The sequence below is a fragment of the Salvia splendens genome, chromosome 10 (genome assembly GCF_004379255.2).
Source record: "Salvia splendens isolate huo1 chromosome 10, SspV2, whole genome shotgun sequence".
In the NCBI taxonomy this organism is placed as follows: domain Eukaryota; kingdom Viridiplantae; phylum Streptophyta; class Magnoliopsida; order Lamiales; family Lamiaceae; genus Salvia; species Salvia splendens.
The window spans coordinates 16,476,517-16,545,191 of NC_056041.1; the positions used below are offsets into that span (position 1 = coordinate 16,476,517).

At 40.9% G+C, this 68,675-nt stretch overlaps 10 protein-coding genes and 1 pseudogene across 12 annotated transcripts; 5 read left to right on the top strand and 6 right to left on the bottom strand.

Annotated features, from left to right (window-relative positions):
- The first annotated feature begins 288 nt into the window (after positions 1–288).
- LOC121752360 (4-alpha-glucanotransferase DPE2-like) lies at positions 289–6,825 on the top strand. Its single transcript, XM_042147385.1, has 23 exons — positions 289–646; positions 1,201–1,573; positions 1,851–1,968; positions 2,050–2,105; positions 2,210–2,337; positions 2,449–2,575; positions 2,650–2,846; positions 2,943–3,021; positions 3,147–3,185; positions 3,354–3,473; positions 3,547–3,648; positions 3,730–3,813; positions 3,898–4,140; positions 4,230–4,355; positions 4,446–4,520; positions 4,609–4,680; positions 4,772–4,891; positions 5,010–5,107; positions 5,205–5,364; positions 5,464–5,562; positions 5,693–5,890; positions 6,232–6,325; positions 6,476–6,825. Exons 2-23 carry the CDS (start codon positions 1,220–1,222, stop codon positions 6,688–6,690), a joined length of 2,904 nt encoding a protein of 967 aa, XP_042003319.1. The 5' UTR covers positions 289–646; positions 1,201–1,219; the 3' UTR covers positions 6,691–6,825.
- Positions 6,826–7,489: 664 nt separating this feature from the next.
- On the top strand, positions 7,490–10,446 carry LOC121750478 (phosphatidylinositol 4-kinase gamma 8-like). The gene is made up of 5 exons (XM_042145013.1): positions 7,490–7,676; positions 8,058–8,109; positions 8,271–8,341; positions 8,439–9,766; positions 9,847–10,446. Exons 4-5 carry the CDS (start codon positions 8,545–8,547, stop codon positions 10,038–10,040), a joined length of 1,416 nt encoding a protein of 471 aa, XP_042000947.1. The 5' UTR covers positions 7,490–7,676; positions 8,058–8,109; positions 8,271–8,341; positions 8,439–8,544; the 3' UTR covers positions 10,041–10,446.
- A 1,174-nt stretch (positions 10,447–11,620) lies between these two features.
- Positions 11,621–13,343, top strand: LOC121751567 (Werner Syndrome-like exonuclease). Its single transcript, XM_042146321.1, has one exon. It carries the CDS (start codon positions 12,398–12,400, stop codon positions 13,136–13,138), a length of 741 nt encoding a protein of 246 aa, XP_042002255.1. The 5' UTR covers positions 11,621–12,397; the 3' UTR covers positions 13,139–13,343.
- Positions 13,344–13,473: 130 nt separating this feature from the next.
- LOC121751565 (cytochrome P450 98A2-like) lies at positions 13,474–15,369 on the bottom strand. Its single transcript, XM_042146320.1, has 3 exons — positions 14,784–15,369; positions 14,319–14,719; positions 13,474–14,234 (listed from the first exon to the last, which is right to left on the bottom strand). The coding sequence occupies exons 1-3, from the start codon at positions 15,265–15,267 to the stop codon at positions 13,587–13,589; spliced, it is 1,533 nt and encodes a 510-aa protein (XP_042002254.1). The 5' UTR covers positions 15,268–15,369; the 3' UTR covers positions 13,474–13,586.
- A 5,697-nt stretch (positions 15,370–21,066) lies between these two features.
- On the bottom strand, positions 21,067–24,700 carry LOC121751566 (annotated as a pseudogene).
- Positions 24,701–25,202: 502 nt separating this feature from the next.
- LOC121753291 (WAT1-related protein At5g07050-like) lies at positions 25,203–27,341 on the bottom strand. Its single transcript, XM_042148543.1, has 7 exons — positions 27,081–27,341; positions 26,927–26,989; positions 26,723–26,839; positions 26,389–26,632; positions 26,149–26,307; positions 25,897–26,048; positions 25,203–25,814 (listed from the first exon to the last, which is right to left on the bottom strand). The coding sequence occupies exons 1-7, from the start codon at positions 27,284–27,286 to the stop codon at positions 25,580–25,582; spliced, it is 1,176 nt and encodes a 391-aa protein (XP_042004477.1). The 5' UTR covers positions 27,287–27,341; the 3' UTR covers positions 25,203–25,579.
- Positions 27,342–39,064: 11,723 nt separating this feature from the next.
- LOC121752690 (protein NRT1/ PTR FAMILY 3.1-like) lies at positions 39,065–41,717 on the bottom strand. The gene is made up of 4 exons (XM_042147796.1): positions 41,585–41,717; positions 40,784–41,001; positions 40,129–40,688; positions 39,065–39,956 (listed from the first exon to the last, which is right to left on the bottom strand). Exons 1-4 carry the CDS (start codon positions 41,715–41,717, stop codon positions 39,065–39,067), a joined length of 1,803 nt encoding a protein of 600 aa, XP_042003730.1.
- A 5,157-nt stretch (positions 41,718–46,874) lies between these two features.
- LOC121752387 (exocyst complex component SEC15A-like) lies at positions 46,875–50,342 on the bottom strand. Its single transcript, XM_042147430.1, has 2 exons — positions 50,039–50,342; positions 46,875–49,427 (listed from the first exon to the last, which is right to left on the bottom strand). Exon 2 carries the CDS (start codon positions 49,409–49,411, stop codon positions 47,042–47,044), a length of 2,370 nt encoding a protein of 789 aa, XP_042003364.1. The 5' UTR covers positions 49,412–49,427; positions 50,039–50,342; the 3' UTR covers positions 46,875–47,041.
- A 4,754-nt stretch (positions 50,343–55,096) lies between these two features.
- Positions 55,097–56,645, top strand: LOC121752201 (psbP domain-containing protein 6, chloroplastic-like). The gene is made up of 3 exons (XM_042147142.1): positions 55,097–55,452; positions 55,923–56,239; positions 56,325–56,645. The coding sequence occupies exons 1-3, from the start codon at positions 55,164–55,166 to the stop codon at positions 56,493–56,495; spliced, it is 777 nt and encodes a 258-aa protein (XP_042003076.1). The 5' UTR covers positions 55,097–55,163; the 3' UTR covers positions 56,496–56,645.
- A 4-nt stretch (positions 56,646–56,649) lies between these two features.
- LOC121752200 (bZIP transcription factor 17-like) lies at positions 56,650–59,249 on the bottom strand. Its single transcript, XM_042147141.1, has 2 exons — positions 57,391–59,249; positions 56,650–57,220 (listed from the first exon to the last, which is right to left on the bottom strand). The coding sequence occupies exons 1-2, from the start codon at positions 59,153–59,155 to the stop codon at positions 56,769–56,771; spliced, it is 2,217 nt and encodes a 738-aa protein (XP_042003075.1). The 5' UTR covers positions 59,156–59,249; the 3' UTR covers positions 56,650–56,768.
- A 5,980-nt stretch (positions 59,250–65,229) lies between these two features.
- LOC121753280 (R3H domain-containing protein 2-like) lies at positions 65,230–68,223 on the top strand. Of its 3 annotated transcripts, none has more exons than XM_042148520.1 (5): positions 65,230–65,403; positions 65,477–65,627; positions 66,865–67,480; positions 67,618–67,894; positions 67,962–68,223. In XM_042148520.1, exons 2-5 carry the CDS (start codon positions 65,489–65,491, stop codon positions 68,013–68,015), a joined length of 1,086 nt encoding a protein of 361 aa, XP_042004454.1. In that variant the 5' UTR covers positions 65,230–65,403; positions 65,477–65,488; the 3' UTR covers positions 68,016–68,223. The 3 variants fall into 3 exon arrangements, with proteins under 3 accessions (XP_042004454.1, XP_042004455.1, XP_042004456.1); XM_042148521.1 differs by having other exon boundaries at positions 65,528–65,627; XM_042148522.1 differs by lacking the exon at positions 65,230–65,403 and adding an exon at positions 66,636–66,687 and having other exon boundaries at positions 65,493–65,627.
- The last annotated feature ends 452 nt before the right edge of the window (positions 68,224–68,675 follow it).

Sequence of the window (68,675 nt, forward strand, 5' to 3'; positions counted from 1 at the left end):
TTTATTTAAAAACAAACTAAAATACTCTAATTTTCTAAGTGTTTCACCCATTTCCTATTTTTTTATGAATCCAATAACTGTTTTTTACTAAATTCTCAAAATTTCTTGGAATCTCTAGGTTGTTATCGATCGTAATATTGAAAATGTTCATAGTGAAATTTTCATATTCTCGTAATGCAAGAAGAGGCAAAAAAATCTAGGAAATTTGAGATTTTTCTGTAGGAACCGGCGTATCACGGCAAGATGGTAGCTTTATTTGGAGAAAATTCATCTGCAAAATCGAGGGACGGGTAAAACTTAAAAGGGTCCGAGTCAAAACGCAGAATTTTGATTGAGCAAAGTGGGATTATTAAAATGTAAACAGGAATTAAATCATGCTTGTGAATTCTTTCACTCGAGTGTCACCTCAATTCTCAGTTTAACAACTTGAGAGGTAGAGGTTTTTAATTATATTTTGCTTCACATGGCAAAATATCTCATCTCTGTCTATCTCCATCGCAACCCTATAAAAAAATAGTTCCTGCACAAAAATGCAATAAATATATACTATATCACTCGCTCTTTTCACTATTTCAAGATACACCAAGAGACCCACCGCCTTCTTCTTCCTCCATTCTCTTATCTCGCATTGGTAGCAAGGAAAAAGGTGCGTTCTTGATTTTATTCAATATGAGCAAAAATCATCATGCTTGGATTCGTTCTTGATTCTTTATGTGTGCTGTTGTGCACTTTAGTGGTGTTTTTTTTAATTATCAGAAACTGTGGTATATTTTCTGGGTCAGTTAAAGAATTTAACAGTTTGAGTGGTATGTGATCACTCTCAAGTCTCACCAACTTTTTTCTTTAAAATTCCACCTTTTCAACTTTCTTGATTTTTTAGTCTAGATGCCGATATCGTGCTGTTTGTCTATAGCAATGTTCTCACACTTCTCATGAATTAGGAATATTGAATTCGAAAAGAACAAATTTGTGTGTTTCGCAATTGCCTTTTGCCATCTTAGTAGTTTACATTATTTGATTACACAACTCTTAAAATTATTGAGCTGTTTAAAATGGCTTTGAGCTTGAAAAGTGAGATCTATTAGCATTTCAAAGCCACACTTGTAACTGTGTTGTGTAAATGAACTCATAATTTGAGGCAGAAAGCCAAATTACTTGTAGCTTTTGTTACCAATTAACCCCATCTGCATCCTGTTGCAGTTGAAATCTTGTCAAAGAAATGTCAAACCTGAGTCTGTTTATCGGGGGAAAGCCGTCAAATTCGGTGATTATTAGCTTCAGAATACCATACTTCACCCACTGGGGGCAGCAGATACTTGTGTGTGGCTCTGAACGTGTCCTTGGCTCGTGGGACGTGAAGAAAGGCCTTCTTCTGTCGCCTGCTCATCACGGGGATGAGCTAATATGGTCTGGTAGTCTCTCTGTCCCGGCTGGTTTTACTTGCGAGTACAGCTACTATGTGGTGGATGATAAGAAAAACGTGATTAGATGGGAGGCGGGTAAGAAGAGAAAAATGTCATTGCCTGATAGTGCTCAACACGGGCAGTTGCTTGAGCTTCATGATCTATGGCAGGTGACTAATTTTTCAGTTTTTTCCTATCACCACATAAGTTGTGGATATCTTTCTTTACGCTTGTGTCTTGTATACTGCTCATGTGTTTTGGTTCTACCTTTTGTTGGAGTTCTTGATTTAGCAATTGATTGGTGACATTTCTTTTGGATTGATTAGTTATGCTACAATGGTCAGCTTGTCCTAAATTAGACGTGTATTTTGTCAAACTATTCTCTGGCCGGCCATATTTTCAATAATCAGAATCTGCTAACTGAATTTTTCTGTATTCTAACTGCAGACTGGTTCTGATGATCTAGTTTTAAGAAGTGCATTTAAAAATGTCATATTTCGAAGCAGTGGTAGTCTGAAAATTGAGAGACCCCTCGAATCAGTTCAGAATGTGTCGGATAATGAAGGTAAAGGACTTATGTTTATCTTTGGGTATCATTTCATTTCATCATAGAGATACTAATCTGACATACTAATGTGTTGAACAGATTCAGTTGTCGTGCAATTCCGAATTTGCTGCCCGAATATTGAAGCTGACACATCGGTGAGTCCTTATTTTCCAAATCCCGTTTAGGCCCGATCAATTTTAACACTGGGATTTGTTGAATCTCGAGTTTAATACATGAATTCTTGTATGAATATCTGTAGGTATATGTGATTGGTAGTCCTTCAAAGCTGGGGCAGTGGAAGACTGATGGTGCCCTCAAACTCAGTTATGCCGATGAATCAGTATGGGTGGCTGAATCTGTAATAAAGAAGGATGAATTTCCCGTAAAATATCCTTCATGTGTCTGCTGTAGGCACGAGGAATTGATTTATTAGATTCTCGTAACTACTAATATATATGTCTCTATCCCCTATATCTCTGTCTCCTTAACAATGCTCACATATAGATATTGCAAATACGGCAAAACTAAAAAACTTGCTCTGGAAATTGGTGCTAATAGAGAACTCTCTGTCAATTTCTCAGCCAGTCAACCCAACTACATTATCCTTTCAGATGCCCAAATCAGAGTTAGTCATACATGTTTGTTTTATCGTTGTTAATTTGAACCCTTAATATCAAAGTAACCTGATTGTGTTGTCAGGATATGCCTTGGAGGGGTGCCGGAGTAGCTATCCCCATGTTTTCCCTGCGATCAGAGGCTGATTTGGGAGTCGGGGAGTTTCTTGATCTGAAGTTACTAGTCGACTGGTCAGTCGACTCGGGCTTCCATTTGGTTCAGCTATTGCCAATTAATGATACCTCTGTACACGGAATGTGGTGGGACTCGTACCCCTACAGGTAAACAAACATGCCATATTTAAGGAAATATTTTGCAACTATATACATCACGTATTCAACCATTTTAAATTAATGCTTGAACCTTCTGGCTTGTAGCTCTCTCTCGGTATTTGCATTACATCCGTTATACCTAAGAGTGCAGGCCCTTTCAGAAAATCTTTCAGAGGATATCAAGGTAAGGTCTTGTATATGCCGATTATAAGTACTAGTAAAGTATCACTGAGCCACAGGTGCATGCTTTTCGTGGAAATAATGTAAACTTCCCCTTTAACCATGTTTTACTTTTCTCGCCCCATTCAGCAAGAGATAGAGCAGACGAGAAAAGACCTTGATAAAAAGGTACCACTATTTCTTTTACTCGTAACATATGTGTTAACGTATGTATCTGCTATTTCCACCATGATATCATATGCATTGTTCGTTGTTTTAAGATTGCTAAATTGATAAAGTTGGACTGGAAGCATGCTTACAACCCATGATTCCAACATTTCATATTTGCTTTTGCAGGATGTCGATTACGACGCTACCATGGCTGCAAAAATTTCGATTGCCAAGAAGATTTATGCTATGGAGAAGGAAACTATACTTGATTCGGATGAATTCCAGAATTATTTTTCTGAGAACCAGGTTACTATATCTTTACCAAGTTTACGCTTTAACACTTTTTATGATTCTAAATTCTAATTTTCTTGGATGATAGGAATGGTTGAAACCCTATGCGGCATTCTGTTTTCTGAGGGACTTTTTTGAAACATCGGATCACAGTCAGTGGGGTCGTTTTTCTAATTTTTCTAAAGACAAGGTGACGGGATATTTCGTTTACTTAGATAAACTATTCTGATGCCAACCTCAGTTGTGCCAACCATTTTCCCTTTATTTTCAGCTTGAGAAACTAGTCTCCAAAGAAAGCTTGCACTATGATATAATTGGCTTTCATTACTACATCCAATTCCATCTACACAAACAAGTATGTATTAAATTTCAGTTTTCAAAGCGTTTGTCTTCAATCTGAACTGCCAACGACCAATTAGGGTTGTTTTTGTGTTAATAGTTATCGGAAGCTGCTGAATATGCGAGAAAGAAAGGAGTAGTATTAAAAGGAGATCTCCCGATTGGAGTTGACCGCAACAGCGTAGATACTTGGGTATATCCAACTCTCTTTCGCATGAACACCTCGACCGGCGCTCCACCAGATTATTTTGATAAAAACGGACAAAATTGGGGCTTTCCAACTTATAATTGGGAAGAAATGTCCAAGGACAACTATGGTTGGTGGCGTGGTCGTTTATCACAGGTCCCATGCTCGATTTCTTCTAATCATACTCATCCCTCTTCATATGTGGTTTGAGTTTGTAATAACATGTTTTCTGTCTTTGTTAGCAGATGGCTAAGTACTTCACGGCATACAGGATCGATCACATTCTTGGCTTCTTCAGAATCTGGGAGCTACCGGATCATTCCATGACGGGTCTCTGTGGAAAGTTCCGACCATCTATTCCTCTTAGCCAGGCATATATCTTAAATTTCAACCTTTGTAATCAATAGTTTTGCCTATATTTTAGGCTTTTCATTCACACACTTCACTGATTCTTATTGTAGGAAGAACTCGAAAAGGAAGGAATATGGGACTTTAATCGTTTGAGCCGCCCATACATTACACAATCACTGTTACAGGTTGAAGTCTCGCTTCGGCTTTGTAGCATATAGTTACTAATGCATTTTCATTTACGTATAATATTGCATCCACACGATTTTATTTCAGGAGAAGTTTGGAGCTTTGTGGACTGTAGTTGCTTCCAATTTCTTAAACGAATATCAGAAGGACCATTATGAGGTGTGATATATAGTCGAGAGCACATACACGTTTCTTATCTTTTGATTACTCAGCTCAAAAGCTTTGATTCTACTCCACGTGATCAATGCAGTTCAAGGAGGACAGCAATACCGAAAAGAAAATTGCGGCCAAGCTGAAGTCGTGCTTGGAAAGATCAATCTTTTTGGATAGTGAAGATAAACTTCGCCGCAGCCTCTTTGATCTTATTCAGGCAAGTATATGGAATAATGGAAATGGAATGCTCTCTTTCTCCATCCATGCTGAAAGTGAAGCAAAAACTGGTACTAGCTTGAGAAGGGATATTATAATATCTTTGAATACTATTGCAGAATGTCGTCCTCCTCAGAGATCCCGAAGATCCCAAGATGTTTTATCCCCGTTTCAACCTTGAAGACACGTTGAGCTTTACTAGTTTAGACCAGCACAGGTAGATGCTGTATTTGTACTGGAAAAAACATTTCATCATTTATTTTCTTTTTCCGGTCACAATCGATTATCTCTGACTAGCTGCCACATTTTCGCAGCCCGAATGTGCTGAAAAGACTATATTACGATTACTATTTCCAGAGGCAAGAGGACCTGTGGCGTCAAAATGCGCTCAAGACATTACCGGCTCTGTTGAACTCATCCGATATGCTGGCTTGTGGCGAAGATCTCGGCTTAATTCCTTCTTGTGTGCACCCTGTATGATTTTGTACCAAATCTCTTTACAAAACATGATACGCTTTTTTGTGTACCGAACTTTACAATATGCTTAAAATCTCGATTTATTCTTTGATGCAGGTGATGCAAGAATTAGGTTTGATTGGACTGCGCATACAACGCATGCCCAATGAGCCCGAGCTAGAATTCGGCATCCCCTCGCAATATAGCTATATGACAGTAACAACCTGTTCCAAAACTATTTTTCTTGTGCATAAGTTTGATATGAATCGAAGCGATGGCTATGTTTGTGGCCTTGAAGAGTAGTAGTAATAGGATCGGAATAAAATGGTTTTCTGTTGCCGTTCAGGTATGTGCTCCATCGTGCCACGACTGCTCGACTCTCCGTGCTTGGTGGGAAGAAGATGAAGAGCGAAGGCGCAAATTTTTCAAGGCGATGCTGGGCTCCGACATGCTCCCACCCGACAGGTGCACTCCAGAGATCGCTCACTTCATTTTGCGGCAGCACGTTGAATCCCCATCCATGTGGGCGATTTTTCCGCTTCAGGTATTTCAAATAGCTGTGGTGGACACTCTAATACGAGACATGATAGTTTTGATGTGATTTGAACACATGATCTTGTTCATGTGTTTTAAACTCACGAAATGAGATTTGATATTTTTGGTTGGGATTTGAACTCATGATCGCCTTTCTTCTGTATTTTGAACACACGACTAAAAAAGTAAAACGATTTTTCATTATCTCCATTGAAGTAATGAGCCTCCCAGGAGGCTCATTACTTCAACTAGTCCCCGTGTTCCTCGAATGGATCTCTTAGTTTTTGAGAAGGTTGCCCAAAAGCGGTATATAAGGCGTACCCAGTAAATCTTGATATTCGTTTTGATCAGGATTTGCTAGCGCTGAAAGAAGAATACACGACGCGCCCTGCTGTTGAGGAGACGATAAACGACCCCACGAATCCAAAACACTATTGGCGATTCAGTATGTCTCAACCTGCAAGAATAGATGCCTATGAACTCTCTTTCTCTCGTTATTATGTCTTATATCTTGAAATCTGCAACGATCTATGCATCTGCTTCTTGATCATATATACGTTGTCTAGTTTCTTACCATAGGCTGTGTCTCGATCAGGAGTACACGTCACAGTGGAGTCCTTGAAGAAGGATAAAGAGCTTGTATCATCCATCAAGGATCTCATCCGCAGCAGCGGACGCTCGTGCCCTTCTTCTCAGGACGACGAGGTGCAGGAGGCGAAACTGAGCAAGGAGGCGGTAAAGCAACAGCCTGCAAATGGTGGTGGTCAGTTAAAAGGAGCAACTCCAAAAGCAGCAGCAGTCATAGCTTGATTTGCTTTTGAAAATTATAAGACAAAATTTAGTGGGGAAAAGTGACCGTTGAAATTCTGATTTTATGTATTATACATATAAAGATTGATTTTGCTCCTACACTCATAGCAAGTAAAATCAAACTATGTTTATTAATAGATGATAATATAATTACAATGAACTATTATTTAAAAAATTTAACTATATAATAAATGATCCTTTCAGAATATAAGTTGTATCACTTTCATTTTATAGGACAATATTCTTCAATATTCACACACAATCATCTTCTATTTTTCTTGTCCATAAAATCTGATTAGTGAATTATGTACGTTTTCATTCTCGGTGAAGTATCTTTGATTTTATTTTTAAAGATAGCATAATACTCCCACCGTTCCACCTCAAATCATCAACTTTCCATTTTGGGTTGTCTCATCTCAAATGATTGATTTCATTTTTTGCCTAAAAACAAAACTTCAATCATCTCTTACTTTATTTTGTCGTTCTTATTTTATTCTATCTTTATCTCTCTTACTGTTTTCCTATCGCATACTTTACTCTCTCCACTTTAACTCAATACATATCATTTTCTTAATTCCCGTGCAGAAAAGAAATCCATCACATGAGATGGGACGGAGGGAGTATTTATTTTTGCATGGGCAATTTGGTTTGAATATTGCCACCCAAACAAAATAACGACGTAAAAACGTCAAGTCAAAAAATAAAAATAGGAGTAATTAATTAGAGAAAACATTAAAATTATTGAAGCGATTAAATACGATGTTGTTCAAAAAAAGCCGTTGCACCATTTCTGCAAAAACATCGGAGCGGTGGTGGGGAAGTGAGAAAGAAAACAGAGAAATTTGTCCCAATTTTAGAGAGAAATAAAGGAAGGCATCATTTCTCTATTCTATCTCCACGAGGATTTCTTTCACTTGACGGAATAATCCGTTCCCGCGCTCTTCCGTTGCCGTTTCATCTTCCTGAACGCTTCGCCGGTGTTCAGAGTCTCTCCCTTCCCTCTCTCTCTCTCTCTCTCTCTTTCCAATTCATATTGCGCCACATTTCGATCTCATTGTTTCTCAATTGCTACAAACAACGTGATAATGATGTTCATTTTATCGATTTTCGTAGAATTTATCAATTTTGCCTGATTTTTTTTCCCTGATTATGTCAATCTCTGCACTATTTCTGCATTCGTTTTCGAGATTTTGTTGTTTCTATAAGTATATATGAACTTTTTGATCCAATTAACCGATGTAAAACGATAAAACATGTCAAATTGGTTCTCACATTTTATAACATTATCAAATCTCTAACATTGAAATCGGAATGATTTTTGTGTATCAAAAATTTACATGTATTGCATTTTTATCTTTTCTGTGCAGTCAAATTTGGCGACTTCTAAGCGGAGGGGCGAGCGAGAGCTTTATTTCGACGGTAGGTTTTGATGAAACACTGCAAATCAATCTATAATTCCTTGTTCATTGATGATCAGTTTGAATTTCTGTTTATTCAAAGCCTCAACACTAGAAGCCGTTCTTACAAAATACCTTAGATCAATCATAATGTGTGCTTAATTGTGTTTGTTTAATTTGTAGGTCTACGGAGATTAGCGCACATTTCTTTTTCTTGTTCTTGAATCTAACCGCCTCTTTTTTGAAAACCTTGGGTAAGTTTGATGCTTCTTCCTCTTTCATACCGTTGCTGCACTCTTTGATATAGATGAAGGTGATGATACCTCTTATCGTATGTATCCTTTGTTGCAGAAATGTGATGTCTAATCTCCTAAGCAGACTAATCCTCTAGAGAGAATTTTGCAAACAAGCAGCCCTTTAGTATGCGTTGTAGTGATTATTTGAGACCCTCCCTGAGATGGCTGCAGCTGTTAATCAAGTTCATGGATTCAAGCCGTTAGCCTGCCCTCCACGATGCCATCCTCACCTTGACTGCAAAATGCTCGAGTTGAGTCAATCCAAGTTCAACTTCTCTTGCATCCACAGGAGCTCCTCCACGCCATGCCTCTCCCACAATTCCTCCAATGCAGAGGATGATTTCTCAGCGAGCCCGAGGATTGAGATCATTGTGGGGCACGCCCTGCCCCAAGTGAATGCCCTCGTTGTTGAGGTTGCCATGGCGATGTCCACTGGTGTTGAACTAGAGAGAGCTCCGAGTGGCCTTGGTGGTGCCTACTTCTTACATGCTCGGAATGGTGGCACTATAGCTGTTGCAAAGCCGGTTGATGAGGAGCCTCTAGCGATCAACAATCCGAAAGGCTTTGGTGGACGAATGTTAGGGCAACCGGGAATGAAAAGCTCTATCAGGATTGGTGAGACCGGTGCTCGTGAATCCGCTGCTTATCTCCTTGACCATGGTGGTTTCTCCTGTGTCCCTCCAACTGCATTGGTTAAACTCTCGCATTTCAACTTCGGTCTACTCAAGTCTGGCTCAGATTCAGGTTCAAATCCGAGTTACAAGATAGCATCCCTCCAGCGCTTCATCAATCACGACTCTGACGCTGGAGACTTGGGCCCTTCTAGCTTCTCAGCCACTTGTGTTCATCACATTGGCATTCTAGACATAAGGCTGATGAATCTCGACAGGCACGCAGGGAACCTTCTCGTGAGGCAAGAAAACGAGAGTTATGGCCTAGGAAAAGCTGAACTGGTCCCCATAGATCATGGCTTCTGCTTGCCTGAGTGCCTTGACAATCCTTATTTCGAGTGGCAGCACTGGCCTCAGGCTTCCCTGCCTTTCTCGGAGGCTGAAGCTGATTACATCTCCAGCCTCGACCCCTTTAAAGACGCAGAGCTGCTAAGGACCCACGTCCCATCAATCAGGGAGTCCGCCATTCGTGTTCTCATCCTCTGCACGATATTCTTGAAGAAAGCAGCGGCCTACGGTTTATGCCTTGTCGACATAGGTGAGATGATGACCCGAGAAATACTTGGTGGGAAAGAACATTGCAGCTCTTTGGAGAACTTATGTGTTGCTGCTAAGGCTGGCTTGAACATGGGACTCATCGATGAGGATCACCACAATGCAGAAGCTGATGAAGTGCTCATTCCTCGTGTTTTCAAGAACCGCCACAAAGCAGGTGACAAACTCCTCATCAAAAACTCATATTTTGAAATATTCTGAAATGAATGCGTGCATATATGTATGTTATGTATATAGGTGGTTTGATGAGGAGTCTGAGCTCCCCTGCACCATACAACTCTAACAGCCAAAGCATTTCCTTTGCGGACATGGGCAACGAGGAATGGCATTCATTCCTGGAGGCATTCCAACAGCTCCTTCCTGAGGCCTTCAAGGAGAAAACGTCCATGGGCTTGGCCAGACACAGGTTAAGAACTTCTTGTGCCTTCTAAGAACGTAAAAAAAATGAGGTGTATAAAACCGCGACCCCACCTGTATGTAGCATTGGATAACTGTGTATATGGTCTACTAACACCATAGATGACATTGGATATAATGTAGATAACAAAATTGGTAGTGTTTGTGAGGGAAAAGGGATATGGCAAGATAGCCATCCTTTCTATTAGAGCTTGTGTTTAGCTTGTTTGTTTTCTTCCTTGTTTCAATTATCTTTGTTCTTGTCTTTATCGTATCGATCGAACATCAACTGTGTTTAGTATCGAAGGCTTTTCATCTTGGACAAAGCCTTTGTAATAAGTCAGTTGATCAGTGTTCAGACATAGATTGTTATTGCATAGCTTTTACTCAAGTTTGGTTTGTGGGAGTGTGATTTGAATAAATTTGTTGTGTTTTTATCCATAGTCAGTTTTTGCAGATGGTGTTCAGGGAATGGATCTTTGATGATCCCAACTGAACTCTCGTGTTCTATAATGTGTTTCTAATTTTGAATTTTTCATATTTTGTTCGAATCTATTGCCATCCTTTTAACTTAGTACTATACTAATCAATTTAATCACTGAAACCTGCCTCCTATTGTCCTCAACGAAATTATATTTGGATGATTACTTTTGATTGGTAGTGTCTTTTTATCTTGCTTTTTTTTGTGCACTTTTCCACCTTTTCCAAACCTTCAATATTTTTTCAATATAAATTTCCTATATTGGACGCTGACTCATAACTTTTGAGTTCTTCATTGACTATTTTGTTTGTTACTTTGTTTTGATTCATCCATAAACTCTAAGCTTAAAGTACCTATTTAGTGACCAATGTATTTAAATCTCTTATGTTAGTACGGAGTATATTATTTCCTTCTTAAATAGGTCCAATATTCTAAAAGATATCAAAAGAGTTTGATTTTAACGAGTTATGATAAATTCACTCATGATTTTCAATTTGTTTTGTAGATAATTATGTAGATATCATCTTCTCTAATTATTGTTAAATTAATTAATATTTATGAATTAAGTTAAATTTGAAATATCTAAAATGTCCAATTAATTATGTACATTAATTTTAGTATCTTGACATGCAAAACTGCTTCCAATAGCAATTAGTATCTCGATTGAAATTCATAAATATTTTAACTCTTGATATGCAAGACTGCTTCCAATAGAAATATTTATGATAAAAATATTGAGGATCTTTCATCTTATATAGGAGTAACTAAGAAAATAATCTTTGGTAAAATTACAATAAATTAATGTAGACTAAAGACTCATTTTGGTCCTTAACATATTGCGATTTTTTTTATTTTGGTCCAAAACATTTTCTTTTGAATTATTCAGTCCCTCACAAATAAAAACGGGACACGTTTGATCCATTTTGGACGGTTCCGTCAAAAATTTGACGAAAACCCTAAACCCAAACCTCCCTCACCACCTCCGCCACGACGTCCATCTTCCATCATCCCTCAGCCTCACCCACCGTCGTCACCTTCTCACCCTTCAGCCTCACCCCCTCCTTACATCATCTCCCTCACCACCTCCGCCACGACGTCCACCTTCCTCGCCTCGCTCAACTCAGCAATCAACCCCCCGTAGAAGCCTTCCGGTGTTGCCGCAACCACGATTTGAGAGGAGGAGGTGGAACTGCGGCGGGGGGAGGCAGCCGTAGCGGAGGGTGCCTGGACGACGGCGAGGGCGAGGTGGTCGAGGGTGAGGGAGAGAGAGAGAAGGCGAGACTACGAATTGACCGATTTTCGAAAGAGTCAGAAATAAGTAATTGCAGGTGCCGCAATAGGGGGTGTATCCGATCGATTTCATCTCCGGCAAAATTAGCGACGACGACGCCTTCCGGTGTTGCTGCAGCCATGATTTGAGAGGAGGAGGTGGAACTGCGGCGTGGGGAAGCAGCCGTAGCGGAGGGTGCCTGGACGACGATGATGGCGAGGGGGAGGTGGTCAATGGAGGGGTCGAGGGTGAGGGAGAGGGAGAGGGAGAGGAGGCGAGACGACGACTTGACGGTGAGCAGCAGCGGCAGAACACCGGGAGTCGGAAGCCGGCATGTTTCCGTCAAATTTTTGAATTTCCGTCAAATTTTTGATGGAATCGTCCAAAATGGACCAAATGTGACCCGTTTTTATTTGTGAGAGACCGAATAATTCAAAAGATAATATTTTGGACCAAAATAAAAAAATCCCAGTATGTTAAGGACCAAAATTGATCTTTAGTCATTAATATAATTTATATAAATCCTTTTCGTTCATCCAAAGAGCAGCGCGCAGAGATTTTCCTTAATCAACGGTAGAGATCCCTTTGACCCTTTCCACTCAAATTTGTTCTCTCTTTCCACATCAATTCCACAGGCGGAAATGGCGTACCACCACCCGACGCCGCCGTCGCCCGCCATCGTCGACCACAAGCTTCCCTACCACACGCACAACACCTACGACGTCACCTTCTTCGGCGACTCCGTCTTCACCACCCTCACCTGGGATCCGTCCATCGCCTCGCAGTGGATTTCCGGAGTCGAGGCCGTCTACCGCAGCCAAATTGACGGCGGCTGCCTCATTGTCGGCCTCGACGTCGAGTGGCGCCCGTCCTTCCAGCGCCACGTCACCAACCCCGCCGCCACCCTCCAGCTCTGCGTTGGCCGCCGCTGCCTCATCTTCCAGCTGATCCGCAGCCCCTCCGTGCCGCCGTCGCTCGTTGCCTTCCTCGCGAACCCTAGGCACACGTTCGTCGGAATCGGTATCGAGGCGGATCTGAAGAAGCTCGAGAAGGACTACCAGTTCGGATTCAACACCAACACAGTGGATCTGAGGGAGCTTGCGGCGGAGAGGTACGGGCGGCGCGATCTCAAGAACTCCGGCGTGAAAAGGCTGGCGGCGCTGGTGCTGGAGAAGGAGGTGGAAAAGCCGAAGAACGTGACGATGAGCCGCTGGGACAATCCGTGGCTCACGCCAACGCAGGTGCGCTACGCTTGTGTTGATGCGTTCGTTTGCTTTGAGATCGGTAGGGTTTTGAATGCTTCTTCCCCCTCCACCGCTGGGGGTGTTACTTCTTCTTCTTCTTCTTCCATCGTTGGGTCAGTTTCGGCTTGGGCTGTTTGACTTCTAGGAGTTATCGATAGATTGATTTCGATTCTTCTTTCCATTTCTTGAGTTGAGAATGCAGATTTTATTTGGAAATTCAATATTTTGGTTTCTCGAATTACTTTTGCTGATCTCCCCTTTTATAAGCGCTAAACCAGTCAGGCTATTATACATCAAAATTAGTCAAAGTTTGTCATTATAATGAGATAGTAACATTTTCACCAAACAATAATATTTCACTACATTTTCTCTCATCTCTTTTATTTATTAATTTTGCATTATAATTCGGTGTCATTCATCACTAAAATTATTTTCAGTGGACGAAAATGGTACTATTATTTGGCCGGAGGGAGTAGTACAATATATCCACTCGCGTAAATTTGAAGTTCAATTAATTGTTTGAAGAGGTACATGCTTTATAACGATAAAATCAAAACGTAAAACAAGCAAGCAATATGCGACAGACTCAGACATTTCCAGCGGCCACACGCTTGTAGAGCTCCGCAGGGAGCCTGGGTGTGGGAATAGCCTCGAGAGGCTTGCTCATATAAGTAACCGTCCCGGGTTGCTCCATCATCTCCATATCTTCGGGCCTCACCCCCGAAGGCGGGGACCACGTGAAATGGTGCAACATGTGGCCCAACACCGACGTCACCAGATTTATCGCAAGTTGTGCTCCGGGGCAGATCCGCCTCCCGGAGCCGAACGGCAGTAGTCGGTAGTCCGTGCCCTTCATGTCGACGTCCTCCTCCTGGAACCGCTCCGGCCTGAACTCCAGAGGGTCCTTCCACACGCCCGGATCCCGAGAAATGGCCCAAACGTTCACGCTCACGGTCGTGCCCTTGGGCACGTCGTACCCGCCTATCTTGACGTCCGTGCTGGCCTTGTGGGGGAGCATCAGCGGCGTCGGAGGGTGCATCCGATAGCACTCCTTGGTCACACACTGCAAGTACGGCAAGTTGGCGATGTCCGCCTCTGTCATGACACGGTCCCGGCCAACCACGCGGTCGAGCTCCTCCTGCACCTTCCTCTGCACCCTCGGGTTCCGGACCAGCTCGGCCACCGCCCACTCTGCGGTGATCGTGGCCGTGTCCATCCCCGCGGAGATCATATCCTGCATCAACCAAAATCACAAACCAATCAATACTACTACTCTTCATATGTGACCACAGACTAACTAATTAACAACTCTACTCACCCAGAGGAGGCCGGTGACGGTGTCGTCGCTGAGCTCGTACTCCTCCTGAAGCGTGAGCAGAGCATCGACGAAATGGTTCTTGGTGTTGCCGGTCTTCTGGCGGGCGAGCGTGTGCTCCTCCATGATCCTCTTGGTGAAGCTACTGGCGCGGGCGTCGTGGGCCGCGAGGGCCTCGTTCTGCTCCTTGAACAAGAAGCTGAACCAAGGGAGGAACTCCGCGAAAGCCGACTTCTTGGTGCCCAACGTGATTGCGTTGTTGAGAATGTACTTCAGTTCTTGGCCTTGCTCATCAATCACACCATCAGAGTCTATGAACCGTTTCCCAAAAGTTAGCCTTGTTATGTGCAGGAAGGCCATCATTCCCAAGTAGTCACGCAGCACCACAGCCTTCCCCTTGTTTTCTGGTAGCGTTCGTTTCGTTAGACAAGATAACAGACATATGAATAGACAGAGAGAGGGGCTAACCAGGCTTGGAAGAGTGGTTGAAAATGGATTCAACCATGGCGGTGACCTCGTCTTCTCGAATGGGGCGGAGGCCCTCGAGGCGCTTGATGGAGAAGAGCTCGAGGGTGCAGAGCTTCCGGACTTTAACATAGTGTGGGCCGTAGTCGGCCCAGATCAAATCCATGCCGTTCTTGCTGAACTTGTTGATCTGCCTCGTGCGGTTGCGGTAGGCGAGCTGGACGTCGTTGTCCTTGAGCACCTCCTTGGCCAGGGCGGCCGAGTTCACGACGACGCTGTGGTGGGACCCGAGGTACACGGAGAAGATGGGGCCGTACTTCTCCGACCACTCCGTGAAGCACCGCACCAGCACCGGCTTTATGTCGTACAGGTTGCCTACGATCGGGAGCGGGCGGGGTCCCGGCGGCAGCTTGTAGCGGAGGCGGCTGAAGAGCTTGTAGGCAAGGAGGAGGGCGGCGGCGGCGAGGAGGATGAGGGGGAGGGCCATTTTGGGTTTGGGGTGGTGCGGCCTGCTGTACTTTTTATATAGTGGTGTGGTTGGTGGAGAGAAAGGGAGAGAGTGGTATGAATGTATGATCCAATGATTTCTTTATTGAAGTAAAAGTGTTTAACAAACTAGTTAGCTCTTTAACTATTGAAAATTATTGGAATCCATTGTATTTTCAATTTCGAGTAGTTATTATAATCATATAAACAAAAATTATCAAATTTTCTTATTTTGAATTAAAACACAATACCAAAGGTCCCTAATAGAGATGTCCAAGGTTTTCGGGTTTGGTTCGGAACCGCCATATTTTGAACCGCGGTTCGGTTTCGGTTTCAAAATTTACGAACTAAAACCGTGCCGGAACCGTGAAAAACCGTCGGAAAACCGTGAAATCTAACCGGAACCGCGAAAAACCGCTGAAAACCGGCTATTCAGAACAGTGAAAAACCGTAAAAAAAATCGCCGGAAAACCGGCGGTTCGAAACCGGAACCGCCGATTTTCGAACCGGAACCGTGAAATAGCCTCACGGTTCGGTTCTGATTCCACATTTCTCGAAACCGGAACCGACGGTTCCGGTTCGTGGCATGTCTAGTCACTAATAATAAGTTGAGTAGTCAATTTATTTTTTATTTTTATTTTTAATTTTTTTAATAAAATAACTCCTATATAAGGGATCGAAATTAATTTAAAGGAGGAATTAGTTGCTCGATACTCAATATGGAGTAGTAAATTTTTTTATTAAATATTTCTTTTAAAAATCATCGTAACTGTAACTATCATCTAACTCGTCCCTGCGTGTTGAAACTTTCAAAATCATATTCTTTTGAAAATGAGAGCTTGTCTCTACGCTACCATAACGTGCCTTTTTTAATTAATGTTCAATTGTATATAAAATGGTGGTTGACCAAATTAATTTCTGATTTCCTTTAGCCATTGGGAATCATTTAAAAGATTTTTTGTCAGGCCACCTCCTAATTACTATCCAAAATTTTCGACCTCCAAACTATAGTAATAGTATATACTTACATGCATGTATATAATATAACAATGGATGTAGAGCACTATATATAATTGTGAAGATAATATTAACATAGTAAATAAAAAGAGATAAGACAAGTAATTATCCAAACCGCATAAATTCAATAGTAAAACATTAAATTTGGGTATGCTTCCACAAAAAAATTGACTTAAGCTGGCAATGAGTGCGTTAGGTCTAAAAGCTTAAGGCATGAGTGGTGAGATTAAAATATAGTAATCCGTAAGTATAAGATATAAAAACTCCCACCAACCCACTTTGTGTAATATTCTACATTTGATTTGGTTTTAGTAAATAAGTGTCAATATAATTATTGCATCTTCGGAGCTATTCAATTGAACAATGAAAATCCATTGAAGATGCACATAATAATCTCGCGAATTGGACTTTCGCAACAAATATTTAATCATATGTCCTTGAACTGTTCATATTGTATTCTAATAATAAAAAAAAAATCTAAAAGATTCGATTGAATTATTAAAGCATTAGATATTTGGTGGTTCTACTGAATAAAATACATAAATTGAATTTTTGATCAGCTTTCTCTTACCTTCTTCAGCGTTCATTTGCATATACATAAGAGAGTTAGGTCTAGGCAGGAGTTGGTAGAGAGATATTATACTTTTAGGGCTCGTTTGGTTGCACTGACAGGGTTATATGAGATAGTCTCCTCACATTGATTTTACATGATAGTGTGGTAAGATATGTATCTCACTTTGATGTTTGGTTGTACCGACAACAACCCCATGATAGCTTATATTATGTTTGGTTTGGACTGCAGAAACTGCTGATACAAAAATACATGGACAAATTTGTCCTTCTAAGATTATTGTAGTGACATTTTTATCCTTGCAAACCCTATTTCTAATTTTGGCACAACAGAATCGCCTGCCTGCTCTCTATTGATTTCGCGCTTCTCTCCAACATTCCACTTCACCGATTGCAGCTACTGTGTCGGGCAAGATTGACAGCCATCCGCCGTTTCGTCGTGACCTACTCAGGTACGTCTTGTGTTGTTCTCCTTCCATCGGCCCTCCTTCCCGAAGGTTCATATAAAATGTGGCTGTGCCTCTTTCGATTGCGTCGCAGAAACGCTGTTAAATGTTTCATATAAAATTAGGTTGTTCCTCTTTTTGGTATCGTGGCACATTTGTGAAACATCGATGTACTTGTTGTCGACTTAGTTTGTTCAACTAATGTATTGTATTGTGTTTATTGGGGGTTTAAGCGGGCGTAATCGGGAAATTAGCTCATTGCATACTTGTTATACATAATCTATTTCACAATCCGCGTTAAGTTTGTTTGGAGCATCCTGATTTATTTATGATTCAAGTTCTTATTCACAATTAGCTCATCGCATAGTTGCTATATATAATACATAGATCGTTTTCTTCTGTATTCATTGTCGTATTCGTTTTCGTCCTAATTCATTCTTTGGTGCAATATTAGTCCCCCTTCAACGAGCCTTCCACTGTGTAAAATGGCATCCCAACAGATGGGAGGTAGTGATGATGAAGGTATCCCCATACCAAAGGGGTACGATTACATCACATGAGTGGCATATGTTTTTTGTTGTTGTGCTGACTATGAGTTGCAGGTAGCAATGAGTTGGGTAGGAACAAGACCATAATATCGGACAGGTCGAGGCGCGTTTGGTCCGTGCGCGAGGAGGAGATCCTCATGGCAACATTGAAGGAGTTGACAGCGAATGGATGGAGGTGCGATAATGGATGTCGAGCTGGGTATTTAACTCGTATCAAAGAGGCGATCAAGCGTGAATTCCCAAATACTGATATCTGCCCTCACCCCCACATCTATTCGAAGATGACTACTTGGAAACGAAATTATGGCTCCCTCAAGATGATGCTTAATCATAGTGGTATTGGCTTTAATTCGGATGGTCAATACAAGATAGAATGTGACGATGAGCAATGGGCACAATTCGTTAAGGTTGGTGCTAGTTAAGTTTACATAATAATGCATCTCTGATTAGGTTGAAAATGTGTCCTGTTGATTGAATGTAATTGTTTGTCAAGAGGCAGTTGATAGGTATGTTTATAATAATTGTGACGATTACTTTGTGCAGAAAGACTCAAATGCAAGGTACATGAGGAACAAGGCTTGGCCTCAAATAGAAGACTGGAAATAGGTATTTGGTAATGATCGTGCTGAGGGTGTGAAGGTTGTAGATCTAGGAGATGCAGTTCAAAAAATCTTTGGAAATAAAGTTGACATTCCCGATGAGGCTGGTACATCCCATCCCATGACCTTTGAGGAGCTATTCCCCGACGAAGCCTTCCCCCCTGGTGTTCTCCCAGAGATGATAGACGAGAGCCAGTCCACTACTGAGGGAGCTGCGGCTGCGGCTGGTTCGAACTCAAGAGCTGGGGCTGGTTCAGGATCCGGTGCTGGGGTTGGGGCAGGTTCTGGGTCAGGGGCTGTTACTGGCGCTGGCTCGGGTTTAGGGGTTGTTGCTGGCTCGGGGTCAGGGCACGTGCTGCTAATGTGGCAGCTCCAAAGGTGCGGAAGAAAGTTGTTGGAAAAAGGAAGATGGAGGATAAGATTGATGGAGTCCTTTCACTGATGAGTCAGATCCACACTGACACAAATGACCGCTTGAAAGAAATTTCAACTAGGATTGGTTATGACTTTGATCTTAGTACTAAGCGGACTGAAGTTTTTGATCAACTGAAAGACATCCCTGGCCTCACTTTGAAACAACAATTCTATATATCAAAGAAACTAGTGAAGGAGTCGGAGCTTCTGGATCTCTTTCGGGGATTGCAAGTGATTGCTCGGGGGGCCTTTGTCTTTGACCTACTGGAGATTGATGGGATGCTTTAGTCGAAGAAGGCATGGAGGTTTCGTACGGGGTACTGTATTTTGGATAACTACATGAGAGTTTTTTTGTCAATGATACTATTGTAGAGTTGTCAAAGCATTTACACATGGTGATGGTATATGTTTGACCACAACTCTGTTCTTTTGTAGCATTTTTTGTATCTATTAAAACCATTCGAACCTTATGTATTAGGTGAATGTGTATGATATACTCTAACCCCCCAAACTTTTATTGGCAACCAATCATTTATAATACTCTGCCCAGTATCAGTGGGTTCATTTTCATGCGCACTCTCCTATTCCTATGCATTACTATGTTTCCCCCCTTTCTTTCCAATCAGTAGGTTTACTTTGTCTGAGGTATGCTAAACAATGGAGTCTTTATTTATACTAGAGTGAAAAAAGAAGCAAAATAAAATAATTCTTGGACAAAAAAGTTACCTTCCGGACAAAACACCCTACCGGGTGTTTTCCATAAAATATTTCACCCGCCCGGGTGAAGTCTCTGGACAAAAAAATGATTTCTCGGCAAAAACACCCAGCCGGGTGTTTGTGGCTTTGTAAAACACCCGCCCGCGTGTTTCTGTCTGCATTGCGCGACTTTCTTAAAATGATCATAACTTCCTCATCCGGGCTCCGATTGAGGCATGCTTTGAGGGGATAAAATGATAGTTTCAAATGATAAAATGATACTTTTGTTTAATAATGATAGTTTTAGATTTTTGGATGATAAAATGATACTTTTGCATTATAAAATGATAGTTTGAGGGGATAAAATGATTGTTTCAAATGATAAAATGATACTTTTGTTTAATAATGATAGTTTTAGATTTTTGGATGATAAAATGATACTTTTGCATCATAAAATGATTGTTTGAGGGGATAAAATGATAGTTTCAAATGATAAAATGATACTTTTGTTTAATAATGATAGTTTTAGATTTTTGGATGATAAAATGATACTTTTGCATCATAAAATGATACTTTGAGGGGATAGAATGATAGTTTCAAATGATAAAATGATACTTTTGTTTAATAATGATAGTTTTAGATTTTTGGATGATAAAATGATACTTTTGCATCATAAAATGATACTTTGAGGGGATAAAATGATAGTTTCAAATGATAAAATGATACTTTTGTTTAATAATGATAGTTTTAGATTTTTGGATGATAAAATGATACTTTTACATCATAAAATGATACTTTTGCATCCCATTAACTAATCTAACAACCATTTCAGCTGAATTTTCAATTAGAACTACAAATCTTGCCAAACTGCATACAGATTGCAAATTGAGAAATGCAAATCTGGGATGAAGTATATTTTAGCAAGCCCTACATACAAATTGAGAAATGCAAATCTGGAAGAAAGTCATATCAATCTAGAAAAGTATGTAATTCTCAAGCACACATGCACAAACAATTGAAACACAATCCAAATCGGCGATGAAGACGAATTAAATTTTCAAGCATCCATGTAATTGTTGTGTAGTTGGGAATTTTGTGTACCTTTCGAGATTCCTCTTCATTAGACATGGGTAATTGCTTCAAAATCGAGCCCAGGTTACGATATCACCAAATATGGTCGACGAATCTGCAAATCATTCACAGATTACATAAAACGATGATTACCAAACGGGCTAACAAAATTTCATACAAAATTGAATGCAAACCCTAAAATCGATGGCCGGCCTCTCTTTGAGGAGCTGGGGCTTGAAACGGTGGAGTGAAGTGGTATAATTGTGACTTGGCCGAATTTCACCAAACGGGCTTCGCGAGATTGAGCAATATCGAGGGGAGGACCTGGACAGTGTTATAGGTGAAATGCAGGAAGTAATCTTAAATTTCATCCGGATGTTGATTGGTTTACCGGGTCGCGAGATAGTATATCAGTACAACCAAACGGCTGATATACCTCCGATAGGCGGCCCTATCAATGCCTATCAGTACAACCAAACGACCCCTTAGAATAAAATCCACTTGACAACCTTCTGTAGTAGTTTATACTTTAATAATAAGATTTAACTATAATATTATCATGAAGAGTGCAATTCCAGTTAATATCTCTGTTTTGACCATTTTGATGTATTAACCATTTACTACTTTCTTCATCCCTAGTATGAACTTTGGGTTCGGCACGGATTTTAATGCATTATTGGTAAAGTAAGAGAGAGATGGATAGAATAAGTTTTTTAAGTATGATTAGTGGAGAATGAGTCATACCTCATTAGGGAGAAGAGAGTTTCTAAAATTGGAATGTTCATACTCTTTGGGAACTGACGAAAAAGAAAATAGTGCATACTCTTCAGGGACTCCCTGAAGGAAGTATTATATGTTGGCCTTACTTAGAATTGAAGCCCTTGAATTGCTAGTAATCACTTTTAAACTTACATTATACTCCCTCAGTCCCTAAAGAATATGACTTTAAGTTTGACACAAGTTTTAACGCAAAACTGGTAAAGTAAGAGAGAGGTAGAGAGAAAAAATAATTAAAGTATTATTAGTGGAGAATGAGTCTCACCTCATTAGAGATAAAATTGTTTTCAAAATTGAAAAGTGCATATTGTTGTGGGACGGACTAAAAAGGAAATAGTCATACTTTTGCGAAACAGAGGGAGTATGTCTTATTGTGTATTTGTTTTTTTAGAGTTTTAACCTTCTAAAATTGTTTAAATAATTATGCAAATGGGGACAAACAATCAAATGACATATTAAAATCGACAAAAATAGGTACGATTAAACAATTTCCAATTTAAGTAGTCTTTTTAATGTAAAATGGTAGTGATCTCAACATCAAGATTTCCAACATTAAATCAACCAACTTAACCTTGAAATAGGGGAGCTGGAAATCTTGGCTTCATGTTTAAGGCATTCTTTTGTTTCTCTTTCACCTCCTTGCATTTAATCTTCACCTCTCTGAGAAACTCAAGATTATACATCATTAGCATTTAAAAACAAACAATTTTCTTAATATTTAAAAAAAAGTATGCATACCTATTTTGTGGATCAATGGAAAGAGCTCTATTGATATCCTCCCCAGCTTTCTCAAGATCACATGTTCTTATATATGCCTGAGATCGTCTGAACAAAGCCTTAACGTTGCACGAATCGAGCTCAAGAACCTGTTCCATAGCTTCAAGATCATCACAATGCAAGAAATTACAATAAAAAAAGTAAATTAGACCTTGGTGCAAAGTCTTGATGCACATTCATACTCTCCTAGCTTCAGCTTGCATGCTGCGTTGTTTAAATAGCACGACGCCCTCAAAGAGTTCGCCTCAAGCTTGTCTTGATGGCTGAAGGAATGGCTGTATTCGACGTAGTGTAAGGCCTGCAGAGTGACTAAAAAATCAGCACAAGATATGATGTTAATTACCTACCTATCTATGAAGAATTAGTTGGTTAGATATCACATTCCTTGTCATACTTATTTGAGGCAAGTTGAAATTTCCCATATTGGAAGAGTGTGTTTCCCTCTTGCTTCTTTGATTTGCACATTGCTATTCTTTCATGAGCATCCATTTTCCAAAATGGCTTCTCCTACAACATAATTTGGTGGAAATTGTTGATAAAAGAGTAGAAAATCTATGATTTTTTTTGGAGTAGAATGTTTGCTTTGACACCTTGATGAAGTCAACAATTTTGATTTGATAATACAATGAATTTTCTGCAGATTTGATCTTCACTTCAGCTTCTTCTCCTTTCTTCATCGTCATCACAGCTCTGTCCAAACCTTCATCGATTTCCTCTGCAGAAGAATGGGCAATTTCATTACAAGAAAATTGACAAATTAATGAAGAATGTGAAGAAGAAGAAGCAATTATCATGCAATGTAGCTAGGAAGGCACCTTCTTCTCCACACACATATTCGAAGGGCTCATCTTCTGATCCTCGCCTTTCCAAAACCGTTCCATCTTCGAGTTTCTTGAGGAAAACCACTGCATAAACTGATCTTGAGCCAATTGGGACAGAAAGCTAGAAGATGATCACAAGTTGAGAATCATCATGATCATCATCACCTCTGGCAAGGGATCCCTCCTTGGCACGATCAAATCCCTCGCCCTTCTTCGTGATCTTCTTTAGGACTGTGCTGTCTCCCTTGGCATAAATGACAGCATTCCATGACACTAACTCAAGATGGATGATCAAATTTTGATGTGGTGGTGGTGGCATTTCATCATTTATTGAACTCTGAATCAGGCCATCTAGAAATTCACTATGCCGTTGAGAGTCAAATTTTTGGTAAGTTTAAATGCCAAATATGCAACACTAATAATTGAAAACAAACATAACATACAAGAAAACTTCACATATAGCTCAGCTTGCTCTCCCTTCCTCATAGTTCTCACAGATTTGCTCATTGCAGGGCAAAGATGTCCTAATTCAACATAACCAATCAATCCAAATTCTTCAAATCAAATAATTCAATAACAAAAATCTAAATTCATAACAACTCACCATTTGTCAAAGAGAACTCCAACCCCTCATCACATTTGGATACAACTACCCCATTCTCATCTTTAGCTACATACTTAACTACAAAAAAGCCAATAATCAAGAACAAGGGATGGAGGGAGAGGGAGAAAGAGAGAGAGTTAACAAAGCTAACCAAAGACTTCATCTTTTTCATTTGGAGTAGCCCACCCCTCTCCTTCCCTCACTATCTTCTTCAAAACACCTCCATCCCCACAAACATCCCTAATAGGGCACCAAGATATCAACTCCACATCGAAAACAAGAGTTGAATTCGGAGGGACTAAAGGAGGAGAGCCACTCTCACCATAGGCCAAGAATGGTGGGATAGTGAAGACAGCTCTCTCTCCCTTCCTCATTGTCCCAATCCCTTCATCCCACCCCTTAATCACCTCACCTGTTCACAAAAGCACCCTTTTCACCTCGCTAAAAAGCACGATTTTCGACATGAAAAACAACACAATCACACAAACTTTGGATGATGGAAGAGGGAAAAAAAACATACAGTGTCCTAATCTGAACTTGTAAGGCCTCCCTCTCTCCCAACTCGAATCGAAGTAGTCTCCTTCTTGCAACCTCACATTGTAATGAACTGAAATCAAGAATCAAACAGAGCACTTCAAGAATCAAGAAACTGTTTTTGAATAGTTTGATGTTCTATGTTAAGAGAATATTTTGATGTTCTATGTTAAGTTCTTTCCAACTAAAAGTGGATATCAAGTCTAAAAAAGAAAATACAAATTAAATTTAAATAACCATGATTAAATTTAATTTAATAGAATAAACATTTGTTTATTAAATCATACGAATATAGTAATGTGGCAAGTAACACATTTCACAGACAAAAAAATTGATTTAATACATAAAAATATTATACCTTCAACTTCATCACCTGGGATTGGAGTTTGCCATGAAACACCTTTTTGAATAATCTGTTTGCTTAAACGAAGATTTAGGGGACCGATTGATTTGTGGCAAGAAATTGACGTTTCCTTTTCCATTGGAGTTTTGAGAAAGTATGTTTTTCTAGAGAGAGAGGGATGAGAGATAAGGGTCTGAATCTTTATTGCATTTCAGTTGAGGATAAGTCGTTAGTTTCCCTCCTTTCAGTTGGAAGATTTTTCTCTGTGAAAATAACTAACAAATGGCGTCATTGGGCCTATTTACGTTTTGATTTTTCTTTGGGCCTGGCCTAATTTAATTTGGGCTAGATTGGATTTCTTTAAAATTGATTTGGTGTCGGAATCGCTCTTACAATATTCTGAAAAACGCCATTTTTGTTGGGCCACTAATTTTGTTTTATTCCAGTCTGCAATTATTATTAATATATTTAAAATTGGATATTAGTTCAAAATTATTTTCATTTTCAGACTTTTGGAATCCAAATTTTAATCCAAATTACTGAATTTTAAATGTGACATCAAAATTCATTCTTGAAATCATTGATGAATGTTTCTAAAAACAATATACTAATTCCTCCATTATTTTTTCAACTCTTCGAGATTAATATAGCAACATCTTATCAAGATAAGATTTACGTAGTATTTCATAGTAGCATTAAAACCGTAATTACGTCATATATTAACAAAAAAGCATAAAGCAATCAAACAATGCCGATTCAAATAATTTCACAAGTGGGATTCTGAATCAGACTTTTACAACATTCAAAGTGGAAACATATATAGAAAACCACTATCACCAAATTCCCACTAATATTATTAGTAGTACTATTTTTTCAAAAAAAAAAGAGTCATTTACCATTTCATATCTCCTCAGTAAATTCTAAGTACTACTTTACAACCTCAGTAGTAGTCCACTACAAATTAGTACAAAACAAGACAACAAAAACCCAAATCAAAATGGGGGAAAAGAAATTTTAAAGAGAAGAAAAATAAATAAAGATGGGTGTTATCCATGTTATTTTTTTTATTTCTCTCTTTTTCTAGTTGCTGCTTCAGTTATATTTTAGTGGTATCCACAGTATTTGCAGCTGCTGGAACATAAATCCTGTTTGACTGATTTGTCTGAATTCCAGCATGATTTGCTTCAATATCATGAATTATTGGTGTCTCAATTTGAGTGCAACCCTTTATTGGCTCAAGAAATTCCTCAGCTTCCTTCTCTTTAAATTCCTTGTATTTTCCCCACAAAACAGAATACAATCCAATCACAATCAAGACTGCTCCAAGAACCCTGGATTCCAAATGAGAAAAATAACAAATTAATAATGTATTAAAGAAAAGAATCAATAGGTAAAAATAATTAAGATAATTACCCTCCAACATAAATCTTCTCAGCCAATATGAAAGAGCCCATGATGGCTACAATCACCATCATCAATGGACTGAATGCTGTGACAAAAACAGGCCCCCTTTGTTGCATCACTACACCTTGAACATAGTATGCTATCCCTGAGGATATGATACCCTGTCCAGCAATATTATATTAAATTAATTTACTAGTCTAAATTTAAAAAAATTAAAAAATAAAATAATTACTACTATCAAGTTAGAGAGTGAGCTCTTACAGCATAGGCAGCAGCTAACAAATTCATGTCCCAACCAATAGCCCAAGAATTTGGTTTGTGTTCCATCACAAATGTTACTGCAATAGATTGAAGTGTGCCCAAGTAACACACAATTGCTGTGAGAGATAGCTGGGCTGTGTATTTCCTCAATGTGATTGCCTATTTGACAATATTCAAACAAGGGCATTATAAATATAAGATTATAACCTTAAAATAAAAATGATAAGCAAAAAATGTAACCTGAAGGATGAAGAAGGAAGCCCAAGCAAAAGTGGCAATGATGAGAAGAATTGAGCCCCTGACCCAATCCTTGTCAGCATCTTCTTGATTTGGGGCAGGAACATTTGAGTGAATGTAGTGTGACCACACCATGTTTATCACGTGCCCTTTGTATACTGTCATAAGCATAGCTCCACCAACTGTCACTAGTGTTCCCACCACCTTTGCTTGGCATCTCACCTTCTTCATGTCCACCTTCTCCATCCTAAATTGAATTCATCCAAAACAATAATTAAGAGTCTATTTGATTCCGAATTGTGTATGTCTGCGCCATTACGAATAGTTTTGGCCGTACCTGCAGATGACTGCCATGACGAATGTCATGGCAGGGAGCATGTTGCTCATGGCACATGAGAAAGTTGGGGAAGTGAATTTCAGCCCAGCATAGTAGAGATTCTGATCAATCACAGGCCTAATAAAAAAGAAAAAATTAACTGAAGTAAAAAAAAATACTAAGTATTATATACTTATGAGCAAGATATAATTAAAAAAACCTTACCCAAGAAGAGCAAGGACAAATAGCTGCATGAAAATAGTGAATGTGATCTTTGGTCTCACCTTCCTGTTTCAAAAAAATATTACTAATTAAAATATAAGTATGCAAAGAAAGGGGCAATTAATTGATACTCCATAATTTGGCAAAAACAAGGGACCTTTCAAGAATGAGGGCAAAAGGAGCAATGACAGCAGTGGCAAAGGCATGTCTGTAGACAACCAAAACATAGTGGCTCATGCCTCTGTTGAGAGAGACTTTGGTAATGATATTCATTCCAGCATACCCAAATTGCAATGAAATCATGGCTATGTAAGGTTTAGCCTTTTCATAAAAATTGGAGCAACAACAACTTTTTCCTTCCATTTTTTTTTCTCTCTCTTTTGTTTGAGCTGGAAGAGAAGTGAGGAAAACACTAGAATTGCTTGTGTTTCCTAAGGAATGGGTGCTTGGAACTAGGGTATTTGTAAGATTTTTTTGGTGGTGGTGGGGTAGGGGTAGGGGTAGGGGTAGGGGTAGGGGTGGTTTCTATTTATCTACTAGGAGTAGTTTATAATGCATAGATTTTTACTTAATTCACTCTCTTTAGTACTCCATTTAATTTATCTTTTCTACTCCTATTACATTGTCGATTGATCTCTAAAATCATTCTTAATATAAGCACTACTCTCTTATTACAATCAATATTTTTATTAAAAAATTATATAAATTTTTAATTGACTAGTAGTAATATACGTACATGAATATTACTATGCTTACTGTTTGAGCATTAGGCCTTCAGCTGAATCTAATTGAATATTCTGATTTTTATGCTTACATCACTACGTGAGTTCCAGGTGGCTTCAATCGTAATTTGATAATGTCTTTTTTACTTCTTCTTTATAATTAATAAATTTGTGGGTTCCATTTGCTATGTTTTTTTCTGAGAGTGGCTTGAGTATGTGATTACAGAGTTGCCAAAAAAGATAAAGTTTGAATTAGTGGTAGCTGATGCCATTAGGGTTGTGGGCACCACCTCTTGTCAGCCCCGATGCGGCTCTCCGACGCCTTTGCTCCACCGCAGTGGCAACGATGCTCCGCTACCTAGTTTTAGGTCCGATAATTAATTACTAATTGTGGTTAACTTAGTTTCTTTCTCGTCTAATTTTGTGATTAATCTAACTGGTTTTGGTAAAAAAATTCATACTACACCTACTAGTTTTGATAAATTTCAATTTCGCGCATAAGCTTAAAAATACAACTAAATATAATTTAAGTTTTGATAGTATTTTTTTAATGGTTATTTCGATTTAAGTATATACCTAAGTATATAATAGACTCGTAAAGGCTATAATCAAATTGATTTATTAGAAAGTTAGGGTAGAATTGTGTCAAGACAAATTTGTTTACTTGAACTTATAAGTCGAAGGCAACTATGAACTATATGGTTGTGAAAGTATAATCAGTCATAACTCAATGTGGTATATATATCTTACTTATATTGATTTGATTATAATTCATAATATAGGTGCATAGTATTAATGCTCAAGAATGATAAAATACTAACAATTGCAGATTATGCATATTAATGATCAGGTGTTGTAATTATTTCCAACTATGATCTCCTTCCATAGCCAATCTCCAACCACGATCTTTTTTCTCATTTCTTGAAAGAAAAAATAATATACTAATTCAATTATTTTGCATGATAATAGTGTATAGCAACAAAGTTAGTCGGTAGCTAGCCATATTTGGGCATGATTTTGTGAAAAAAAAAGTGGACAATTAGAAGTTAGTCATTTCTCACTCTATTTTAAGTTATTAAGAGCATCTCCAGTGGTCGGCGAGCGAGAGGCTCGCCGATTTTCTCGCCGTACTATTGCAGCCGACGAGCGCCAAATCGGCGAGAATTTCGGCGAGGGCACGCCGATTCCCGGGCGCTCGCCGATTCTCTCGCCGATCGGCTCGCCGCTATTGCAGCCTCCCTATCGGCAAGGAACCGGCGAGCCAATTTTTTTTTTAATTTTCGAAACACTATATATACGCGATTTGCACGACATTTTCATTCGCACAACTTGTTTTAACGAGTACTCTCTCTATCTTAATTTCTGTACAAGATCAACAACGCGAAATGGATCTCAACAACGAGCCAACTTCAGGGTTGAGCGATTCTCAAACTCCCGCGGTCCCCGTGGGAGGTGGATGGAATCAGATGCCCGGGTACTACAACAACATGTACCCTTGGCAGCAGATGATGCCCGGGATGGCATATGGCGGTGGTATGCCGGGATGGCAGGGGATGTCGGGGGTCGGGGGGACCGGGGATGCATCCCGTCAGGGGGGACCGGGGATGCATCCCGGGATGCCGATGATGCCGGGGTGGGCACCCGGGATGCAGGGGACGCCGGGGATGGCGGGGATGCAGGGGACGCAGGGTACACCATGGGGGCAGGGGACGCCGGGGGCTCTGACGTCTATCGCCCCAGCTTTGATTTTGGTACCGCTGCTTCGCACACATCGACCCCAGTAGATACGCAGTTCCAGGGGATTGAGTCCTTCTCCTTAGAGGAGTTGGGTATAGATCTCGGGGCACCGGACACTCCCGTGGGGCGGGGTCAGGGCTCGCCCAAGAAGAAGAAGGGGAAGAAGGTGGTCGGCGAGTCATCGCAGATGGAGGTACGGAGGAAGTGGACAGACGCGGAGAACGTCGCGCTGTCCAAGGCGTGGGTGAGTGTTTGCGATGACCCTCTCGCCTCGAACAATCAGAGGATCGTTAACTTGTGGGCTAAATTAAAATAGCAGCAACCTACAAGGCATTTTGCCCAGAGGGGAGGCCACGCAGCGGGGAGGAGTGCCGGAAGGGGTGGGACCGAATCCAGTCTGGGGTGTCCCGATTTTCAGGCTTGTACACCAACGCCCTCCGAATGAAGTCCAGCGGCCAAACTAACGACGACTGCCGGAGGCTGGCGGAGAAAGAGTTCCCCCTGCCCGGGCTTTACAAGGATTTCACCTACTGGAACTGCTACGAGGTGCTAATGGACTCCGAGAAGTTTCGGGCAGGTGTCGATGCGGGCTGGCCGAAGAAGCAGCGCCTGAACTATTCAGGTGATTACGCCAAAGGTAGCAGCGGCGGTTCCCACGACCTCCCCGAAGATGCTCAGGAGACCCCGTCCCCTCCCTCGTTTACTCGTCGCACTGGCTCGGTTGGTCAAATACGGGCGCAACGCCCTCGCCAGAGGTCCCAGGAGATCCAGTCGGCATCCCTCCTGTTGGCAACTTGACAGCCGACCTCGTCTTCTTGGCGCGTCAACAAGCGCGGGCTCAGATGATCAAGGTCATAGATCAATGGAAGAATGCAACTAACCCCGAGGAGAAGAGTTTTTTTCACGCCGTGCTCGTGAGTATGCGACAGGATTTGAATTCCAGCGCGGCACAGGTGGGGGGCTCTGACGCGGGCTCAGATGCCGCAGATTTGGGGGTCCCGGATAGCGGCGACGACGGCGAGGAGTGAGGCTGCGCCGGAAGGGGTGGGCCCGTGCGTGGATTAGGATTTTTTTTAAGTAATGTAATTTTTTCTTACTTTTTTTAAATTAATGTATTTTTAAAAATTTAATATTGTTAGAGAATTTTCCCGTATATGTGTCGTAAATTTAATTCCGTATTTTGTATGATTGTTTAATTATTTGTTTTTAGTGCTGATGATGTGGCAAGGCTATGGCTGGGCTATTGCTTGTCTAGTTGCTTGTCCAGCTGATGTGGCAGGAAGAATTTAGTGCTGCTGATGTGGCATGGTTGGGCTATGGCTGGGCTATTGCTTGTCCGCCGACCACTGGAGATGCTCTAAGAGATATTATGATGATACCACTCGATGTTATACTTAGGGGTGGGAAATTATACCGAAATACCGTAATACCGGACTTACCGTACCGGAAAAATACCAAAAATACCGATTTTTCGGTATACCGCAGTTTCCGGTACGATATGATACCGTACCGCAGTGTTTCGGTACGGTAACGGTATCAATTTTTCTATACCGCGGTATACCGTGGTATACCGAATCCACGGTATACCGAAACTTCGGTATATACCGAATCCATGGTATACCGGTATACCGTGGTATACCGAATATTCGGTATATACCGAAGATTCGGTATACCGTGGTATACCGATAGATTATTTTATATATATATATATATATATATATATATATATATTAATATTAAATATGTTGTAATAAATATATTACATTTATATATATATTATATTAAAAAAAATTTAATACATCAATTAATACAATAAAATTAAACATTCAAATGATAATTTATTCAAACAAATTCAAAATTAACATGAATTATTTTCTTATCAACTCATCCTATTAAATATAATAAACACAATAGCACATAACACCGAAAGAAGATTGGAAATACGATATCGGGAATATGTTTCAACAGAGCACATTTGAAAGAATTTGTATTAACTCACACCATTTAGTATATGATTCTTTGTGTAATGTCATATTCCAAATATACAAAGTAATTAAAAATTTTGTTTTATTCTTCGTCCCACTTCATAAAATGTCAATTAAAAATATGTGCAGCTGAAAATGAATCAAATCGTTTAATTAGTGTTTAATTCATTGTATGTTATCTTGTTTTATATACTACTTAAATTGAAGGATGAATAAATAGGATACTGATCAGTCATTCTTAATTCTTAAAGAGAAATAAATGTCCAATTTAAATTACTAACTAGTGTCACGCCCGTGCGATGCACGGGTCATTTTAATTTCTTCTTATTTATTTCATTTTGCGAAATAAAAGTTGTGAAATGATAAACAAAAGAATATTCGACATCCTCTTACTTTGGATTATACTTTTTCAATCACATTAACCCCACATAGCCACAAGAGTGCGTTTAAATGCTACCTTTTCTTAAAAATGTCAATACGATCACATTAAAATTTCAACACATATTTGTGTTGACATTTTAATAAACTGTCTTGACATTTAAATATCAGACTTAAAATTAAAAAGCATTTTAAATCTGTGAAAATATGAATTAACCGTTGAGTTATAACTGTAGGAGCAAGTTTACGTTGCAATAATTTAATATTGCACTGGTGAGACACTTTCTAGTCGAGATTCATTTCATTGCAATATAGCGACCCATACACTAAAAACCAAAACCTTGAAACCTAAATCCTAAACCCTTAACTTTAAAATATACTCATCATAACCAACAAATGAGCCAAATTTTGATATATGTTGAATTTTAGTATTTTCACATTAAAAAAATATTATTTGCTAGTAAATGAACAAATCAAGAAACCAATTATTTTTCGGTATATCGTTACCGTTACCATACCGTTATTACGGTATACCGTACCGTGTTTCGGTATACCATTTTTTAACGGTATACCGAAACACGGTACGGTATACCGTAATAACGGTATGGTAACGGTATCAAAAAATATCATACCGAATTTCCGGTATACCGGAATTTCGGTATACCGAAAATTCGGTACGGTATCGGTATTGAATTTTATCATACCGTACTTTCCGGTACGGTATGCGGTATGGCACGGTCGGTACGGTATACCGTACCGACCCACCCCTAGTTATACTTGATCTGTAAAACGAAATAGTATGAGAGATATTATCATTTTCAAGATATTATGAAACCTTGACTTAGTTATGGTTAACTGCTACTCATAAGAGCTGAGTTATTTTTGGATAAGGAAGCAATTTCCATCATAGAAAATCTATCTAACATGATATAATCATGTAGAGATCGATCGACATTTCATGAAGGGGAAACTTGAGGGTGGTATTATATACCTCCTTTCGTTAGGTCTGAAAGACCAGTTGAAAGTTTGATAATCTAGTGCAACGTGATATAACCAAACATGCATAGATTGGTCGATATTTAATTAGGTAATTAGCAAGTTCAGTATAAAAAATGTCGTTGCTCAACTTAAGTAGAAGTATCAAATAAATAAAGAAATCAAGAGAGAATATAAAAGTCGCTCATAATCGATATGTGATTGATACGTAACTGAAACTTTGATTAATTGATATAGCTAGATTGTAAAAACATGAATAAATAAAGAGTTGTATACCTTAGCATAATAATCCCTTAGGCCTTAGTTGGAGGTATGTGTACGTAAAGTGCATGTCTATTTAAATTATGTGGAGTATAGTTTATATTTTATTTGACGTGATAAATATATTGAATTTATTGCGGTGTGTGCCAATATAAAGTCCCCATAATTAATTCTCTCAACTTCACAAAATAGCGATGAAATGGAAAAGCCGCAAGAATGTTGGAGTCTTGGAGAAAGAAAAAAACTTGTAGAAACTACTAGAACTTTAATAAGCAATCACGAACTATCAATTATTGTTACTTTTACATTAAAATAATAAAAAACGAACTAAGAAAAGAAATTTTAAATTGAGTAGAAAAGTTAAAAATATATGCATCTTGCAAAGTAGGTTTGGGTATGGTTTTTCATTATTCCCGATCTTAAGAAATAAGAGGCACTCTCGACTTCTCAAAATGCAAGTCATTTAGATACCCAATTAAGAATATTAATTCAATTTAATAATAGTAAAAAAGAATATTATCTCATTATTACAAAATTCCGAAATAAGAGCATCCATGCAATTGCACAACCAAATTGTTTCTCCGGAACAAGAAAAAAGGCCACAAAAGGCACAACTCAAAGCATTCCACCTTTTTTAATCATAAACTTAAAAACAAAAGCTTTTTTAAATCACAAATTATTTGAAAAGAAGAAAAGAAAAGAATGTTTTCTCTCCGATCTTTTTCAATTCACGAGCAACAACAAAAGTTAAACCAATAAATGTATACTCATTGTTGTTTACGCGTTCTTTATTGAAATAGTACCTTTTACCAAATATATATAATTAATAAAAAACGAAAAACAAAATATTTTTAGAGCATTCAAATGGAGTAATTGTTTATACCATTATCTACATTTCACTATAGTTGGCAAGAAAATGACAAGAGCGATAAAATCTTGAAGCTTAAATGAAAAATAGAGGAACTCTAATCTATTTTTGAAGTTTTCATCAATTAAAAGGTTATTTTTAACTTATAATCCAAATTTTGACCGCATGATGAATTTTAGCTTAAATTTAAAAATATTAGTATGTGCTTTTCGTTATTTTTTTAGTATTTAACAAATCATTTATCTCATTAGTTTGATGCATTTTATTTAAGATAAATCAATCCAAATTGATAAAAAAAATTGGCTTAGACTATTAAGTGAATACTTTCAAAGTTCATATAGAGATGTATTAGCCTAATAGTAGTGTGGTTAATGTCTGGAACCAAAACTTAGATTTGAGTCTACTGTAACATAATTTTTAAATTTTTAACATTTATCAATTAAAAAAAGTCACCATAGACTTGAAATTCATTCTATAGTTTATTTGAAATTTAGATACCAGTATAACATTAGAGAGCATAAAGCTGTATAAATTCCAAGAAATAGAAGTGGAAATTAGTTGATTCTGTAATGCACCGCGACCAATCCTAACAAGTTCTTAAACCTATATATAATAATTGATTAATATTGGACATTTTGAATAAATTATTATGATATTCGTTTGTAGTACAGGGCTAATCAATCAACTATGTTAGTTTAATATTTTTTATATATTTAATTTTAAATCGAAGGAAGACTTCGATTATGGTGCCATTTTTCACCAACAAAAAAGCTCGAATTATTGAGGGCAAGGGACAAATATCGCATTCAAGAAAAAAAGAAAAAGTTATGGTCAAAGATTCAGTTGGTTTGATTTGTTAGTGCAATTCATTTTATTTCAATCATGGAGTATTAAAAAAGCTATGGTTTTAAATGTTTTGTTTTTTTTCTTTACATGTATTATGCATAAATAATTACTAGTATTTATATTAAAATCGATCAGTTCTTTAATAAGTTGGAACAATTTCGAGTAGGCTAATAACTAAAATAATTCCGAAATATGTATAAAAATATTTTTCAATTCATATATTTTCATGTGGTTGTTCTATTCATTGTAATTTTGTAAAGGGATATTGGTCCCTAAAACCATGAATTTTTGTCAAATTTTGGTATTTCTCACGAACTTTGAAATTGGTCTCAAAAATCACAAACTGAAAGGGAGTATTTTAAGCAAAAAGCTAAATTCAAGCATTTACTCCTTAGTGACCGCAGTACTTCTTTCTTCCACTCTCTTGTTAAAAGGAACAACTCACGCAATTATATTGCATTCCTCTACAGGAGAGATGGCACAATCACGAGGGATCAAGAAGAAATAATTAGTGAGTTCGTGGAGTTCTACTCGACTCTCTTGGGTACCAAGAAGGAGCCGGAGCCTATCAACGTGGACATCATTAGGCAAGGCCCTCTTGTGAGCGAAGAGGACAGAATGGACTTGGTGCGAGCCATCACGGTTGAGGAGATCAAAGAGGCCCTGTTTGACCTCGGGAACGACAAGGCACCGGGGCCCGATGGCTACTCCTCGGCATTTTTCAAGAAGCAATGGGAGAGAGTCGGCAATGACGTGGTTGAGGCAGTTACGGAATTCTTTGAAACGGGCCAACTGTTGAAGAACTTCAACACGACGGTTATTTCTCTGATTCTGAAGACGTCAATCAACCCAACGGTGGGCGACTACAGGCCTATCTCCTGCTGCAACGTCTTCTACAAGATCATCACGAAGATCCTTTCGAGAAGGATGGCGCCGCTACTGAACAAGCTCGTGGACAAGGCACAATCGGCGTTCATACCGGGGAGACACGTCATGGACAACATCCACCTCACTCAAGAGCTCATGCGAGGGTATGCGGACAAGAAGAATGCTCCCAAGTGTATGGTCAAGATCGATCTCCGCAAGGCGTATGACACCGTGGATTGCGACTTCCTCAGAGCCATCCTACATGGGCTGAATTTCCACCCGAAGTTCGTCTATTGGGTGATGCAGTGTGTCACGACGCCTAGGTTCTCGATCGCGATCAATGGAAGCCCGCACGGATTCTTTCCCGGCAAAAGGGGACTACGACAGGGAGATCCTAGATCTCCTACTCTCTTTATCTTTTGCATGGAATACTTATCTCGTTTGCTTGCAGCCCGAACGACGAACTCCTATTTTAATTTCCATGCAAAATGTGCGAGAGAAAAGATTACTCACTTGGCCTTTGCAGATGATCTTATGCTTTTTAGTAGGGGCGACTACATGTCCATGGAGATCTTGGCGGATGCTATGGAGGAGTTCTCAGGCTGCTCGGGATTGGAGATCAACAAGGACAAGTCTAACCTTTTTCCAGGTGGCAAGCTGCCAATACGGGACTTGGAGGAGATCAAGAGCATTTTTGGCTTCCCGTTGGGTTCCTTGCCGGTGAAGTGCTTGGGAGTGCCCCTCGCGTCGAGCAAGCTCAACATCATGCACTACACGCCGTTGATCGACAAGATTGCATCCCCACCAAAAAGTGGACAGGTAAGAATCTTTCGTATGCCGGTAAAACTGAACTTGTGCGCTCTGTTTTTCAGGGAGTCGAGTGCTACTGGCTATGAGTGTTTCCCCTGCCGGCAAACGTTAGGGATCGGGTCAATCCATTTGCCGAGAGTTCCTTTGGGGTACAAAATACCCCCTTGTGTCTTGGAAGGATCTCTGCCTACCGAAGGATGAATGGGACTCGGCTTTCGGGACCTTGGGGCGTGGAACAAGGCTCTACTCGCGAGGAACTTATGGAACATTCACGTGAAGAAGGATTCGATGTGGATCAAATGGATCCATAGTGAGTTTCTCAAGAATCGGACGTTGTGGGAATGGACGGCGAGATCGCGGGACTCACCACTCTTCAAGAGGCTGCTTGAAATCCGAGACGAGTTACTGACCGACCGGTCGAGAAGAGAAGTGGAGAAGTTGTTGGGACAGTGGTACGGGAGCAAGGGAGCGGTCGAGGCGTACGAGTGGTTCAGGCCAAAAAGTGAACGGCGACTGTGGCACCGATTCGTGTGGAAGGACTTTGTCCCGCCAAAGTACTCCTTCACTACTTGGAAAGCCCTCAGAGGACGACTTTCAACGAGGGACAGACTGGGCTACAAGAACATCGATCAATGTTGCCCCTTGTGCACGGCGCATACGGAGTCAGTGGACCATCTTTTCTTCAAATGCCACAAGACTTGGGAAGTTTGGAAGGAGATCAAATCATGGCTGGGACTGAGGAGGAACATCACTACTATCCCGAGCGCCATCAAGTGGATGCTCAAGGAAAGAAGCGGTGCGGCAGTTATGCGCAAGGCTAGAAGACTAGCCCTCATTGCAATGGTTAGCCTGATTTGGCGAGGCAGGAATGCCTTGATATTCGACGGATCAACATTCGAACCCAAGCACCTGGTGTTTGAAGTGAAGAAGGTAACATACGTAGTCTTATACTCCCTTTATCCGCATGATCAAGTGACCGAGCACTTGGGAGTCTAGCATTGCTCTCGGCCACGGGGGTACTCTTTTTCCTCCTAGGGACTTTTTCCCACTGGGTTTTATCTCTAGGAGGTTTTAACGAGGCCCTACCCCTACCTCCATCGGGGTAACGTGGACGGAAGTAACGACTACAAGCACACATTCATGGTAGGAAATACCAAAGCTTTTGGAGTGGATCCCACCTTGGAGACCTTAACCAAAGTAAAGTCTTATGTTGTATTTGTTGATGTATGGATATTATGTGGTGCTCTTCGGTTTGTGATACCAACTCTTAGGGCTACGCTTCCCTAGAGTTTATTCCCCCCCCCACCGGCCTACATAGCTTCGGCTCTTAGGCATGTATCCCTAGGGTATGCCCGTGTCCTGCTTGTACTTTACTTTATGTCGTTATATTCCATTCATTGATTCATCAAAAAAAAAGTAAATAGATAATAGAACATTGTTTTATTACTCCCTCCGTTCCATAGTAATGGATGTGTTTTTTTTCGGCACAGAGGTTAAGAAAAATTGTATTAGGTGATTTAAGTAAATGGAGAATAAAGTGGAAAATGAAAAAGGTAGAGAGATAAAGAGAGAAAAAAGTATGAGAGAGTAGGTGTGGAAAAATGTGTTGACTTTTACTAAAAAATGAAATGACTTTATTAATATGGAATGTACCAAAATGACAAAATGACTCTATTACTATGAACGGAGGGAGTACTTTCGAAGTGAAATCCCACCTAAAACTATGTCTTAATTGTGATACTCCTCCACTTTATTTATCTTTCTTTCTTTTTGCAACTTTAAAGAAAGTACAATCCTTTTTAAAATTTGAGAGATAGAGGAAGAAAGGAGATGAATATTTCAACCATTTAGAGGTTTGGACGATAAGAATATGAATTTTGATTAGTCACAAGTCACATTGCAACACCAATAATATCTTTATTTTGGTTTTCGATAATTGTAGTCATTGTTCGTACGTAAATATATAATGTATTAAAACGCTTTGAATTATATAATGTATTTGCTATCATTGATTTCAACATCAAATAAAAGGGTTGAGAAACAATCGACTCTCTCCCCTTTTTAACCAACCAAATATATGGCCTAACAAATGTCTACAAATGGAAGATGAATCCAATAATATTCATGACAATTTAGGTGGAGCGTGAGTGATTGCCAATATCCTCACTCAACCAAATTAATAAAAAGAGATAGTAAATCCTTCACTTGGTGTAATAATCATTATCCAATAATTTACACCCACAAAAAATTTAAAAATGTATAAGTATATTACAAAGGTCTAAAGTTTCAGTCACTTTTCATACTTGAAGACATATAGATATCGGGAATTACAGGGGTGTGATCAATTGCTAACTATTTAAGTTGTTAACTCTGCTAACTAATCAACGCAGTATATTAAAAATGTCAACATATAATTTTGTTGAACTTCAATATACTCTGTTGATATTATATGTTGACATTTTTAATACACTGCATTGATGAGTTAGCAGAGTTAGCAACTTAAATAGTTAGCAACATAACGCACCCCGGGAATTACATGGATCTCAAATATAAAAAAAAAGGAGTTTACATGAATATTTATTTTTTCATTAAAGAAATATAGTACTAACCTTCAACAAGACTGACTTACAAGTTACAAGCATGCAGAAACAACATAGTACACCAAATCACTCTATTTCATGACCATCTCTGCTTCCCTATGATCATCAGCACACTCAACATCTCCCTCATTTTTATCAGTTAATTCTTGTATAGATTTGCGCTTATAAAAACATGCACATACAACATAGTACACCAAATTCACAGCCTGCACTCCACTCACCAGCCAATGGTAACACTCCAATCTCCCCCTATTAAGGTTCCTGTCAGGAAGCCAATTCCTCCTCTCTCCGCTGTACCGATGCACCAACGTCACCATCAACGTGCTAACGTAATTCCCGATCGTGATCGCTATCCAATACAGCGCCGCTGCCATGCTCCTCATGCTCTCGGGCGACTGGTCGTACAGGAACTCGATGTGCCCCACCGATGAAAACACCTCGGCTAGTCCATGCAGGCAATACTGCGGGACTAGCCAGAAGGCGCTGATTGGTATGATGGCCGTGGGGCAATCGAGTAGGTTGTGCTTGGCGGCCACATTTTTCCTCTTGATCTCGACTAGCCCCGAGACTAGGGAGGATAGGATTCCCATCCCCAAGCCTATTCCCATCCTCTGCAGGCACGTGATGCCTGCAGGGTGGCCGGTCATGCGTCTGGCTAAGGGGACGAAAACGCGCTCGTAGACCGGGAGGACTAGGATGACGGTTAGGGTTGAGAATATCAACATTGTGGCCGGCGGGATCTTGAAGGATGGCAAGATGTGACAGTCCATCGTCCGAGCTTGTTGGATGGTGAAGTTGTTTATGTGCGAATGTGAGGCCACTTGTAAGATAGTTGCGGCCCATATTGGCATGAGCCTGGCAACGGTCTTCAGCTCTTCGACTCTGTGGACCGTTGTCAGTCTCCACAAGTTGGGATGCCCCGGCAAACCCTTCATGTCCGAATCAAATGGTATGGCGCCCGATCTAAGCACCTTTCAGTAAAGTCAACAAACAAAACCATAAGTCATCAATTTGGAGGGTTTAAAGACGCTAGGCGCCTAGCGTCTTTTTACAATAATATCCTTTGAAGAATCAATGACAAAAAAGTAAATGCCCTTTACAAAAAAAAGCACAAGTACGAGGTTTCGAAGCTTACTTAAACTGGTCCGAGTGGAGAAGCCAGCCATTGGTCGAGATATCAACATCAAGATCTTTGTTGTGATACAGGGCAGTTGGATCATCCGGTAGGACGGCTTTCCTCTTCCTCACAGCCGCAACAATCACTTGAGCAGCTCGAACAAAAGGGCTGCCCCCGGGCTTGATCTTCTTGTACAAACGGGACCCAAGAACGAAGACGATGAGAGACAAAGCCAGGGCGATGGTAGGGATCCCGAGCCCCAAAGACCAACTAACGTTGTCTTGGATATAAACAACAACAGTTAGAGCAAGCAAAGAGGCAAACCCCATACAGAAATAGTACCAATTGAAGAGATTCCACTTCCTAGACTCTGTTTTTGCTCTGCTCATATCAAACTGATCAGCAGCAAATGTCACCGCACACGGCCTAATCCCACCCGTGCCCAACGAGGTGAGGAGGAGGGCAAGGTAGAGCACCCACAGCTGCAGATTCGAGGCCTCAACACAGTTCTCTTGAGTCGGGCACGAAGGGGGACGAAGCTGAGGCAGGGTGGCCGATATCGTGATGGCAACCATCCCCTGCAAGAACAAGCACACAATACACAAAACACTTTGTCAACGAGTTTTTAAGAATGTTTTTTGCCTGTTTTTTTATTGGAGGGGTAAGGACAGACCAGCACGTAGATGAAGGAACCAACAGTGATTGTCCAATATCTGCCAGCAAATGAGTCAGCGAAGAGGGCACCGATGATTGGGGTGAAGCTGGAAGTTCCCGTAAAGTTTGCAAGAGTGTTTGATGCCTTGACAAGAGGCAGATTCAGCACCTGAGTCAGGTATGTGATCATGTTGGCATGAAAACCGGAAGTTGCGAATCTGTCGCATGCTTCGTTTGCTGACAAGGAAGGTGAAAGGCTAAAACTTAGAACAACAATCAAATTTCTTGAAATGCTACATGATTTCTATCATGGTAAGATTATGACAGCAGCTTCATTAAAGATTCAGTTTTTCTCGTTCATAATCAGCCTCAAATTCTGGACAATTATCCAAGCAATTTCAAAATCAAAAGATAGCGATGCATGTGTAAAAAAAAGGATTAATTCGGCATTATGGGAAGGTTATGTTTGATTACACCATCCATCTCTAAAGCAACCAACTTTAGATAAAACTTATTTCCCATTCCAACTTTTCAATAATGTATGACAAAACACAGTCTCTCTGTTTTATGACACAAACACAAACAAAGGCTCAAAGCTACATATGAAGGTGGACTTACCAGATACCAAGAATGAATCTTTGTCATCACACTCACATAGTAAAGATTAAAGATTGTATCTTTACAACAATCTAAAAAGGTGGGCTACCAAGAATGAACAAATCTCTCACACAGACTCATACATAAACAAAACTGTAAAATTTTCTGAAAGTAAAACATGGTAATTGAGATTTGAGAGAGAGAAGAAGGTGGGTGGGCTAACCAAGAATAAATGGCATTGTTCTAACACCACCAAGCTGCTTCTTTTTGTCTGTGAAGACATCTTCTTGTTTCTTTTCCTCATCACCATTTTCGGATTTGTGCTTCTTCTCTAACTCTATGTCACCGTTTTCCATTTCTCCAAGTGTCGGATTGCTTCATACAACCGCATTCAGTATTTATAAGCGGTGGCACACTCATTAAATGTATATTTACTACATTTACTTTTCTGGAGTATATGTTTTTATAAAGCGAGGGAGCTAAACATGTGATGCTTTTGTTTGGTGTCTCATGTCCAAAACGACATTGTTGCAGTATCTTATTTAGCTTGTACTCCCTCCCCTCCGTCCCACAAAGATTATCCCAAATGAGGAAAAATAGTAAAAGTGAAATAGGACAAATTTTGTGGAACGACGGAAATGGAAAAATAGGACAATCTTTATAGGACAGGGGAAGTATTGATAAGGAGAATTATTTCTGTAATCTAAAAAGATTTATTCATGTAAATCGTATCATATGACTAGAAAAATAGGATATTACTGCAATTTGCAAAAAAAATTTCTTCGCTAAAATGATTTGATTATATGAACTAGTTAATCAAATCGCTCAAAAATGTATTATGACAAGTTGGCAAGTGTGGTTAGGGAAATCCCGAGTGGTAAAACATAATTGTCAAGACCCTCGTTTTCCAATTTCTCGAAAAATAATTCTCCGCAAAAAAGAAGAGAATTATTAAGTTCCTAAATGTGTTAAAATAAATTAACAGATCCACCCCCAACCAAAAATTAATGAGAATTTTAACTATTAAGTTTACTTTCTCGAATTTGAGGCAATGTTGTTAAATAGCGGCGATATGGCGCTATATCATATCGGTTCATAATGAAAACGCGATCGTCATACTGATTTATGGCAATTTTCTGTATCGGCCGCCATGCCCGCCACGGTCGTGGCGCCATGATGGTGTTTTACTGTAATTTTGACTTTTTAATGAATTTTGGACTTCTAATTTTTTAATTATATTTTTATTATTTTCTTATTTTTTGAATTATATATATTTATATAAATAATAATTTATTTATTTAATTAATGACTGTCATATCCCGTCATACCGATACGCCATATCTCTATGGCGGTTAAAAAAATATTCATTTAAATGACTAGACTTCACTTTTTAAATCGATTTTAAAATGTTATCTTGATAATCAAATACGAGTGATGGACTAAAATGATTCCATCAAGGGCGGACACACGTGCAAGGAGGGGAGGGCTTAAGAGCATCCACAATGGGACGGACGATAGCGCGCCCGATGCATCGGGCGCGCTATCGTCAGCCACTGTGGGCGACGCGGACGATGGCGTGGACGATGCGTCGTCCTCGCCATAAGCTTAGTCCGCGGACGATAGGGCATCGTCCGCGTCATCGTCCGCCCACTGTGGGCGACGCGGACGATGGCGTGGACGATGCAACGCGTTTTAGTTTTTTTTTTATTCGAAAATTTTGTTTATATAAATACCCCATCCTCAGATTTCATTTGTAACTTTTCGATTCCCTTTTCAACTCTCAAATTACGCTATACAATGGTTAGGGCTAGTCTTCGAGCCATGAGGGGTTGTGTGTCAGGGTTAGCTCGCTTGCCGAATGTATCACGAACTCCGATGTGTGTGTGGGGGGGTGTGTGTCTGTGTGTGTATGTATAAAAAAAATTACGATATACAATGGATTCCGGTGGATACTCAAGTCCTGATAGCCCGATATTTGGAGATGACGCACGGTGGCCGGGTACACAACCTGACGAATATCGATCGTTCGACGACAACACGCAGTACGACCCCGACTTCAGTACGGATTCGTACGGTCTCTCTGACATGGAGCCGTCTCCAACTCGCCTTGCCGCCCCTTCCCGTCGCGCCGCCGCCGCCCCCTCCGCCGACGAGCCCTCGGCCGCTGCCGCCCCCGCCAAAAAGAAGCGGACCAAGCACCGCGCGTACAAGTTGCCACCTCCGACAACGAATGAAGAGTACGCCCCCGGCCATACGAACTACTAGCCGGATGAAACCCTCGTCTTGGCGAGGTGTTGGGTGGATATATCGGAGGATCCAATATTCACGAACAACCAAAAGCAGCTCGCATACTGGGAGCGCATCGCCGAGCGCTACAATGAGGCGAAGCCGCCGAGCGCGTACAAGCGCCAAAGGGAGCAGCTCCGCAAGCACTGGGATCAGGTGAAGAAGCAAGTCAACCTGTTCGCGGCGGAGTACGAGAAGTGCTTGAGGGATCAGGGAAGCGGCGAGAGCTTGAGTGACGTGCGCGATAGAGCGTTGTTGTCGTACCAATCCTTGTACGGCGACTTCAAGCATTTCAGCATCTGAGCGCTCTTGAGGGACAGGCAGAAGTTCCAAGGCGGGATTCTGCACACCTGTGCGACAAAGAGGACGAAGACCACCGACACTGGTGGTTACACGACCAGCGAAAGCGGAACTCGTCCGGTGGACCTCAACCGGACGTGCACAAAGGAAGAGAGTTTCGGCACACCGATGTCCTCCCGGCGGCGTCCCATTGGCGTCAAGGCTGTGAAGAACAACGGGAAGGCGAAGGCGACATCCTCCTCGGCCGCCGCCCCCTATCGCCGATCCCGACCCCGGCGACAATTGCCTACTCGGATTTGGCAACGACCTCGATGGCGCGGACGTTGTTGGATACGCACAACGCCTTATGAAGTATACGGGTCCGACCAGAGCCGAATACCTCTAGGGGTTAATCGATAAGTTGCGCCGGAAGTTGAGGCTTTTGTAGAATAGTCAATTTTTTAAATTTATAACCATTGTAACTTTTTTTAATCTATGTATTATTTGCCGTTTCGATTTAATCGTTGTATTTTTAATTAGTTTGCATTTATATATTTGAAAATATTTAAATTAATTAACAAAACAATAGTAAAACCTATAGGGCGCCCCACTGTGGATGCCCTAAGCCGTCACCCAAATTGTTCTTTTTAGTTTTTTTCTATTACTAAAATTTGCAAAAATTCTACTCCATTTGTTTCTTCATAGTTGAGGCAAAACTTTTCGGCACGAAGTTTTAGAAAGGAATATTGGGTGTGTTAAATAAATAAATAAATAAAGTAAGAGAAAGGAAAAGGTAGAGAGAATAAAGTATAAAGTGAATAAAGTAAAGAGAATAAAGTAAGAGAAAGTAAAGTAAGAAAGAGAAAAAAGTTACCATATATGGAAATGACTCAACTATGAATGAACTTCTCGAAATGGAAAAATGACTCAACTATGAAGAAACGGAGGGAGTAAAACTTATCTCTAGCCCTTACAAAACTATGGTTAATTAAGACTAAATCATCAGAAATTGTACGGAAGAAGGAGCTGAATAATCAGAGAATAAAAAAGTGCAAAGGATGAAATTCATATAACAATGGTTACCGATATGAGTGGAGGAAGAAGGTGACTTGAATAGAAAAAGTTAATATTATTATATTTAAAACTTCCTTGTAAAACGTGTCCAGATTAATAAATGTGTGTTATTGTCTATTGAATGAAGCGACGATGCAATAACTTAACTAAATTTTAATTTAAAACTTAGTTTTTCCTTATGAATACATATTCTAAATTTTCTTCTCTACTATAACTTTTTCCTTTTTCTTTGCAAATTATCCAAGTAAACTCAAAATTCGTTTTCATAGTGTCTTTAAATAATAAAAAGTTAAATTTTATCTTATTTTTTATTTTGGTATGTCCACTGTCATTTGTATTTATGGATAATTTTTCACCAAATTTTCTCCTTGTCTCTTATATTTTATACCTATTATTTCTCTTTATCTCTATTACGTTATCAATATTTATTAAAATTTGTTTTGTTCACGATAAGACTATTTTTCGTTGACAGTGCTAATATTCAGTAAAGCCCCTACTAACAAAAAATCCTTCGTCCGCCCCTGATTCCATCTATATATATTATGAATGGCGACATGGGGTTATTCAACATTTTTTGTTTTATTAGGAGTATAATAAAAAGAAAAGGTATGTATATCATTTGATCCATCATATCCACAAATGATATAATGAATGCAAAATACTATAAGCAAGAGAAGTTAATCCAGAATTTACCATTTTTTGAATCCTGATTGGGATCAAACAATATTTTTGTATTAGGTGGTGTTTGCTGACATACTCCTGCTTACATGAAAATCGAGTGATTGGAAAATGCAAATTAATAGTACAAGAAACATAGTGTGGTGGATCTCTTTCATTTCAAATCCCACAACTCCTAGGAATGGTGTGTCGACACAGAAAGAGATGCATCGACGCAGAGGGTGTGAGAGTTTTATCGGCACTGCGAGAGTGTTATCCGCCTCAGGCATTCAGATCATCGAGGGAAAAAGGTCAAGGCCTTAAAGAGATTAGAGACGAACACAACGAAGATTACTAAAATCTACCAGAGGGCTTCCAAGATCCTAGCAATAACTTTTATGAGCTTTCAATAGCAACATGGTGAAGCAGAGACAAAACACTACTACAAACACGACAGCAGATACAGACGAGGCTAGTGAAATGTCAAGCATTCTACAGTTTTGTTTCGTTTCATCGATGCTTCACAGTTCACACAATCAAGTCCAGGAGACCAAAAACATTCTCCTACAGTGGACTACACGAAAAAGCTTCCCAAATAGGCAAATACTCATCAATTCAGATTTCGAAAGGCAACTTTGACACATCAAATCAGAGAGGCATACAGTTTTCAAGAACGCGCACCTGAGCAAATGTGGCATCAAGAAGAAATCCGCTGATAGCAATGTCACCATCACTCGCGTCATTTCATGTGAATGTTGCTGCAGCACATATTGAGATGCATGCAGACAGCAAGCTAACCAATACCAGAACTTAGATAATCATTAAAGAAAGCCAACTAACTAGATTTGGATATTTCAACACGTGCAATTATGCAATTCAAAATTGAAAAAAATGGAAACTATGCCAATGATCTAAGAAGGCAAGAATTTTGCAACTCCATACAAGAATAACTGTCAGAATATTAACCGCTGAGCTTCAAGTTCCATCACTCGATACCTTAAATATGGTAAATCAGTTAACGGTACACATAAAAAGTCTTCACTGACGTGAACGGAAGTTCCTGATTCCTGGCTGTTTGGCTCATTGGTCAAGCACCGGACATCCAGGACGTTTAACTATCTCATCAGTAAGTAACGTGAAAACTAAAAAGTCATCATCAGAACCTTATTACGTATCGTAAAGATTAACTACTGAAACGTAGGATGCAAGTGCACACATAGACCTCAATCATGCTAATTTAGTCAAACACAAGAAAAAGAATAAATAGTCCATGACAAACTATGTTCTGATAAAATATTAGAACGAACTATATAAAGAGATCCAATCAAAGATTTAATGGAATACTTGAGAAAATTTTAGCCAGTCCAAACCATGCAGATATATCTCAGTTGAAATCTCTCAGTCGTTTCTTTAGAACTTCCATGGACTTCTTTCTTGCACTTTGCTTCGAGGCTCTATTCGAAAGGCTGCCAAAGATTCCATCAGCCGAATCCTTGTACTTCTCGCAGATGGTAGCCACCTTTTTATAGTCCAAAGTGTTGTAGTTCTTTTCTCTTATCACAGGATTCATGAAGTTTTCTGGCTGACTGCTTAAGAGGAGGTTGATCAATTGTCTGGCTTCTACTAAGCAGCTCCGGAAGCTCCCGTCACTGTATATCTCATGCAGTCCGGTCGAGTGGAACCTCTCGTCCGCGAAGGTTTCCAACGCCTTCAAGTCCATGTTGATCGACATAACCGCGTTAACACTGAACCTCTTAATACTATCACTGAGGAAAGTCCCCACGATCGAGTTGGATATGTGTTCGAGAGCGCCACTCCCGACTTTGTACAACGCGTCCAAGGGTAGGATCTGCTGAGCAGTTGACATAACCGTCTCAAGATATATCACGACCTCATTGACGTACTCATTTCCGAGCCCCGTCGCCTCCTCGGACGTCCAATTCACGTTCTCCGTGAGTTTCATGAACTCGTCAAGTTTTGAGTTCACCAGAGTGAGAAGCGCCATGTAGGCGGCATCCCTCGAGGTTTTAAGCACGATCTTGGCCGTTAAACCGCATTGTGGCCTGTCAATCAATCTCACGGGGATTCCACATTGCTGAGCAGCGTGCTGGATGAAATAATCACAGGCTCTCTCAAGAACAGATATGTTGGCAGCGATCTGCATTGCCTGGGACACGCCAGTGGTGCTACTGTGGATTGTCCGGAGCAAGACCTCATTCAAGACGTCAATCAAGAGTTTGTCGAGGTACTTGCGAACAAAGTCAAAGTAGTTCATCTGTGCCCCATAAGACAAGTAATTAACTGAATCCTTGATGAAGGATCGGACAATGCGACAGCAGTCGGGCACCATGGAAGAAAATGGAGCAATATAAGGGAATGCCGGCATTATATCCGAGCTTTGGAGATGAAACAGGAGCACATTCGCCTGGTATTCGGACTCCTTCTTCATCACCATCTGCTCATATGTGTCGCTAGCAAATATATCAGTGATCTGTTGCCGACACTCTGCTAGAAGAAGCTCGTGGTATTTTTCACGACTGCTGTTTAAAGTTTCAAGAATCGCAGAAACTTCATAACCATATTGCCTCAGTGTTGCTCCAAAAAGAGTCACATAGTCCTTGACGAGGAGGAGGTGACTCGCTGCATCCATTTGGGAGAACTGTTCCTCTAAGACCGCGGTCACTTTAGCCACAGCCGTTTCCCACATCATGTCAAGCTCAGTTGGCGACAGCAACCCCCCGGCAGTCCTCAAAACCCGATCTTCTACGATGAAATAGCCAGCAGTGTGAGCCAAAAAGGTCTGATGTGATTCAAGAAAAGGCTGGTTTGATGAGATTTGCAAGTCTGATTTCAGCTGCAGCAGACGATTCTTGTAATAATACTCACGAAACTGCTCTTGGATCCCAAGGCAATTGTGGATATGAAATGCTCGATAAAGAGGGGTGAGGTCAAATTTCAAAACAGAATTCCCATCAATATCTTCGACGTCTAAAGCATAGGTGAAATCTTCTATACCCAAGCAGCTTTGCTCCTCAGCTTTCCTTTGACGAGCCAGCATATCCTCTTCCCTCTGACGAGCAGATGCAGCATATTGTATAGCAGTCTGCCCGATACTCTTTGAAGAGCTCCGTATGTTAACTAGCCACTCGTTAACTTCGGAGCACACCTTCTTCTCAACATGAGATTTCAACATAGGTATTCTCCTCTCTATCAGCGCCTTCAAAGCCTTAGCCGGGATACTCTGCAAATAATCCTTCTCAATCAAATCAACAGCTTTCAAAGCTGGATAGAATTGCCCTTCAGAGATGTGATTATTACACTTCACACAGAGATTCAACACTTGCACACAGTACTTCGACATCTTAATGGCGTCAGTCACATTCTTCTTAATCGAATAAGACTCAAGAAGCTCCTCGAGCTTCGTGAGCAAGGCGCTTCCAACTTGCTGCAACCTAGAGTTATCAGTTGACAGCTCACTTTTCAGCTCCTCCGCATCAACCAAGACACCGCGTAGCTCATCGACTGCAACAATAAATTCCTCATAATGGAGCTTGCAAAGCTCCTCGATTTCAACTTCCTTCTTCTTAACCAAGTACTTGAGCTGCTGCAAGAGGGCTTCAGGCTTCCCCGTCTCAAAAGCAAGCCTAACCATCGGCCCCATGTCATCCCCATTGCTTACCAAGGTTGCAAGTACCGAGTCTTCACCCGTGTCCCCACCGTTCTCAGTCACATTTCTCTTATTTCTACCACTCATTTTCTTGTCAAATGACCTGCATTGATCAAAAGTCCATATGCTTTTGAATTAGAACTCCTATTATTGTTCACATTATCATTAAATTCTACACTCCTCTACTTAATACAGTCTGCAAAATTCAAAGAATTGCAATCAACTAACAAAAGAAACAAAGGCAGCGTAACAAGAAGAAACTTAAATAATGCTTCCAATTTACAAAAAAAAAGTTCTAAATTCGAACTTTCTGCATTAATCAAAACCCCAAATACATGCCTCCAGAAACAGAACTCCAATTTTTTTTTACATAATCCTTAAACTGTAAAGGTAACATAACAAGAAGGAACCCTAAGGTTATGGCTTCCAATTTACAAAAAAAAATTACTTTCTAAATCTGAAGTTTCTCACTATAATTGCACACATGGAACAAGACAAATAGCTCAAAAGACCCAAAATGAGTGCCAAATTTGGGACGATACACACAATTTAATATGGGATCCATTTCCATTCAAAATTCTAGCCAATTCAAATTCAAATAGCATAAAACAAACAAACTAAAACAAGACAATCTCAAAGAGCTCCCATCAAAGAAAACAGAAAAGAGTACAGAAAATACTCAAAATTTCCCCAAAAAAAATATCAAATCTTTACCTGAAACAGTTCAAGAAAATCAAAGCCCTCGATCTCAATCACAATCAAGAAACGAATCCCAGCACAGTTCCCTTTCCCTTTAAAAATGCGTGGCGATACCTTCTCTATCTATTTCTTTCTTCGAATGTTAACGCCAAATTGGTGTCGATGTTGTTTATGTGTGTGCAGTAGGAATCAGGATAAACATTCTTAGGCGGATTTTGCCATAATGCAATTTTTGGTATCTGAAGGATAGGTAAAAAATTAAGCAGAGGCGACAAACATTCTTGGATCAAAAAATTAGTCCGTCACTCCCAATCTAATGTTTTTTTTGTTTAATGAGAAAAATTATTTCTTTTTTGTCATTCTTTTTTGCTTATATCTATTCTTTTATTTCCAAATATTAGCACTTTAATTTTGTAGTCGAGTTTGAAACATTTTAGTCTTATGTATATTTGATAGATACTCTTCAATTCATGATCAAATTTGGGTGATATTTTCGATGAGTGTATACTCTTTAATCTTTATAGTAATATTTTGGATGAGCTTCTCACATTATTGATACTCAGTACTTATAACTTAATTTAATGAAGCAATGATTAAATTTGATCTCTATTCATTTATTTTTTATCTATTCATTTTAAGACACTTTCTTAGGAGTAATATTTAGAGCATCCACATCCGTACTCTTTGGCAAGAGCACGGATATAGGCCCAGACTCACTTTTATTACTTTTTTATTTTTTGCTCTTCCTCAAGAGCACAACACTCATATTCATGCTCTTCCGCAAGCACATACTCAAGAGTCCCACAATTCCATTATTTAATTTAAATACTTCAATTACTAAAAATACATTAAAATATAAATATTACATAATTAAATCCCAAAAAATAAAAATTACAAACTTAAAATCCTAAAAATAAAAAATTACATAATTAAAATCCTAAAAAATAAAAAAATACATAATTAAAGGCTAAAAAATAACCCCTTGGAAGACTAGTCCTCCGGCCCTATCCTCAATGTTCTTCGGAGACCCCTATCAATGCCAAATGTGAATCAAGTTGCTCGAGGGTCATATTTGACCTATCGGCCAAATTGAGTTGGGTCAAAAGGGTCCACAACGAGTTGGTGGGGGGTTGAGGTGGCACAAAGGGAGGGGGAGCGGGGGCGGATGGAGTCGCGGCGCTACGGCGGTTGGCCGTCGCCTTCTTCCTTCCTTGCGACCGATGTTGGGAACTGCTCGGGCCGGCGTCGAGGCTACCCAAGTTAGCTTCGACGAGCTGACTAGCCACCTCATCCTCGTCGGCGTCGGATAGGGATACCTACCTCGACCGTTTGCTGGAGGAGCTGGAGGAGGACGATATGCCTCCCCTATACTTCGGATGCACACGGACCTTCTGCCAAGCGCTAAGGTACTTGAATGGTTTGTAATTTAGGGATTGGTAGGTCGCCAAGGCGGCACTGATGATGTCGAGCTCGCTCATGCCGCTTCCCGCCGACCGCTTTTTCTAGAGGTAATACCACAGGAACTTTTGGATTTCTTCGTTGGCTCTGAATATGGCATTGCGCATCATACTCTCATTGCGTTCGATGGTTCCAGCCAGGCGGGTTTCATTGTACCGGCGAGAGACTCGCCGCCAAAACCTATCCCCGCTTTAGTTCGTTAGGGGTGTGCATTCGGGTTTCGGTTCGTTTTTTTGCCAAAATCGAAAAAACAAATTTAGTTCAAAATCCAAACCGAACCGAACCCGAAAAACCGAAAACCGAACTTAAAAAACTGAAAACCCGAACAAAACTGAAAAACCCGAAAAAAAATGAAAAACCTAAAAAAAAATAAATATAATAGAAATATATATTTATATATGTGTATTTTATTTTATTTTATATATACTAATAGAATATTTATATATAATATAAAATTAATAATACATATAATATATATTATATAGTAGAATATATTAAAAGAATATATATATATTATATATAATATAATATATTAAATTAATAGAATATATATATAATTTTGTTTTTCGGTTTTTCGGTTTTTTTTTCTTCGCCCGAACCGAACCGAAAAACCAAAATTTTTTTATTTTTAAAACCGAACCGAACCGGAAAACCAAAAAAACCGAACCGAATTTCAAAATTTCGGTTTGGTTCGGTTCGGATATTCGGTTTCTGATTTTTTTGCTCACCCCTATAGTTCGTGCCAACCTCCGGATCTTCGGAGATAATCAAATAGGCTTTGAATAATTGATCCATCTCCGCGTGAGTGTACGGGGTGCGGACATCACGAGGAGTAGGAAGAGGAGGAGTTTGAGAGCCGCCTCTCCCTCCCGATCTGGGTTTGGGTGCCCACTTGTATCGCCCATCGGGGGCATTTTGGTCGTCCACCGGGTAAGGCCAGTAGCCACCCGGAACTTGAGACCCTTGGGTTTGAAGAGGGGCCGATAATTGCGTTTCCGGACTAGGGAATGGTCGTGAGCCGAACCATTCATGGTTCCAACCGCGGGAGTCAGAGGGGTGATCGGCGGAGCCAAACATTTTTTTTTTGTAAGAGTGAAAGATTGAGAATTGATAAGAGAAGATAAAAGAATTTAGATGAGAATTGTGTAGTGTGGTGTGAAATTTTTTGTGTGGAAGTAGGGGTATTTATAGATGAAAATGTGAATTTTGGGGAAAAATTGAAAAATAAATTAAAAGTGAGGAGAAACGGATATAATTTATTGGGAAGTGAGAAAATATTTTTTTTATTTAAAATTGATTTTTTAAATTAAATTTGATTTTAAAAAAAATCAAAAATGCCCACGGCTTTGCCGTTGGCCAATCCCGTGCCGCCGTGTCAGTCTGCTCAGCGACACAGACCTGCTCGATGCATCGAGCAGCGCCGTGCCAGCGACGAGCAGCGCCAGCGGCACGAACACCGTCCGTCCCTAAGAGCAGCGCTGCGGATGCTCTTATGTCAACTAAATTGGAAGAGAGAGTCAAATTAGAGCATTGGAAGGAGGATTATTAGGCTAAGTTTTTTTCTTTTCCTTATTTTATTTTGAATGAAATGCAGCCATAAGACCATCCACAATAACCGCCCAGCGACCGCCCAGCCGAGCGCCGGCGCTGGGCGGTTCGCTGGGCGGTCTATTGCAGCCGCCCAGCTGCTGACTGGAGAGAGAAACCGCGCAGCGCTGGGCGGTGGCGTGGCGCTGGGCGGTCGGCTGGGCGGTCCTTTCGGCGCTATTGCAGCTCCCGGATCGCCCAGCGCACCGCCCAGCGCGAAAATTAATTTTTTTTTTCCGAAACACTATATATACGCGCTTTGCTCGTCATTTTCATTCGCACCACTTGTTTTAACGAGTACTCTCTCTATCTTTCTTTATGTTCAAGATCAACAACGGGAAATGGATCTCAACAACGAGCCTAGTTCCGGGAGTAGCGGGTCACAAACTCTGTCGATCCCTGTGGGAAGTGGATGGGGTCAGGTGCCCGGGTACTACAACATGTACCCATGGCAGCAGATGATGCCCGGGGCCCCAATGGGGGGAGTCCGCCGGGGGGGTTTCCGCCGATACCGGGGTGGGTACCCGGGATGCAGATGATGCCCGGGGGAGCACCGGCGACACAGTGGACTCCGGGGGTCGTACCGGCTACACAGGGGACTCCTGGGGGGTCCCCGGCGACGGCGGGGGATGTCTATCGCCCTAGTTTTGATTTTTCGACTGGGTCTTCGCACACATCGACCCAAACACCCTTGGGGTTTGATAGTTTCTCCTTGGATGAGTTGGGGTTTGATACTCTCGGAGCTCCGGAGACTCTAGTTCAGGGGGGGGCAGTGCCGGGGCGTGGCGCCCCAAAGAAGAAGGGCAAGAAGAAGGTCGGCGAGTCGTCGCAGCCGGGTGAGGAGGAGGTACGGAGGAGGTGGACGGACGACGAGAACGTCGCTCTCAGCAAGGCGTGGGTGAGTGTTTGCGACGATCCTCTCGTTTCGAACGAGCAACGGATCGTCAACATGTGGGGCAAGATAGCAGTAGCCTACCAGAGATTTTGCCCGGAGGGGAGGCCCCGCAACGGGGAGGATTGCCGGAAGGGCTGGAACCGAATCAGGGCGGCAGTCTCCCGATTTTCGGGTTTGTACTCCAACGCACTCCGCATGATGAGCAGTGGCCAAACGGAGGATGACTGCAGGAGAATAGCGGAGAAAGCCTTCCCAGTGAAGGGTTTATACAAGGACTTCACCTACTGGAACTGCTATCTTGTACTGAGCGAGTCCGAGAAGTTCCGAGTAGGTGTCGACTCTGGCTGGCCGAAGAAGCAACGACTGAACTACACCGGCGATTACAGCGGCAGCAGCGGAGGTTCCCACGACCTCCCCGAGACGACGCAGGAGTTCCCCACGCCGCGTTCGGTCGGTGGCCGACCTCGCCCGATTGGGCGCAGACGCGCTCAGCAGGCGGCGAGAAGTAACGCCGGGGCTTCCCATGAGGTCCAGTCGGCATCCCCCCTTGGCCAATCCACCCAGGACCTCAAATTCTTCGCTCGCGCCCAAACACGCGCTCAGTTGATCAAGACGATGGCCGAATGGCGGGTGGCGACGGATCCCGTGGAGAAGAGCGTGCTTCAAACCTTGCTCATGAGCCTGCAGGACGAGTTGGAGGCTATACGGAGGGAGACCGGTGGCGGCGGCAGCGGCGGAGGCGGCGGAGGCGACGACGATGGTGGCGACGGAGGCGACGGCGACGGAGACGAGGAGTGAATTGTCACTCTTTTTTATTAATGTATTTTTTTTTAAATTAATGTACTTTTTTTAATTTATTGTACTTTTTAAAATTTTAATAGTATTATTAAACTTTTCCCGTATATGTCTCGTAAATTAAATTCCGTATATTGTGTGATTGTTAATTATGTCATTTTATATAATTGTTATTAGTGATGTGGCTGGGCTATTTATGATGTGGCTAGGCTATGGCTGGGCTATTTATGATGTGGCAAGAGGATTTTTAGTGCTGATGACGTGGCAGTGGCTGGGCTATGGCTGGGCTATTCCTATTGTGGATGGTCTAACTTCATCCAAAATGGATAAACAAAATCCAAGACCCATATTCCCAAGTGCCTAACCTTCTTAACATCTCCTTTATCTCTCTCCCAAACCTCAACCATGGCAGCAATTTCTTCACTATTCAGTCCAACTCCATCATTCTCCACTCCTCTCTCCTCCTTCAAACTCTCACCAAAACTTCCCCAAGATTCCAGCCTGCACCTCACTTCTCTCTCAAGGAGAGATTTCTTGAACGGATCAGCAGCTCTACTCCCACTCCTCATCTCTCCTCCGCCGCCTTCACTGGCCAGGGAGGTGGAGGTGGGATCCTACCTCCCGCCCTCTCCGGCCAACCCCTCTTTCGTCCTCTTCTCCGCCACTTCCAAAGACACCCCTGCCCTTCGTGCAGGTAATCTATCTATCCACACACACACATTTGTTAATTTTGTTTACACAAATCTGCAAATTTTATAGTATGATGATATGTTCATTTTGAGGAATGATTTGAGTTTTACTTGTGACATAGTGACTGCTTTTTAAAATCATGTTTGTATAAATGTATATTTTGATTTCAAGACTTAGTTGATAAAGGATGATCACATGTAACCTACTATGTTTGATAAAACTATATGCATCAGTGTTTCAATTTGATGATGAAGTGCAACTTAGTGGATAAGATGCTTCCCGTCCGCCACTAAGTTGGAGGTTCAAATCTTCTTTAACGGCATTTGGTTTCTTGAAAAAATTTCAAGAATGCCTTTCTTCTTCTACTTCTACTTCTTTTTACGTTGTTTCACTTTGTTTTCGTGGTGGTTTCCACGTCTCCCGCATTTGCGTTTATGTGCTGCTTATAAAAACTCTTAATATAGTTGGGTGCAGGAAATGTACAGCCCTACAAGTTCATCCTGCCACCAACATGGAAGCAGATGAGGATAGCAAACATACTGTCTGGGAACTATTGCCAGCCCAAGTGTGCAGAGCCGTGGATCGAGGTCAAGTTCGAAGATGAGAAGCAGGGGAAAATCCAGGTGGTGGCATCTCCCCTCATAAGGCTCACAAACAAGCCTAATGCAACAATTGAAGATATTGGCACCCCAGAGAAGGTCATTGCCTCTCTTGGCCCTTTTGTCACCGGGAACACTCTAGACCCCGACGAGCTCGTCGAAACCTCCATCGAGAAACGAGGCGTTCAGACGGTATCTCCTCATGATGAATCTTTGATTATGATTCTCTTGTGAAGTTGAAAGATTTCAAGTGTTTTTGCTTCTTGTTTTGTTGCAGTACTACAAGTATGTGCTTGATACTCCATATGCTCTCACGGGATCGCACAATCTTGCCAAGGCGACGGCGAAGGGGAACACCGTCATCCTCTTTGTCGCCAGCGCCAACGACAAGCAGTGGCCGTCATCAGAGAAAACCCTGCAAGCAATTCTTGATTCCTTTGAAGTGTAAAAAGCCTTTGATGTCGGAGAAAAGAATACTTCAAACCTTTCTTCTTTTGAGGTGTTTTGTTAAGCTGTCACTCAAATATATGTTTTGAGACAACTTACATTGACAAATTTTCATCAAAATAATCCAATAGATGGTTGATTTGTGAAATAAGTTATTTGTACAATCCAAGAACTAAGTTATTTGTATAATACATGGGGAATAAGTCATTTGTACAATCCAAGAACTAACTCACTGGAAACAAATGATTTGTAAAACACTGGCCCTATTTCACTATCAAGTAGCTACTAGATAAGGAGCAGAACTCTTAAACGGAAGGATGCATGAATAAGTGACATACTTGACGCTGTCAATCAAGACAACGACAGAAATTCTCTGGTGGGACTTCTTCCCCATCACACCATCCATGTCAGCCTCACCCGCCTCTCTAGGATCAACGAGCACAGAAACCACCATCGAAGATGAAGAACTGATACCTTTCAAGTTCTCTTTCTGTGAATTTCTTCCTTTGTGTGGTCTGGAAATGTTATGAGAGGATTCAGGAAGTGGTACTGGAAGACCACGAAGGATTCTACGACTCATTGCCTTGTTGATGTGTGTGAGGTTGTGGTTTTGCTGTTCGGATATGTTTCTGGCAGTGGTGGCAGAAACTATGGCTCCTGAGGTAGCAGTCGGCGATACATCAAACTGGAAAACTTCAGTACACATACCTGAGCTTAACATTGGCCCTGAAAATGGAGAATACGAGAGCTTGTATTACTCGAGAAATAAGGTAACCAAACAAGTTTTCCAAGCATAAGAAGAAAAACCCGAAAGGAATAAAGAAATATGGCTCAAGAATCATTTTGAACATAGTGCGTGACTGAGGTATCACAGGTTGAGGAAAGACGATAGTTACCAGAAAGTCCTTCACGAAACCATTGCTGAATCTTGACATCTGGTTTCCTGATATCCTTGTCAGCCGAGCCAGAACCAAGAGCCGGTAGTTGGGGACGCCTAGCACCATCTATTCGGACACCAGGAACCGCGCTAGAAGGAACTAGAGCTCCGGAAACTGCACTAGCAGTCTCATCACCACCAATCTTATGAGAGGACAAGGCTTTATCACTCGCCAAAACTGAATGTATAATCAAGTTACCATCTATCTTAACAAGCTTATCATTTCTGGGGACATATAACGACGCAACAAGAGGCTCACTATCATTACGGACCTGAATACAACCATCAACAATAGGTTTATCATGACCACATCGCAAGCTTCTATTACTGTATCTTCCATCAGCCTCACTCACATTCACCATCAAAACCCTCCCATGTTGTTTCTCATAGAACCCACCTCCAGCATAGCTTTCCCCACCTTTTAATGTCTCCCTGACTCCTCCATACCTCATGTTGACCATCGTTGCCAAAACTCCAAATAACATGATGAAAAACAACAAACCAAGAAAACTGATGCCAGCAACCTTTTTCGTCTTTAGCCCCGATTGTTTCTTGCCCTCGGCCTTCTTATTTAACTTGGGCATTTGTGATGCTGGCTTAGGTTTCAACTTAGGGATAGGCACCAAAGGCACTTGAGACCCTTGTGGTTTCACCATATAAGGTGGAGCATACATCATCCATGGATACATCACCGCTGGATACATCCCAGGAGGAGGAGGCGCCATAGGCGAAGGTGGGACTGCACCTCCACTCATTTGCTGCCGGAGAGTCGCATTTTCCGCCATAAAATACGAAATCTTCGAGTTTAAATCTAGAATCGTCGAATTCATCATCTTCACCTTCTCCTCTAACTCCTCAATATAATTCTTCTTCCTCTGTCTTGATAATTGGGCACTCTCTCTATTTCTTATCAACCTCACCTTCCTTTTCTCGTCGTCATCGCTCGCCTCAACATTTGGCTTAATTTCTGAGTTACAGTTAGATTTTCTAAGCTTAATCCTGGAATCCACATTATTATTAGGCAACTCTTCACAACCCTTTTTCCTTTTCAACATAGAGCTACTAACATTGATTTTAGGTGGCTCTATTTTCTGATCAACAACACCAATTCTAGTCGACCTCTTATTCATATGTGGAGAAGAACTCACCGAATTTGCAGCACGATCATTGGAGTCCTCAGAGACATTAGAGCCGCAATTCCCCGAAGCCCTAGTTTCCGGCGAAGGACAATCCGACACGTTCAATCCACTGCCGCAATTCTCAGAAGTTCCTCTATTCGATCCGTCCGATTCTGATGGAATATTGAGATAGCCGGAAATCTGATGAGACTCCAATTGCGACGACCCGAAATCGAGAACCCCGGAGCCATCGGAGCTGTGATCGTCCGAACCGCGACGCACTTCTGGACAATTTGTCTTGAAAACAGCGTCCAATTGGTTGGCATTCGGTTGAAATTGCGGGAGATTCGCTCCGTTTCCGAACTCCTGAAACTGCATAGGGAGGAGGTCGTCGAGCTCTTCGGAGGAGGGAATGTAGAGATCTTCGAAGGAGAAATCCAAATCGAAATCGTCGACAACATGATTGTCACCACCAATGGCGCCACCATCATCGATCAACTGCTGGGAAAAGAAGGCGGAGTCAAACGGCGGAACCGAAAGGCCGTAATCCAAATCAGTGGTATGTTCGGGCGGAAGATCGTCGGAAATCACAGTGGCGTCGGCCATGGTTTTTGAGTTTTTGAGAATTTGGAGAAAGAATGGATTTTTAGGGTTGAATGGGGGATTTTAAGTGATTTGGAAGGATTATCTTGTTGACTCGGGTTTTACATTTCTCACGCTCTTCAAAAATTACTAAATTAGTAATGGTGTGCGGGCACTTGTATTAGAGCATCCACAACCATGCTCTTGTCAGCGGCACGATTATGGGTTCGGCCCCACTTTTTCTACCTACTCTCTGGCAAAAACACAACACCCACAGTTGTGCTCTTCCGCAAGGACAAGCACAATTAATTTAAAATTCAATTAAACAATAACATTTCCATAATAATAAAATTCATTAAAAAAATCTAAATAAAATTACAAATGACAAATAAAATAAAAACGACATAATTAAAAGCCTAAAAATTAAAAATTACATAATTAAAATACTAAAAATTAAAAAAACCACTACTCGTTGCCGAATTTCATCCACATGTGGTTGATTAGGTCTTCTTGTAACTGAATGTGGGTTCGGGTATCGCGCATTGTGTGCCTTGTCTCGATCCTCTGGCCAACCGTCGTATGCTCACCTCGGCGTGGGGGAGACCTCGTTGTTGAGCTTCCGGCTTCATCCTCGTCGTAGAAGCTAGCTGCCCTCGGCCCTTCGTCGACTATAATCATGTTGTGTAAGATAATACACGTGAACATGATGTCAGCGATATTATTCACGTACCACAGCCGAGCCGGGGCCTTCACAATGTTGAATCGGGCTTGAAGGACCCCGAAGGCTCTTTCGACGTCTTTCCGCGCGGACTCTTGACGCTGCGCAAAAAGAACCCGTCTCGGGTCGTGCGGGTTGTGGAGCGTCTTCACGAACGTCGACCACCTTGGGTAGATACCATCGGCGAGATAGTAACCCATGTGGTATGCATTTCCGTTGATGGTGAAGTCGATCGCCGATGCTACACCATTCATCACATCATTGAAGAGTGGTGAAGAATAGAGCACGTTCAAGTCGTTGTTGGCTCCGGCAACGCCGAAATATGCATGCCAAATCCATAGGCGGTAGTCGGCGACCGCCTCAGGGATAAGTGTTAGGCCGCTGCCTTTGTGACCGCTTAAGTGTTGCCCCCTCCAAGCATTCGGGCAATTCTTCCACCTCCAATGCATGTAGTCAATGCTGCCAAGCATTCCGGGAAAGCCATGGACTGATTCGTGAAGATGAAGCAACCGTTGGCAATCATCGGTGCTGGGTGCCCGAAGGAATTCATCCCCGAAAGCTGAACGAACGCCCTCGCAAAAATTCTTTAGACAAAGGATTCCAGTGGACTCACCGATATGAAAATACTCGTCGAAGATGTCGGCCGTTTGCCCAGTAGCGAGTTATCGGATGGCACACGTACACTTCAGCAACGGCGTGATACTTTGCCGACCGGCTGCATCTGGACCTGTTTGGAAGAATTCAACACGTGCGGACAATGTGTTGACAATTCGCATGAACAAGCGCTTTGACATGCGAAAACGGTGCCTGAAGTAATCTGCCGGAAACCGCGGCTGGTCGGCAAAGTAGTCGGCAACGAGCCTTTCGTGGGCTCCCTCCCGGTCACGATGGATGTAGCGGCGACTTGATCTAGTTCGTTGAGGAGGAGGAGCGGGGGTATTCGCCGCGACATATGCTTCGTAAGCAGCACGATGTTGTTCGTAGTATTCTTGTTCTTCGCGCTCCGCTTCCGCCATAATATGGGTGAAATCCATTTGAGGTTTTGAGTGAAGGATGAATGTGTTGATAGTTTGTATGAGAATTATGAATGAGAGATGAATGAGAGATGATTTGATGTGATAAATGGATGATGAATGTGTGTATTTATAGATGATTTTGGGGAAAAAATAAAAAAAAATCAAAAAATTTCAAAAAAATGGGCAAAAAAAACGGCCATATTTTTGGGATTTGAAAAATATATTTTTTTTATTTTTTTATCATTATTTAAAATTAATTAACGAATTTAAAAAAAATTATTCAAAGGCAACGGCTATGCCGTTGCCCAATCGTGTGCCGCCACGTCGACTGCTCGCTGGCACGGCGCTGCTTGATGCATCGAGCAGCGCCGTGCCAGCGGCGCGAGCGCAGCGGCGGCGAGCCTCGTCCTTGCCGTTGGCACGGATGGCGGCCTTCTTCCCCACCACCGTTGCGGATGCTCTTATGAGAGTAACCATAATAATTAAATACTCACGAAAACTTTCCAAATTTTATTTTTTTACGAATACTCCCTAAACTTAGCAATAATATTACAAATTTAAATCATTTTTGAATTTTTCTACCGGCAACAAAATCGGTTTGCACTTTCATTTGCTATTACACATATAAAGCATTAGCAATAGCAATATCATTTCCATATGCCACATCATTAAAGCCTTCCCACATCCCGGTCATTCTCTACCCCCTTTCCACAATCTTCGAAAAAGCCCTCTAATTTATTCTATTTTTAATTGTTGGTGTTTATCAAATATTAAAAAAAATGAAGTGCAATGAGTTATATATATATATATATATATAGGAGTTATATATATAAAGTAGAAATTACAAAAAAAATTACGGCTCGGCGGCAGTCGCTCAGTACGCTATAGGTGCCGAGCCAACACCTACTGACCGTCGAGCTCCTCTCGGCCTAGCCCGTGCTATCGGTGCCCCTCCCCTTCCCCACTGCTCGGTTGTTGCAATAGGGGCCCTTTCCGACCGTCGTCCCACTAGGCAGTGGCTAGGGACCCTATTGCTAATGCTCTTAAGATATGGTTATCATTTGAAAATTATAGTATGCGATTATAAAGTCCTTAGAAGCCAGATAAGGTTATCCATCTAATTTGAATGTAACTGGAAAAAATCCATTTTTTCTCTACGGTCGAAAAAATCCAAATTTTCTACGTTTGAAAAAATCCAACAACTATTTAAGTTCGTAATATTATATGTCAAGTTCAAAGTTTGTGGGAAATATTTTTTTTAAAAAAAATCGTAATATTATGCGTCAATATCCCTTAAATAATCTAATATTTGGATATCCTAATTTTTTTAAAAAAAAATAAACATGGTGCTGATCAGTAAATTACTAAATAATCTATAATATTCGTTATTCTGCATATTATGTCATTTGATCATTCTTATCAATGGCTTCATTACATCTACAAGTCGGAAATTATAATCAATTATTTTGCATGTTATAAATTCACAAGACCAATATAATTGGCCTGTTATTCTTATCATTGTCAATCAGTGCTCATATAATTTTACACCTTGTTTAATGTCGTTTTCCTTCAACTGGAATATCATTATCATTTATATTATACTAGTATATCATTCTTGCAATTAACCTATACTTCCTGTGTCAACTATTTTTATTCTAGTCCATTTCAATAAAATAGTTCACTTCTGTTTTGAATATTTTTTTTAATAAAATATAATACTTTAATCATTTTTCTTTCTACTTCTTCTATATTATCAATAATATATTAAAACTCATACGTATAATCCAAAAAAATGTCTATTTTTATGGAGGAAGGAAATGTCATAATTCCTAGTATTATTTTATGTCCATCAAACCTAATCATTTATTATGTACACAAATATTGTTATCGATACATACCAATATCAGTATTCTTATTACCATTACCGAAAAAAAATCTATCATTTTTTATGTTATAAGTACTAAACATTTAGTTACTAATATGATCACATGTCCCATGACACTCTGCACAATTGATTGACGGCAAAGCTGAAAGAAAAAAAAAACCATTCGTAATATCATCAATCATATACAGTGAATTAATTGTTAATATTGATTTCAGATCTTAAATTAAGTATATTCCTTCATCGTGGGATACCAAATTCGTTGTATTTTTCACCATTCAAAATATATTCCAATTAAACAAAATCCAATTATTATTAAAAAAAATAAAAATCATCCATTAAGAGCATCCCCAGTGGTGCGGATGTCCCGGCAGACATCCCCGCGGACATCCCAAAAACACCTTCTGCCACGTCATAAGGACTTCCCACTGCACTACCACGTCATAAGGACATCCCACTGCACAATGGCAGACATCCCGACGGACTTCCCACAATAATAAAAATTTACAAATTCACAAATTCACCAAATTAAACAATTTACAAAATTAAACAATTTACGGAATTAAAATTTCGACACAAATACTGAGAAATTGCAACCACTTTATTTTAAAAAAAACATACATAGTACAAAAAAAACGTACATAATTATTAAAAAAATTTAGGTAGTTAAAAAAAACCGCCGTCTCACTCCTCGGATTCCTCGCCGCCAGTACCCTTGTCGTCCCTGCCGGTAGTCCCCTCGTCGCCACTCTCCGCCATGTCTCCCAACCCCAAATCGCGCCGCATACTATTGATGATATCCTTCAGCGACGACATGTAATGGCGATCGGTCGATGTCCGCCATTCAACCATTGCACGTAATAGGGTTTCATGTTATGCGACGCGGGCGAGTGAGGGGAGCTCGGGATCGTTTTGGGTAGGAGCTGCCGATTGGGCCTCGACGGACCCGCTGGCGCTTCCACTCGCCATCCGCTCCGCAGACTTTTGCCCCACCGGGCGACGGCGGCGGGCCGACAATGAAGGTATCGGGAACTCTGCCTCGGCGGGGGGGAGTTCGTGGGAACCAGCACTGCTACTGTACTCCCCGGAGGCGCTGATCTTCATCCGCTTCGGCCAGCCAGATTCAACACCCGCAGTAAACTTGGTCGAAGACTGCACCACAAGATACACCTCCCAATATTTGAATTCCCTGAAGCCCTCCGCAACGTCATGAACTGATGGTGAGACAGAAGCTTCACATCCTCGGCAGACATGCCGCTGGTTGCCGAGCGGAGGTTGTTTGTGTAAATGCCGACGAATCGGCTGAGTCGCCAGGTTCAACACCCACTGTTTCCGGCATTGCTCTCCGTTGTGAGGCTTCCCCTCTGGCAGTTTGAATTGGAGGTAGCTTTGGCTAATGCGCCACCACATCCTGTCGATATGTTGGTTAGCCCCGATATATGGATCCTCCACTATACTGATCCACGCCTTCGCAAGCGTGATGCACTCCTCTGTGCTCCAGACGGTCCTCTTTTTCCTGCTGGATCCCTCCCCCACCTCAGCGGCCACCGCCTCACCATCGTATCCCGCCACAGGCGAGGTAGTGCCTCGTCCCCCGTCCCTCCCTCTCCCTGTCCTCCCCCTCCTCCCTGTCGCGGTTGGTACGTCTGTGGGAAAATCCCGGATCGGATATAGTCCCAACTCCTTCTCGATGGAGGTGAACTGAGTCTTGAGAGGAGTACTCAGGGGGTTTTCCGTCGACAGTAAATCCATATAGGGGCGATAGACATTGTCCACCGATGATTGGGGGACCCCCTGCATACTCCCCCGCAGCGACATGCGAGCCCTGCATCATCCTCGGCATCATCATCCCGGGCATCTGGGGCGGCATCATCCCCGGCATTACGAGCATCATCCCCGGCATTGGGGTCATTCCGGCACTCACCCCGGGCATTTGGGGTATCATGTCTTACCAAGGCGGGTACATGTTGTAGTACCCAGGCATCATCCCCGCGGTCATTTGGGGTTGGGGCATCATCCCCGCCATTCCGGACATCGTGGCGGACATTGGGGTACTTCCGCCAACGGGAAAGATCGGTCCATGTGGCTCGCTCGTGGCGGGGGAATCACTATCGTGGTGCTCCATTTATCTTCGAAAGAAAAATATTTAGAGAGACAGATACTCGTTAATACAAGTGTGGCGAATGAAATGAAATTCGACGAGCCGTATTTATAGAATTTTCGAAAAAAATAAAATAAAATAGTCGGGAGGTCCGCGCGGACGTCCGTGTGGTCAACGCAATGGCGGACGTCCGTATGGACATCGCCACGGAACTCCGGTGTCTGCAGCGGACGTCTGTATCCGCGTTACCTTTGCACAATAGCGGACGTCCGGTACACCGGTCAGACGTCAGCCGAGACGGGCGCGGATGCTTGGAGCGCTGCCCATAAAGCCCAACACTTTAGTCAAAAATTAGATTTATAAATAAAACCTAAAGCGAAATCCAAACCCCAAAACACGCAGCAGAAAAATTCCATATAAATCCGCCCCATTATTCTCCATTCCCACTCTCTTCCATTGGTGGGAAGGAAATTACCCAAAGGGAAAATTCGAGAAAAGGGTTTCAATTTTTTCTTCCTTCTCTCTCTCCCCTCGCTGCGCGCCGGAGGAGTCACCGTATGTTCTTTTATTACTAAATTCTCGTCTATCTCTACCATAATCTAGGTAGTTTTCAACAATTTTTCTGTAGATTTTTGGGATTATGGATTTGACTTCGCAATCGGCGGCTGAATCGGAGCAGAAGGCGGTTGATGACGAGCACCAGGCGCTGCCGCCCTACGTTTCGATGGTGGATCCGTTCCTCGTCGAGGCTCTCCAGAACCCTCGTCATCGGCTAACTAGTTAGGGCCTGCCTCCCTTTTTCTTTCAATTGAATCAATTATGCTTTGTTTTTTGTCTTATTTATTATGCTTTTGGTTGTGCTTTGGGGATGTTTGCATATTTGTATATGTAGTTGCGACTAAGATCTATTTAGGATACATGAGCCATGTATATGAGGTAACTTTGTTGAATCCGTTTTAGTAGGAGAACTTAGTTCCAAATTGATGCAGATCTGGGTTTAGAAATCTGAGTTTTGAGTTAAATTGAGCTGAAATAGTAAATTAGGATTATCCCATTCTGAATCTTGTATGGTATAAGTATGGAATCTGAATGAATTGCTAGAACTAATTAGCTTGTCTGTTTGCCTTGAGATTTCTTTCTTAGTTGGTTTTGTAAAGAAATTTGTACTTATTGACAGCTAAAACATACTAACATATAAATTTGAGGATCTTCTGAAACAATTCAACTTTAAAACTTATAAAGATAGATATAGGGCTTAAATTGATGAATTGAATTTCTGTGGTTGATGTCTGATGCCAATGGTCTCGGGTTCAAGTCCACCGTGACATGGTCTTTAAATATCTGATCATTTATCAAGAAAAAAAGAACAGACATTAAAAGTGATAGAAGGATTAAGAAAAGAGATATTAAAACTGAATAAAATAAAAGTTAAACAAAATAAAGAAAAGGATATTAAAAGCGAAAACTCACACCGATAGTGGCGTATAGAGAATCTTCAACCTTGGTTTTGTAACAATATATATATGTTTTTGGTTTATGTGAAATTATGATACAAGCCAATTTGTTTTCCGAATTCAGAGCGAGAAGATCTGTTCTAGGATCTCCATAGATACACTTGAACAGTTGAACTAAATGTCCAAGACTAGAGTTGAAGCTACTTTACAATCTTAGAAGACTTTCCAGTAATTATGTCACAAAAGAGGAACTATAGGAGTAAAATTGCTATATTTTCATCAATATAAGGTCCCGTTTCTACTTAATAGAAGTTGATGGAAATCATGTTGCAGGTAATCTGGGGAACTGCAGGCCCATTATAGGCTTGTAGCAGATAAACTCTTGGTATTGGCTTAATTTCAATCGCATGTAGCTTTTCTATTGTATAGATAATATCCTTCCTTCTACTGCAATAGCAAGTATGAATATGCAGTCATCACTATGGTATTATGGCTTTTCCTTTTGCTTGAACTTTTGATCAACACCAGTATATGATAATAATTTTGTGGACATGAATTTCAGTTCTACGAATGGAGCTTGATATACAGAAGTTCCTGCAGAGTTCTGATATTCAGCAGTTTGAGTTTCCGCATTTCCCAACTTCATACCTTCGTCTTGCTGCTCACCGGGTTGCCCAACACTATGGTTTGCAGACTATGGTTCTGGATAGTTCTGTGGATGGCCAAGGAATCCGGATTCTGGTTATAAAGAAAGCAGAGAGTAAGTCTCCTGCTGTTTGCTTATCTGATGTACTAGCTAAAAAGTCAGAAAATGATAAACTTGATCAACTCAAGATTGTCATACGACCAAGACCTAAAGGCTCCTCAAATAATTCCAATGAACTGGGGCTTAAACGAAGTCCGGTGAGATCCGTGGAAGAGAGGAAGGAGGAGTACGACAGAGCAAGGGCTCGTATATTTAGCAGTCCAAGTAGTTCCGAGTCAGAAGATACATCTTTCCAGGTTGCTTCTGATGGAAGGAATTCGATTATAAATGAGAATGAAGTTTCTAGAAACCTTGCTATTGATATGGATAGAAGCCCCTTCTTCAGGGAAGTAGGTAATTCTTCTAGAGTAGCCATTCTTAGGGACAGGGAAAAGGACCGAACCGACCCTGATTATGATCGCAGTTATGACAGGTAATTTGTTATTGGTAGTTATTGGCCAGAAGATATTATTGTTGATTTTCTCTCTAGAAGCTTCCTGTTTCACTGCTAAACAGATTGTCAATGCAAACCTTGACTGTTACATTTTAACTTTGTCATACATGATACAGATATGTTAGGAGCCTCCCGAACAACCAGAGTTTCAACCCAGGAGCTTTCAATATGCAGAAATTCCAGCCTCCGTTTGTCCATTATGATTCTGTATTTCCCCATCATGGTCAGATGGCAGCACCTCAAGGTTCTTTAAACTATGGAAACCATGTGATGGGGCCTTACTGTGCCATGGGGTTAAATCCCGCTTCTACTGATGCCTTGTATGTGCAATGGCCAACTCAGTCCATGATGTATGCACAATCATATGATCAACTTAGACATGGCTTTTTTCAGGTAGGCTTCTGCTCCTCTTGTCTATTATTTTTGAAACATATATGACTAATTCATTTGTATATACCAGGCTCCCTTCTGCCAGCAGCCTCTGAGTTTCGATTACTCACAGAACCATCGATGACAGTTGGAATTTGGCTGGGGAACCATAGGGAGAGAACTCATTTAGGTTTTAGTGTTGAACAACAATTGAACTTTGTCCTGTGATTTAGTTTCCTTGTGTTGATTCTTCTCCATTTGTTGTAAGGTTGTAGCAGAAAACTTAAGTATTTTACCAAGTTAATATGTGCATCGGGAGAGACCAAATCTCAGATATTTCTTATTTCGATAAATTCATCGGTGTTGTATTGTGCGTTGCCAGATTTGTAGAGACGGGGTCGAGTGTCTTCATGAAAGTCTTTTTTCTGTTGCATTGCACCAACTTCCTTTACAATGAGACTTCTATCTTTCAACAAACTGTAACATATCCGAACTCTGCATGAATAATTAGTAATTGTATAATACAGTTAATAGTTACTACTATAAGATTATATTCAAATTAGGCCAACAGATGATTTTATCGGATTTTCTTGTCACAAAATATGATCGTTTTATTACATTGTACCTTGGTAAATACAATTGTGGTACTCCACTAGATATGATTCAACAAAAGTAGCATGCCTCTGCATGAATAATACTCCGTATCATGGTTACTTTTAAATTATAGTCCAAATGTTGATATTATGGTCCCTTTATCTTGAATTTAAATTATTATGGAGTAAATGTAATTAGCCACCTACGTTGA

Bases quoted from the DNA above. Each gene is read 5' to 3' on its own strand.
- LOC121752360 (XM_042147385.1), top strand. From the start codon at position 1,220: ATGTCAAACCTGAGTCTGTTTATCGGGGGAAAGCCGTCAAATTCGGTG. The intron at 2,106-2,209 runs GTGAGTCCTTAT...GAATATCTGTAG, and splicing joins ATATTGAAGCTGACACATCG to GTATATGTGATTGGTAGTCC. The intron at 4,141-4,229 runs GTCCCATGCTCG...CTTTGTTAGCAG, and splicing joins GGCGTGGTCGTTTATCACAG to ATGGCTAAGTACTTCACGGC.
- LOC121750478 (XM_042145013.1), top strand. From the start codon at position 8,545: ATGGCTGCAGCTGTTAATCAAGTTCATGGATTCAAGCCGTTAGCCTGC. The intron at 9,767-9,846 runs GTGACAAACTCC...TTATGTATATAG, and splicing joins CAAGAACCGCCACAAAGCAG to GTGGTTTGATGAGGAGTCTG.
- LOC121751567 (XM_042146321.1), top strand. From the start codon at position 12,398: ATGGCGTACCACCACCCGACGCCGCCGTCGCCCGCCATCGTCGACCAC.
- LOC121751565 (XM_042146320.1), bottom strand. From the start codon at position 15,267: ATGGCCCTCCCCCTCATCCTCCTCGCCGCCGCCGCCCTCCTCCTTGCC. The intron at 14,720-14,783 runs GTTAGCCCCTCT...GAACGCTACCAG, and splicing joins CAACCACTCTTCCAAGCCTG to AAAACAAGGGGAAGGCTGTG. The intron at 14,235-14,318 runs GTGAGTAGAGTT...TGGTTGATGCAG, and splicing joins CCGTCACCGGCCTCCTCTGG to GATATGATCTCCGCGGGGAT.
- LOC121753291 (XM_042148543.1), bottom strand. From the start codon at position 27,286: ATGGAAGGAAAAAGTTGTTGTTGCTCCAATTTTTATGAAAAGGCTAAA. The intron at 26,840-26,926 runs GTAAGGTTTTTT...CTTTTTTATTAG, and splicing joins TTTGTCCTTGCTCTTCTTGG to GCCTGTGATTGATCAGAATC. The intron at 26,049-26,148 runs GTAAGAGCTCAC...ATTGCTGGACAG, and splicing joins TGTTAGCTGCTGCCTATGCT to GGTATCATATCCTCAGGGAT.
- LOC121752690 (XM_042147796.1), bottom strand. From the start codon at position 41,717: ATGGAAAACGGTGACATAGAGTTAGAGAAGAAGCACAAATCCGAAAAT. The intron at 40,689-40,783 runs GTCTGTCCTTAC...TTGTTCTTGCAG, and splicing joins GTTCCTTCATCTACGTGCTG to GGGATGGTTGCCATCACGAT. The intron at 39,957-40,128 runs GTAAGCTTCGAA...AAAGGTGCTTAG, and splicing joins CTCCACTCGGACCAGTTTAA to ATCGGGCGCCATACCATTTG.
- LOC121752387 (XM_042147430.1), bottom strand. From the start codon at position 49,411: ATGAGTGGTAGAAATAAGAGAAATGTGACTGAGAACGGTGGGGACACG.
- LOC121752201 (XM_042147142.1), top strand. From the start codon at position 55,164: ATGGCAGCAATTTCTTCACTATTCAGTCCAACTCCATCATTCTCCACT. The intron at 55,453-55,922 runs GTAATCTATCTA...AGTTGGGTGCAG, and splicing joins CACCCCTGCCCTTCGTGCAG to GAAATGTACAGCCCTACAAG. The intron at 56,240-56,324 runs GTATCTCCTCAT...GTTTTGTTGCAG, and splicing joins AGAAACGAGGCGTTCAGACG to TACTACAAGTATGTGCTTGA.
- LOC121752200 (XM_042147141.1), bottom strand. From the start codon at position 59,155: ATGGCCGACGCCACTGTGATTTCCGACGATCTTCCGCCCGAACATACC. The intron at 57,221-57,390 runs GTAACTATCGTC...CTCCATTTTCAG, and splicing joins GTTTCGTGAAGGACTTTCTG to GGCCAATGTTAAGCTCAGGT.
- LOC121753280 (XM_042148520.1), top strand. From the start codon at position 65,489: ATGGATTTGACTTCGCAATCGGCGGCTGAATCGGAGCAGAAGGCGGTT. The intron at 65,628-66,864 runs GTTAGGGCCTGC...CATGAATTTCAG, and splicing joins CCCTCGTCATCGGCTAACTA to TTCTACGAATGGAGCTTGAT. The intron at 67,895-67,961 runs GTAGGCTTCTGC...TGTATATACCAG, and splicing joins TTAGACATGGCTTTTTTCAG to GCTCCCTTCTGCCAGCAGCC.